Raw genomic sequence first — 72089 nt, 5'->3', positions numbered from 1 at the left:
AAAGTGCAAGGATTCCTAAGAGACTATAAAAGAATATCCAACCTAGTCTAACCTAGACTTAACTAGATAGTGACTTGAGAGCTACAATGTAGGTCATGTGACTTTGCAGAAATGAGAATACATGATAACAGGATGTTATATCTGATAACAATTCATGATAACGTTATCATATTATCATGATGTCATTGGCCCTAGGCTTGCTGCATTGGTACATTATCTGGGAGTAGTCCAAGCTGAAGGCTGTGTCTCACAGCCTTATCAGTAAGATGCTTGGATCATGTGGGAGAAAAAATTCACCAGAAGGATGTAACTCAGTCATAAGAACAATTCTAAGTTTAGTCACCAGAGGAAAGCATGGCCACTTTTCATTTTCTTTCTTTCCATCCTAGTGCTAAAACATACAACAGAATTTGTGAGTCCATGTCAATATTGCAGACAAAAGCCCTATGCCTTGGGGAAGATGCAGCCACAGCATAGTGATATCAAATGTCAAACATCTGCAAAATTAGTCACATGATAACCAGTCTTCCACTAGACCAAGGCAATAACTTATTCTTTATATCAGTCAGAAGGCAAATATTTGCATGTATATTTTATTTTAATAACCAGCCATGAAAAACATTGTTACAATAAAAACACTATCATATTTTAATCCAATATGTTTCCTTCTCATACTTTAACTTCAAAGTTTCTAGGGAAGTTCATGAATTTGAGGCCAAGGTAGCAAATAGAATATTATGCTTTTATTATAGGAATCTCACACTAATTCATGATTGCATCCTAAATTATATTTAATAAGAGGTTGATTGAAAAAAGATACAAACAGGTTCTGTGCACTCTGTGGGTGTTCATTTGTACATAAAAAGGAGTGTGCTGCTGCGAGTAGAGTTCAGCAGTGAGATCCTTGTCTGTGATGTGCACTGACAAGCTCCAGCCCAAAAGCTCAGTGTTCCAGTTATCCCAATGTTCATTGGTTACTGGTTACACGTGGCAAAAGGATATATCTTAGCAGCTCTACAGAGTTCTAGAGTTGTTTCCAGAGTGTAGTTATTTAATCTTTAAATTTAAACTCTTTAAACACACACACACAAAATCAGCATTTGTGAGGAAGTGTGGGTAGGTGTTCACACCAGCTTCCAGTTGTTAAATAAGCCCATGAGAGAGTTGTTTTCATCTCTAAGAGGATTCTTCCCTGCCAGGCAGAAGCAAAGCTGTTAATTTTCCAGATCCCAGTAGGTCCCACAGATACTTGCACCCATAGACTTCTGAGCCATCCCGATCAATAAAGTGTGGAAATCTTCAGCAGCCTTACCTTCCCAATGGTCATGCTTGGAATTTCAATACCAACCACACCTGAATCATAAGTGTGACTGATAGACAAGGGTGCTAACATCCTTAATGCTCCAAATACACAGCCTTTTCCTAAGAGAAATGTTTGCCGGTGTGATTGGATTAAAGAGTCAGAGGTAGGAAGACATCCTAGATTGTTCATGTTGGTCCAGAGTACTTTAAAGGATTACCAGAGGGAGGCAGGAGGGTTTAAAGGCAAAGGGGGAGCTATAGCCATAAAAACAGATGTTGGGGAATGTGGGGCTATAAGCTATAGGATGCAGAATAACTCTAAAAATTAGCACAATGTAACAGGGTATTTGATTTAAAAAGTGGGAAGCCAAACCAGCATTTTGATATGTAAGTGACATAAAGTGTCTGCCAAACGGGACAGCAAGAAGTTAATAGCACCATCCCAAAAGGGCAGCCATGAAAGTTGCTGTTCAAAAAGCTTTAAGATCAGAGATTCCCAAGAACTTTAAGGTCATATTACAACCATACATGTTCTAAGTGCAAGACATGGCAAATTGAATCAAATGTTTGTTGTCTGGTTCTGCTTTGGTCCAGGCCTTCCTATCCATGTGTGTACTCATTTCCCAAGGACTGGGAAGGCTGCTCTGTCTACCATGTCTTAAACAATAGTTAATATTTGTAATTTCTTTAGTTGCTGATTGTATACTTAAGATTCCTTTCAATTTCTTTAATGACTTTCTTAATTTGTTTTCCATAGAAAACAAATCTGAGCTTGCTCTGAGTCACCTGGGAAATTTTGGACTTGGATTTTGTAAAATCCTGGATCACTAGGACTTGGAAGACTCTTGAAGAGTGACAGAATAAATTTTGCACCATAAGATGTACATAGGAGTGGAATATTGGCATTTGAATTTACAGCAAGGGCCCATGGATTACAGACTTGGATCCCAGTCTACGCTGCTGCTGCTGCAAGTCGACAGAACATATAGAAGATAACAGGACATATAGAAGGTTGAGACTGGAGAGAAGGAATTCGGTTGTTTAGAGTGTGCTCTTGGCAGGTGTAGTGTGAGAAATGTGTCCCATAGGCTTGCAGGATTGACCACTTGGTCCCTGGTTGGTGGTGCTAATTGAGAAGTCTGTGGAACCTTTGAGAACTGGAACCATTCTGAAGAAAGTATGAGAGTGAAATGGACTTTTGTGTGTCTGCAGGCTCAGCCCCGAGTCTAACTCATTTGCTCTTCTTCTTTTAGTAATTAAGATGTGAAAGTGCAGCTTCCTGCTCTGGGCACTCACCGCTTTGCATTCCCTTCCATGATGGACTCGACCACTGAAACTATGAGCCCAAATAAATACGTCCTCTCTTAAGTTCCTTTTGCTCATAGTAATTTACTACAGCAACAGAAAAGTAACTATTAGAATAGGAATTTAAAAGTTCTGGTCTATTCCGTTTCTCTCTACCCTAAAGCCCTAACTAGAGCTTTCTCTGCTATGTGCAGTTAGCATGACATAATACCTTGCCTTAGGCCCCAAACCAATAGGGCAGTCGATTTATCAAGTACTGAAACATTCAAAACTGTGAGCCAAAATATACCTTTTATCTTACCAATTATCTATCTCAAATATTTATTTCATTAATTTCATTAACAGAAAGATGACCCAAAGGGGATTTACCTTATGAAAATTAACACAATTTCCTATTTAAATATTTGAATATGATTATTAGAGAAGCTTTATTTAGAGTATAATCAAGACTGAAAATAACCTTCATGTCAGCCAACAACTAAATAGAAGAACTAATAATTACAGTTTGTCCATTAAATGGACAAAATGCTATCTGGTTCCATGAAATAACCAACTTCTACTATAAGAAATGGTAAGGCGGAGTCTCAAAAGCCTTGTTCTGAAGAAAAACTGTTAGGAAGAGAAGGAGGTTTCCTATTTTCTTTCTTTCTGAAGAAATTCTATAAGCAAAACCAAATGTGAGTTTCTATTCAGAAAGATATATCAATAGCTGCCTAGGACTGGGGTGCTGGTAGGCTTTGATTAGAGAGAGGCAGGGAACTTTGAGAATTTGTAGGTATTCCATCTTGATTGCAGTGGCCATCTGATATGTGAATATATTTGTCAAAACCCATTTAAGTAGGTGCATTTTAATTATGTAAATTATACTCCAATCAAGTGGATTTAAATTTTTTAAATGCTAAAAGTTTAAGCATAAAGGAAGGAGGGTAATAAAGCTAAAAGCATTTCTGGGACAAGAAATTAAAACTGGGATACAGTATAATATCAGAGAGCAAGAGAATAACCAAGGCAATAATAGTGCATTTTGTTAAACTGCCTACCAGAGTAGGCATGAACCAGCTTTCCAATGGCCAAAGATACTGTAATTTTAACATCAAAAGAATGATAAATGCAACTGGCTAAAATTCAGTCACTGTTTAAGAGCGGGTGGTCTGCTGGTTTGAAGGAAGTTTCTCCTTTGAAATTCAGATTGAAAGTTAATGCTGAGCATGAGATATGAAGGGGTGAGAGCAGGTGAGACCTTTAAAAGATTTCTGACTACATGTATGGTCATATGGTTAATGGGGTAACGAGTTATATTGAAGTAGTCCTGCTATAACATTCTGCCTGGGTTCTTGCATGTGGCCTGTCTCCATGCCTTTCTTTGTACCACATTGGAACTTTACAAAGAGGCTGGTCACCAGGTAAGAGTCTTTTGCTTTGGACCAAACTGTGAACCAAATAAACTTCCTTTCTCTATATCTTTCTCAGAATGTGGTATACAGCTATTAATAAGGGAAAATAAAATTTGAAAAATGAATCTGAAATAAAGAGAAAATGGGGAGAGACAAAAACAGAAGAAGAAACAAAGGAGAAGAAGGACAAGGAGGAGGAGGAGGGGAAGGAGGAGAAGCGGAAGAAGAAATGACCTTAGTAGCTATCACAGGATGTAACTTGGGCAGTAACTATCAACTGTTTTCTCTAGACATTAGAAGTAAATATTTGTCTTGTATCTCTTGTCCAAATTGCACGGCACAGAAAACAAGTAGCTCTTGGTGGTAAAGAAACCACCAAGAAAATTTATTTACAGACTAATCCTAGCTTGCAAATTTTAAAAAAGAACTATAAATCTAGAAAAATGTTTTAAAGCTCTGATTGAAAATAATTGGCTAAAATAAGCTTTGAGCATCAGTGCTGGAATCCTACCTTAGAAAGACAATCAGCTACTGAGACTGATTTGCTCCATTTCAATCTATATCTGAATTTTAGCACAGCAAAAATGGGCCCCGATGAAATGCAACACAAAGCAAATTGCAGTCTACCAACCCTGATGAGCCTGAGTCAGACCTAACTCATGGTTCCAACCTCTGTCTATAAGAAATATGGAAGTGTGTAGAAATATGTCACCTGATACTGTCAGAATCAACTAGAACCAAACTGTGAAAATCTACATGGAATTCTAAGCTAGTATCTGTGACAGTGCTATGACCCAACATAGACAGGCTACATAACCCTAAGCACATGTGAATGCAAAGTTTATTCAGGATTAAGAAATTACCAGTCACAATAATAAGCCCAGAACTTATTTTAAAAAAAAAAACAAGGGCTGTATGTGAAAAATAAGTGCTCATAACAACTAAATAAACACTTATTGAAATTAGTGAATTTGTTTTTATGACATCATAAATGATATTATAAATGATGTCAATGCATATTATTAAAGTACTAGTAGATCTCTTCAGTGATAAAGAATTATCTTTATAATCATGGAATAGGAAAGTCCTCCTAGTGAAAAACGCCAAGACAAAACCCACATGTGGAAATGCTGGTAACTGGAGATTAAAAGTGACCAAACTTAGATATGATCTTAAAAAGTAAAGGTCAAACACTTGACTTAGAAAAATACTGTCAAGTTGCCCACCAGACAAAGTGCAAGCAATTCACAGATACCAGATATAATCCTGCTAGTCAGCAGCACTCATAAGAAAAGGGGACAAAAATGAAAAAAAAATTGTAACAAAGAAAAGGCCTAGCCCAATATTTAGTACTAAAATATATATTCATCTTTATAATGTGAAAATCAAAATGATGACATGCAATTAAATAAGGTAATATGCATAATAGTAAATATAAATGCACTGCTATTAATAACTGTGCATACATATAAGATAAAACTCTTAGTGTTTACTATAAATAAATAGCAAAAATATCTTCAGCTTAATTTGCCTTTTATATTTTATAATATTAACATAGTCTTGTATTGCTGGTATATTTTCATAAAAAGAATTTTTAAAACATACAATGAACTGGAAGCCAATAAATGCTATGGTATTTTTCAATGCTTCATGGATTTTTCTTGTATTTACCCAATCAATAAAAATGTGTCTCTAACTGTGGAATGCTCAGAGATGGGACATGTCTATCACACCTTTCCTCCTGAGCCTTACGGATTGAAAAGGAAGAGGAGGTGAAAATATTGTAAGAGACAGAGTAGGTGAATAGCTACAAGGAAAAAAATGTGTTTTCTCAACATAACATGGCAGCTGCACACAATACTAACAGCAGTGGTCAGGATAAACACAGACCCATGCAAGCTCAAGCCAGCCAAAATACCAGTGTCCCCGATACTAACTACCTCGGTAGAGAATTCCCACCCCTAGATAAGGAATATTAGTTACTGAGAGCTGCCGAGAGAAGTAGAGTCCATTTTCTTTAAGGGTATGACTGCTGGTAGGGTATGTTCCAGGTTCCATGACCACATAAACAAGAAAATATGAACAGTACGAATTTGGTAACAAGACACAAAATTGTGTAGCTGGGGTGAGTGGAGGAGGTATAAATATGGCCAAAATGCATTGTATGAAATTCTCAAAGAGCTAGTTCAAAAATGAGACAATAAATGTGTTTCTTAAACAAGTATAGCACATAATACTGAAAACAATAACATTGCATTACAAAAACCACAGAAAATTATTAAATACTAATACCTCTTTGCCAATTTAACATAGAAGTAATAGCCTAATAAAATAATATTTAGAAGATATAACCTAATAAAAATAATATTTAGTTAGACTTTTTAGACTATTAAAGAAGTTATACCTATTATACACCTTTATTGAAGTATTACACTTTCCACACAAGTACATACAATTATTATATGAGAATCAAAAATGGAAACGAATACAAGGCTTGAACCCTTACCATGTGAATTGCTACCCATAGTATATCCTTGAGTTACACTCACAACATCATTGTCTTTTAAACTACAATATCCCATTAAGACAGTTTCTATTACAAAATGTGCTCCCTTAGAGAAAGAGGAAATGCGTGGACTTAGACATTTGCTTAATACATGTGATTGACAGAACTCAAAAAAGGAAAAAACACTACTAAATCCTTTGCCCTAGGCAGACATACCTCTTTACTCACTAATTCAATCAAACGCTGTGTTAGTTTTTTTCAACTTGACACAAATCTACACATCTCTTGGCCTTCAGGCCAATCTGATGGTGACTTTCACAACTGTTGATTGATGTGCAGGGGGCCAGACCACAGTGGGCAGTGCTTACCCCTAGGAAGACGGTTTGGGGGTTGTATAAGAAAGCAGACTGAGCAATCCACGGGGGAACAAGCCAATAAGCAGCAAGCAGCACTCCTCCGTGGCTTTTTTTTTTAAGATAGATTTATTTATTTATTTATTTATTTATTTATTTATTTATTTATTTATTATATGTAAGTACACTGTAGCTCTCTTCAGACACTCCAGAAGAGGGCATCAGATTTCGTTACAGATGGTTGTGAGCCACCATTTGTTGCTGAGATTTGAACTCGGGACCTTCGGAAAAGCAGTCTGCGCTCTTAACCACTGAGCCATCTCGCCAGCCCTCCGTGGCTTTCTCTTCAGATCCTGCCTCCAGGTTCCCGCTCTGCCTTCCTTAGATGATGGAGTGTGATCTGTGGAGCAAATAAACCCTTTCTGTCTTGACTTGGCTGGGACCATGGTGTTTATCACAGCTTTGGGAAACCAAATGAGAACAAAGCTCAACTAAGTATTTCCATAAAAGAATTTTGCAAATGTGGTAAGAGTCTACTTCTGTCCTTTGTAGGAGCTTGCCCAGGGAGGGCTGGTCTTATCCCATGAGCCCCTTAATGCTGACACAGGAACCAGAGGCTTTGAAGAACAATATCAGTCATGGAGTTGGAGAGGACCATGTATAGTGAGAAATGAAGGGACCTCCAATACAGACAGAAGTCATTGTTTTGTAAATGTTCAGAGAACCCTTTGCCTAACATTTTTTTTTTCTTCTCTCATCTTTCCTCTAACACTAACAAGATCAACCACTACGATTTTTCTTAACTGAAAGTGCTGAGTTTCAAATACACTCACCCATGAGATGGATATCCAGAAAGAAAATGAGAAATCTCATTTTCAATAATGAGAAACTGAATTTCACCAGCAGAAACTGAACTTAAGAGCAGATATTTCCCCAAAGCTTACAACAAGGCCTCAGCCTAACCAGCACTGTGAATTCAGCACTGTGATACCCTGAGCAAAAGGCCCAGCCCCCTACCAGACTCCTAACCTGCAAAAATATGAATAAGAAAGAAGCGTTTTTATCCCCTGAGTTCACAATATTTGTTACACAGGATATTTAAAAAAAATTGTTATGCAAAGAAGTCCAAAAGGAGTTAAGCCATGGATACACCTGTGTTAGTTAGGGTTTTATTGCTGTGAGGAGACACCATGATCACAACTCTTATAAAGGAAAACATTTAATTGAGACTGGCTTACCGTTTCAGAGGTTTAGTTCATTATTGTCATGGTGGGAAACATGGCAGTGTGCAGGCAGACATGGTATTAGAGAAGGAGCTAAAAGTTCTACATCTTGATCCACAGACAACAGGGGGAGACTATGAGCCACTAGGCCTGGTTTGAGCTTCTGAACCTCAAAGCCCTTCCCTAGTGACACACTTCCTCCATCAAAGCCATACTTACTCCAACAAGGTCCTATGACCTAATGGACCTTTGGAGCCATCTTTATTCAAACCACAACACCCAACAGAAAGCTAAGAATGCCTGGAGAGTAAATGAGAAGATTGCACATGATTGTGATGGTGACTGCACACCACAGAGACCCAGGAAGAGGGTGAAAGCACTCTGTGTTAACACATGTTTGAAGGCACTTACCTTTGACTCCAGACAGAAGCCTTCTAATCACTTAGCCCCATGTTCTCAACAAAGGCCCGGTCCTCTGCACTTGGGAGAGATGTAACATTCTAAAGAGCCTCATTGTCCTCTGTGACCTACATCCCTCTCACTCTTCCCATTACTTGGTACTTATTACCTGCCATTTGAAAAGATTCAGTGTGTGTGTGTGTGTGTGTGTGTGTGTGTGCGCACATGTGTGCGTGTGCGTGTGCGTGTGTGTGTGTCCATGTGCCTGTGGAAGCCAGAAGGTATCAGCTCCAGTATCAGCTCCCTTAAGAGTGGAGTTGTAGACTGTTGTGAGCCACTCCATGTGGGAGCTGGGAACCAAATTCTGATCCCCTAAAAGAGCATCATGTACTCTTAACTTTGGAGGCTTCCCTCTTCCCCCATCTTCCTTTCTTGGCTTACCTTCTACATAGTGAGCACCAACTTCTAACAGGCTGTGCAGATTTCTGTGGTTTTTCACAGAGACAAGAAGAAACCATTGAACCTACAACTAAACAGCAAATGCTTACCATGAGAGATTTCCATGTATTTTGTTCCCTAGTATGTCCCCAGTGCCTGTATCTTTGCTATTTATTTGCTCAGTTATTTGCTAAGTGAAGACATAAATGGCAAATTTTTTAGTATCTCATATGAGGAATTATTTTTGCTCCTCTATTTACAGAGTGATAAATCTTAGAATAGAGCAAAATCACATCGAATTTGCAAGAGCCATTTCAGAGCTACCAAAACACAGCAAACGAGTTTATGAAAGTAAGCCATATTTAGTAGGGAAGTTTGGGGTTAGGTTTTGTAATAGTAGTGTTCACAATGAAGAAATTTGTTTTATTTGCTCTGTTTAAAATAATGGTATTCATATAAAATTGAGCATGACAGACTTATTTTCTTAATACAAATTAACTACTGACCACCTTAAATAGTGATTATATGCATCTGTCTTTTACTGTGCCAAAGGCTGTCTTTATCTTTTCCTGAACCCTCTTTAAAATTAAAACGCATATCACTAGAATACTTAGTAAAAGAAAGTTCTAGGTTTCAAGCAATTGAATCTACACTGTAATGAATTTCATCTACTTTTAAAAAATACTGAGTACTGGCTAAATGTCAGCACAGGTTTATTTTTAGGTATACAAGGATAAGTTTGACCTTGAGTAGTTTATTTCCCATTGGCAGCAGAACAAGGTTTGTACAGGCAATAGTGCTAAGAAGTGAGGGTGTTGAGGATTTGTCATACAAATAGCCTGCATGTTTACTCAGAAATCAAACTCATGACACATGCACTGAGCTGGGGAGAGGCTCAGTAGGTTAAGCACTTTCTGTGCACGCATGAGGGCTACAGCTCAGATCCTTAGCACCCGTTCAAATGTGGGATAGACACAGCAGCCCACCTGTAACCCCAGCAGTGGGCTAGGAGGTAGGCAGAAACACAATGCACAGAGCAGCCAGTCTGGCAGAAGCAAGGGCTTAGAAATTTGTGAAGCCCCTGCCTCAATATGTGAGCTGGAGAATAAAAGAGAAACACAGACACACACACTTGTGGGCACACACTCATACACACTCAGAATACACACATATACACTCATACACACATACATACACACACACTTGTTCACACACATGCACACTGCACACACATATACACACTCATACACACATGTACACACACATACATACATTCACACTACTAGCACATACATACATACATACTTGCTCACACATGTGTACACACACATACTGTCATACACACACAACACATAATACATATGAAGACACACACATGCACACATATATACATACATACATACATACATACATACATACACACACACTACAATACTCGCTCGCTCACACATGTGCACATACACACACACGCAGAATAAAAACAAAAACAAAAATTCCTAAATATTTGAAGGGAGATCCTGGAATACTTAAATTGCTGTCATTGCTTTTAAATCCTCAACTGCATTACTTCATTTTACACAAACATTTTAGATTAAAAAAGAAACAATAGGAAAATGTTTCAACATACTTTCTCACTGTTGGTTTCAAGAGCATTTCTAATGGTTAAGGAGACCATGAAGCTCACTGGCCCCAGCGCCTATTTTATAATTATCTTCTTTCTTATAAATAAATTATCACTCCTGAACATAGAAGGGATAACGATGTGTACATTGGCTGACCTCCCGGATAGTTGACGAGTTCATTGTTAAATTGCATATAATTGCTTTCCAATGCTCCCCCCAGATTTTTACAGCAAGTGACCTGAGCACACCAGCGATGTTCTTTTATTACATAAAGATGTGCTTTTGAAAAGTGATGCATAGGTGATAATTACCCATATCTATCCAGCAGTATGGGACTGTGGCTTACATAATACATGGTGAGGTGACAGATTCAGGATATTTGGATTATCCATAAGCACCAATGTTGCTCTTTATGGCATACATACACTGTGAAATGATAGATTGTGTATCTTTGTATTATCCATCAGAACCAACACTCACCATTTCCTTCTTCAGAGAATATTCCAAATCATCCCTTCTAGCTATTTTATTTATACGATATGATATTCTACTACTAGAGTGGCCGGCCACTAGCCAAACATTTACTTGAATTGTTACAATGACACCTTAATATCAAAGGTCACACCACAATCAACCCCAGGAGCAGTTACCATGTTCATCTGAAAGGCGATGATGACTTTTTCCAAGTAATTAAACCCATAAACCTAGGGCGCGCTGCCTGCAGGACAGAGGGCATTTAATGTTTCATACGCTAACATCACCTCATGGTGAAACAGGAACGATCAATTAAAAACTTTTCTTTGATTAAGAATTACCATGTGGGCTTCAAGGGCACAGGTATAGAAATGAGGTCTCTGTTGAGCCTGAGGAAAGATGTCTGAGGGATCCATGGAACAAGAGATGAATGAGCCAGCACATTCATTTTGAAAAGTCTAAAAGAGAGACTAGACAGGAGAGTAACCGGAAACAGGTGGCTGGGTCAGACATGGGTCCTTGCTGAATATTCACAGAAGTGTGAGTTCTTAACCTGGATCTGCCTTTTGCAGGCATGGAACTCAGCAGATTCAGCTAAGAACCCCCAGAAGAGGTCACGTAAAGGAAAGTGTTAATGAAATAGGTGTGTGGAAGGCTGTGGAAAAGGAGGAGAAAAGGTGGCCGGGCCCACAGGTAGTACTATGTCCAATTTTCTGAGGAACCGCCAAACTGACTTCCAGAGTGGTTGTACCAGCTTGCAATCCTACCAACAATGGAGGAGTGTTCCTCTTTCTCCACATCCTCAGCAGCATCTGCTGTCACCTGAGTTTTTTATCTTAGCCATTCTCACTGGTGTGAGGCACAATCTCAGCATTGCTTTGATTCGCATTTCCCTGATGACTAAGGATGTTGAACATTTCTTTAGATGCTTCTAAGCCATTTGGTATTCCTCAGTTGAGAGTTCTTTTTCTAGCTCTGTACCACATATTTTAGTAGGGTTATTTGGATCTCGGAGCCTAACTTCTTGAGTTCTTTGTATATGTTGGATATTAGCCCTTTGTCGGATGTAGGGTTGGTAGCTATACCACTCCTGAGCATATACCCAAAAGATGCTCCAACATGTACTAAGGGCTCATGCTCCACTATGTTCATAGCAGCCTTATTTATAATAGCCAGAAGCTAGAGAGAACCCAGATGTCTCTCAATAGAGGAATGGATACAGAAAATGTGGTAGGTACAGTCACACAATGGAGTACTACTCAACCATTAAAAAGAATGAATTTATGAAATTCTTAGGCAAATGGATGGAACTAGAAAATATCATCCTGGATCTTGGTCCGGGACCCGCCGAACTTAGGAAATTAGTCTGAACAGGTGAGAGGGTGCGCCAGAGAACCTGACAGCTTCTGGAACAGGCGGAAGCACAGAGGCGCTGAGGCAGCACCCTTTGTGGGCCGGGGACAGCCAGCCACCATCCGGACCGGAGGACAGGTGCCCGCCCGGCTGGGGAGGCGGCCTAAGCCACAGCAGCAGCGGTCCCCATCTTGGTCCGAGACCCGCCGAACTTAGGAAATTAGTCTGAACAGGTGAGAGGGTGCGCCAGAGAACCTGACAGCTTCTGGAACAGGCAGAAGCACAGAGGCGCTGAGGCAGCACCCTGTGTGGGCCGGGGACAGCCGGCCACCTTCCGGACCGGAGGACAGGTGCCCACCCGGCTGGGGAGGCGGCCTAAGCCACAGCAGCAGCGGTCGCCATCTTGGTCCCGGGACTCCAAGGAACTTAGGAATTTAGTCTGCTTAGGTGAGAGTCTGTACCACCTGGGAACTGCCAAAGCAACACAGTGTCTGAGAAAGGTCCTGTTTTGGGCCTTCTTCTTCGGCCAGGAGGAGGTCCAAATACAAGATATCTGCGCACCTTCCCTGTAAGAGAGCTTGCCAGCAGAGAGTGCTCTGAGCACTGAAACTCAGAGGAGAGAATCTGTCTCCCAGGTCTGCTGATAGACGGTAACAGAATCACCAGAAGAACAATCTCTAAACAGAGTCAACTATAACTACTAACTCCAGAGATTACCAGATGGCGAAAGGTAAACGGAGGAATCTTACTAACAGGAACCAAGACCACTCACCATCACCAGAACCCAGCACACCCACTTCGCCCAGTCCAGGGAACCCCAACACACCTGAGAACCTAGACCTAGATTTAAAAGCATATCTCATGATGATGGTAGAGGACATCAAGAAGGACTTTAATAAATCACTTAAAGAAATACAGGAGAACACTGCTAAAGAGTTACAAGTCCTTAAAGAAAAACAGGAAAACACAATCAAACAGGTAGAAGTCCTTACAGAAAAAGAGGAAAAAACATACAAACAGGTGATGGAAATGAACAAAACCATACTAGACCTAAAAAGGGAAGTAGACACAATAAAGAAAACTCAAAGCGAGGCAACACTAGAGATAGAAACCCTAGGAAAGAAATCTGGAACCATAGATTTGAGCATCAGCAACAGAATACAAGAGATGGAAGAGAGAATCTCAGGTGCAGAAGATTCCATAGAGAACATCGGCACAACAATCAAAGAAAATGGAAAATGCAAAAAGATCCTAACTCAAAATATCCAGGAAATCCAGGACACAATGAGAAGACCAAACGTACGGATAATAGGAGTGGATGAGAATGAAGATTTTCAACTCAAAGGTCCAGCAAACATCTTCAACAAAATTATTGAAGAAAACTTCCCAAATCTAAAGAATGAGATGCATATGAACATACAAGAAGCCTACAGAACTCCAAATAGACTGGACCAGAAAAGAAACTCCTCCCGACACATAATAATCAGAACATCAAATGCACTAAATAAAGATAGAATACTAAAAGCAATAAGGGAAAAAGGTCAAGTAACATATAAAGGCAAGCCTATCAGAATTACACCAGATTTTTCACCAGAGACTATGAAAGCCAGAAGAGCCTGGACAGATGTTATACAGACACTAAGAGAACACAAACTGCAGCCCAGGCTACTATACCCAGCCAAACTCTCAATTATCATAGAGGGAGAAACCAAAGTATTCCACGACAAAACCAAATTCACGCATTATCTCTCCACGAATCCAGCCCTTCAAAGGATAATAACAGAAAAAAACCAATACAAGAACGGGAACAACACCCTAGAAAAAACAAGAAGGTAATCCCTCAACAAACCTAAAAGAAGACAGCCACAAGAACAGAATGCCACCTTTAACAACTAAAATAACAGGAAGCAACAATTACTTTTCCTTAATATCTCTTAACATCAATGGTCTCAACTCGCCAATAAAAAGACATAGACTAACAAACTGGCTACACAAACAAGACCCAACATTTTGCTGCTTACAGGAAACTCATCTCAGAGAAAAAGATAGACACTACCTCAGAATGAAAGGCTGGAAAACAATTTTCCAAGCAAATGGTATGAAGAAACAAGCAGGAGTAGCCATCCTAATATCTGATAAGATTGACTTCCAACCCAAAGTCATCAAAAAAGACAAGGAGGGACACTTCATTCTCATCAAAGGTAAAATCCTCCAAGAGGAACTCTCAATTCTGAATATCTATGCTCCAAATACAAGAGCAGCCACATTCACTAAAGAAACTTTAGTAAAGCTCAAAGCACACATTGCGCCTCACACAATAATAGTGGGAGACTTCAACACACCACTTTCACCAATGGACAGATCATGGAAACAGAAACTAAACAGGGACACACTGAAACTAACAGAAGTGATGAAACAAATGGATCTGACAGATATCTACAGAACATTTTATCCTAAAACAAAAGGATATACCTTCTTCTCAGCACCTCATGGTACCTTCTCCAAAATTGACCACATAATAGGTCACAAATCAGGCCTCAACAGATTCAAAAATATTGAAATTGTCCCATGTATCCTATCAGATCACCATGCACTAAGGCTGATCTTCAATAACAAAATAAATAACAGAAAGCCAACATTCACATGGAAACTGAACAACACTCTTCTCAATGATACCTTGGTCAAGGAAGGAATAAAGAAAGAAATTAAAGACTTTTTAGAGTTTAATGAAAATGAAGCCACAACGTACCCAAACCTTTGGGACACAATGAAAGCATTTCTAAGAGGGAAACTCATAGCTATGAGTGCCTTCAAGAAAAAACGGGAGAGAGCACATACTAGCAGCTTGACAACACATCTAAAAGCTCTAGAAAAAAAGGAAGCAAATTCACCCAAGAGGAGTAGACGGCAGGAAATAATCAAACTCAGGGGTGAAATCAACCAAGTGGAAACAAGAAGAACTATTCAAAGAATTAACAAAACGAGGAGTTGGTTCTTTGAGAAAATCAACAAGATAGATAAACCCTTAGCTAGACTCACTAAAGGGCAAAGGGACAAAATCCTAATTAACAAAATCAGAAATGAAAAGGGAGACATAACAACAGATCCTGAAGAAATCCAAAACACCATCAGATCCTTCTACAAAAGGCTATACTCAACAAAACTGGAAAACCTGGACGAAATGGACAAATTTCTGGACAGATACCAGGTACCAAAGTTGAATCAGGATCAATTTGACCTTCTAAACAGTCCCATATCCCCTAAAGAAATAGAAGCAGTTATTAATAGTCTCCCAGCCAAAAAAAGCCCAGGACCAGACGGGTTTAGTGCAGAGTTCTATCAGACCTTCAAAGAAGATCTAACTCCAGTTCTGCACAAACTTTTTCACAAGATAGAAGTAGAAGGTATTCTACCCAACTCATTTTATGAAGCCACTATTACTCTGATACCTAAACCACAGAAAGATCCAAGAAAGATAGAGAACTTCAGACCAATTTCTCTTATGAACATCGATGCAAAAATTCTTAATAAAATTCTCGCTAACCGAATCCAAGAACACATTAAAGCAATCATCCATCCTGACCAAGTAGGTTTTATTCCAGGGATGCAGGGATGGTTTAATATACGAAAATCCATCAATGTAATCCATTATATAAACAAACTCAAAGACAAAAACCACATGATCATCTCGTTAGATGCAGAAAAAGCATTTGACAAGATCCAACACCCATTCATGATAAAAGTTCTGGAAAGATCAGGAATTCAAGGCCAATACCTAAACATGATAAAAGCAATCTACAGCAAACCAGTAGCCAACATCAAAGTAAATGGAGAGAAGCTGGAAGCAATCCCACTAAAATCAGGGACTAGACAAGGCTGCCCACTTTCTCCCTACCTTTTCAACATAGTACTTGAAGTATTAGCCAGAGCAATTCGACAACAAAAGGAGATCAAGGGGATACAAATTGGAAAAGAGGAAGTCAAAATATCACTTTTTGCAGATGATATGATAGTATATATAAGTGACCCTAAAAATTCCAACAGAGAACTCCTAAACCTGATAAACAGCTTCGGTGAAGTAGCTGGATATAAAATTAACTCAAACAAGTCAATGGCCTTTCTCTACACAAAGAATAAACAGGCTGAGAAAGAAATTAGGGAAACAACACCCTTCTCAATAGTCACAAATAATATAAAATATCTCGGCGTGACTCTAACGAAGGAAGTGAAAGATCTGTATGATAAAAACTTCAAGTCCCTGAAGAAAGAAATTAAAGAAGATCTCAGAAGATGGAAAGATCTCCCATGCTCATGGATTGGCAGGACCAACATTGTAAAAATGGCTATCTTGCCAAAAGCAATCTACAGATTCAATGCAATCCCCATTAAAATTCCAACTCAATTCTTCAACGAATTAGAAGGAGCAATTTGCAAATTCATCTGGAATAACAAAAAACCGAGGATAGCAAAAACTCTTCTCAAGGATAAAAGAACCTCTGGTGGAATCACCATGCCTGACCTAAAGCTTTACTACAGAGCAATTGTGATAAAAACTGCATGGTACTGTTATAGAGACAGACAAGTGGACCAATGGAATAGAATTGAAGACCCAGAAATGAACCCACACACCTATGGTCACTTGATCTTCGACAAGGGAGCCAAAACCATCCAGTGGAAGAAAGACAGCATTTTCAACAATTGGTGCTGGCACAACTGGTTGTTATCATGTAGAAGAATGCGAATCGATCCATACTTATCTCCTTGTACTAAGGTCAAATCTAAGTGGATCAAGGAACTTCACATAAAACCAGAGACACTGAAACTTATAGAGGAGAAAGTGGGGAAAAGCCTTGAAGATATGGGCACAGGGGAAAAATTCCTGAACAGAACAGCAATGGCTTGTGCTGTAAGATCGAGAATTGACAAATGGGACCTAATGAAACTCCAAAGTTTCTGCAAGGCAAAAGACACTGTCTATAAGACAAAAAGACCACCAACAGACTGGGAAAGGATCTTTACCTATCCTAAATCAGATAGGGGACTAATATCCAACATATATAAAGAACTCAAGAAGGTGGACCTCAGAAAATCAAATAACCCCCTTAAAAAATGGGGCTCAGAACTGAACAAGGAATTCTCACCTGAGGAATACCGAATGGCAGAGAAGCACCTGAAAAAATGTTCAACATCCTTAATCATCAGGGAAATACAAATCAAAACAACCCTGAGATTCCACCTCACACCAGTCAGAATGGCTAAGATCAAAAATTCAGGTGACAGCAGATGCTGGCGAGGATGTGGAGAAAGAGGAACACTCCTCCATTGTTGGTGGGATTGCAGGCTTGTACAACCACTCTGGAAATCAGTCTGGCGGTTCCTCAGAAAATTGGACATAGTACTACCGGAGGATCCAGCAATACCTCTCCTGGGCATATATCCAGAAGAAGCCCCAACTGGTAAGAAGGACACATGCTCCACTATGTTCATAGCAGCCTTATTTATAATAGCCAGAAACTGGAAAGAACCCAGATGCCCCTCAACAGAGGAATGGATACAGAAAATGTGGTACATCTACACAATGGAGTACTACTCAGCTATTAAAAAGAATGAATTTATGAAATTCCTAGCCAAATGGATGGACCTGGAGAGCATCATCCTGAGTGAGGTAACACAATCACAAAGGAACTCACACAATATGTACTCACTGATAAGTGGATACTAGCCCAAAACCTAGGATACCCACGATATAAGATACAATTTCCTAAACACATGAAACTCAAGAAAAATGAAGACTGAAGTGTGGACACTATGCCCCTCCTTAGAAGTGGGAACAAAACACCCATGGAAGGAGTTACAGAAACAAAGTTTGGAGCTGAGATGAAAGGATGGGCCATGTAGAGACTGCCATATCCAGGGATCCACCCCATAATCAGCATCCAAACGCTGACACCATTGCATATACTAGCAAGATTTTATCGAAAGGACCCAGATGTAGCTGTCTCTTGTGAGACTATGCCGGGGCCTAGCAAACACAGAAGTGGATGCTCACAGTCAGCTAATGGATGGATCACAGGGCTCCCAATGGAGGAGCTAGAGAAAGTACCCAAGGAGCTAAAGGGATCTTCAACCCTATAGGTGGAACAACATTATGAACTAACCAGTACCCCTGAGCTCTTGACTCTAGCTGCATATGTATCAAAAGATGGCCTAGTCGGCCATCACTGGAAAGAGAGGCCCATTGGACACGCAGACTTTGTGTGCCCCGGTACAGGGGAATGCCAGGGCCAAAGGGGGGGAGTGGGTGGGTAGGGGAGTGGGGGTGGGTGGGTAAGGGGGACTTTTGGTATAGCATTGGAAATGTAAATGAGCTAAATACCTAATAAAAAATGGAAAAAAAAAAAAAAAAAAAGAAAATATCATCCTGAGTTAGGTAACCCAATCACAAAAGAATACACATGGTATGCACTCACTGAAAAGTCGATACTAGCCCAGAAGCTCAGAATATCCAAGATACAATTCAGAGACAACATAAAGTTCAAGAAGGAAGAACAAAGTGTGGATATGTTGGTCCTTCTTAGAGGGGGGAACAAAATACCCATGGAAGGAGACACAGAGACAAAGTGTGGAGCAGAGACTGAAGAAAAGGCCATCCAGAGACTGCCCCACCTGGGGATCCATCCCATATACAGTTGTCAAACTCAGACACTATTGTGGATACCAACAAGTGCTGACTGACAGGGGCCTGATATAGCTGTCTCCTGAGAGGATCTGCCAATGCCTGACAAATACAGCGTTAGAATCTCACAGCCATCCATTGGACTGAGCACTGGGTCCTCAATGGAGGAGTTAGAGAAAGGATCTAAGGAGTTGAAGGTGTTTTCAGCCCCATAGGAGAAACAACAATATGAACCAACCAGTACCCCCAAGAGCTCCCAGGGACTAAACCACCAACCAAAGTGTACACATGGAGGGACCCATGGCTCCAGCCGCATATGTAGCAGCAGATGACCTTGTTGGACATCAATGGGAAGAGAGGCCTTTGATCCTATGAAGGCTCGATGCCCCAGTGTAAGGGAATACCAGGACAGGGAAGTGGGAGTGAGTGGGTTGGTGAGCAGGGGGAGGGATAGGGGTTTTTTGGAGGAAAAAACAGGAAAGAGGATAACATTTGAAATATAAATAAAGAAAATATCTATTAAAACAAACAAAAAAACCCCACAACAACAACAACAACAACAACAACAAAAAAGAGAAGGTGGCCAGAGGATGTGGCATAGCAGGGTACTCAGGAGTGGACAAGAAGGAACTTGCCTTCACAAAGAGAAGTAGAAAAGCTTAACCAGCTGTGCCCTCCTAGAGGAGGACAGGAGCAGAAGGCTATTTTAAGGCCAGAACATTTTATAGGCTAGGAAATGAATTCTCTGAGCTCTGGGGGCTCCTGGAAGCATGCTCTATTCAGAAACATAGAGTTGCAGTTTGGAAATCTGCTGAGGGCTTTGAAGCTCCACATGTAAGACGTTTGGGGGCTGTGGGAGAGCCTTTTCTAAAATCACAGAGGGCAGTGAGCAGATTTTGTGTAAACTGGAAGTCCCCAAAAGCTGGTGGGTTGGACAGTGGGGGTGGGGAGGGGGGAGGAGGGAAGAGAAAGGTGGGAGACAGAAAGAGGGGGGATGTAGTGAACATGAAGAAAAGGGGAAAGAGAGAGTGGAAAAGGGAGGGAAACTGTAGAGAGGAAGAGAGAAATGACAGGAGAATGGGAGGGGACCAAGGGGAAGAAGGGAAATGGAGAGAAGGGAGCAGGGAGAGATGAGGGATGGAGAAAGGAGAGGAGAGAGATGAGACAGAGAAGAGAGAGAGAGAGACAGAGAGAGCAAGACTGGGAAATGCACACTTCCCATTCAGGGCCGCTGCAGGATTGCAGAAACAAGAACTTCAAAACATTTGACAGGTGAGAAGGCATTGAAAGGCATTTCAAACAATCGTGTAGATAAGGGCCAGCACCATGTAAAGGTCTGAACTTTGAAGAATAATTGCTAGCATTTATCAAGCACGACCATGGGCTGACTCTGCTCTGTTATACCTCTGTAAGCCCCTGTGTTAATTCCCACAAACATTCTGATAAGGCAAGCACCTCTTTCAGTTCTTTCTTCAGAGATGAAGAAATTCAGATGAAACCAGAACAAGAAACATGCTCAAAGCCACCGCTCCTGAGAGAGCTGGACTCAAACACATGGGCTGGCTTCATTGGCTGGCACCCTAACCACAGCAATGCAAAGCAAATCAGAGGGATGAAGATGGTGATCTGCCCAGTTCCTGGGTCTGAATGTATGCAGAAAGAATTAAACTGACCAGGATATCATCCAAGGAGAGTCATTGGGTATTTGAGAGCAGTAACATAATCTGACACCTCAGAAGGTTTAGACCAAGATAGCCTCTTCTCAGTATGGCTGATGTGGGAGCAGAGTAGTCCAATTCTATCTTGCTTATCTTTCAAGATGCTCATAGGATAGTATTCTAGCCTATAATAGGCAAGCAAAACAAACTTTCAATCTAATTTGGAGGTATTGTACTGTTACTTTATTTTAAAATATTAAATTAGTTAAATGAGATATTTCAAGCCATATAAAATAATTTACAAAAGTGTATATTGCATTAAATGGGTTATGGGGACCTGTTGATCAAAGCAGAAGAGTTCTAGATCCTTCCAGAAAAGCTTACATTCTTCTAACAGAACAAGAACTTCAACCAATATGTCCTTCCATCTATTACTTTCTTTACTTCTTCCTGGAATACAAGTGTAATGTCCAGAGAAACAGCAGCCTCCCAGGGCTCTTAAGGAAATGGAAGAACTATGAATCAATCCAGTTTGAGCCCTCTACGGTATCCCCCAGTTTCATCCCTCAGCCTGCTCGGCCACTTCTGATTCTCTTTGTGTTTCGGCAAGGAACAAAACAATGACTTCAGAAAACCAACAAACTGATATACAGGAGTAGGAATTCTTCTGGGGACCTTGAAGTTCAAGAAGATGGTTTCCTATCTCCAAGCCTTCAGGGCCTCTGGCCTCTTGCCTTTTCCAGCAGCCCCTGGATCACTTGGAGTATTTCCTATCCTCCCCTGTGTAGAGTTTCATCTTTAACACATCTTAATTAAAAGGCTTAGAGGAAGCTGCTGCCATCTTCCAAGCCATACCTGAAGGATGGTTAGTCTTTCATTCTTTCCCCCTCTATTTTAATTTTTTGTCAGGAAAACATGACATCTGGGAGAGAAAGAGAGAGAGAGAGAGAGAGAGAGAGAGAGAGAGAGAGAGAGATTTCATTCTTTTTTTCGCTTTAATCTTGTATTTGTAATTTACTTTTTTTCCCAAACAGTTAAAAAACCAAAACACACTATTACCATCATCCTAACTTGTGAACATATTGGTACATTGACTACACATCACTACAACATAATCACAAAAATTAAAGCGGTCAGCACTGGAGAATCTAGAAAACAAAAAGCGAACAATCAAAAGCCCTGGCTCACGCTTGCTGCCAGGCCTGTTCCCATGCTGGCGTCCACTGAACACCCTCCTTTCTGATTTGAGCAAGGCTTTTAATGTTTTCCTATTTTATTTAAAACAGTAAAGGATCTGAAAAGAGAAAAATGGCTGAAATTAAGATTATTAAGATTGCAAACAATGCTGTGAGCTAGTAGCTATCAAATCAGATTCCCCTAGATCAGTAAGATGGACATCCTCTGACAAGAATTCTGATTCTTGGGCCCAACCTCCCATCGTCTGGATCACAAACTCCACCTTCTCAGCTGCCTCTTATGACTACATCTCCTAGGGAGCTCAAGGCATGCTTTAATCTGAGAGCCTGAAACTCTCTAAGAGACCTCTAAGTGGTTTGTGCTTGTCCCCTTCATTCTCTCTAAGCACATCTTGCTGTAATGCAAACTTGCTCATGTCAAGGTCCTGAGTCATCTTCATCATCTCATCTCCAGTGCCAGATGATCAGCCTCACATAAGGGGAGCAGGGAGAAGGCAGGTAGGCCAGTGCATGTATGGGGATAATAGGGGTAATGCTATATTGTCAAGCCAAGTTCTAACAAAATACCATTAGTTTATTTAACAACATCCACTTATCCACATCCCTCCTTGTGAATTTGCTTTCTACAATTTCAACTCCTCCAATTCAACTCAAGCCCCAACATATTGAGTGGAAAATTCCTGAAAATAACAGTTCATATCTTTGAGTTTGTGGACCATTCTAAGTAGCCTGGTAAAGTCTTGCACAACTCCTTCCTACTTGATAGCAAAGACAAGATCATCTGCTAGTGGATCCACACTATACACTATGCCCTTCATGAATCACCTAGCGCTATCAGTCATCAGACCAACTGGCATGGTGTCAGAGACTTGTGATCAAGTCTCCCTTACTCACTATAAAAAATAATAGCCTGCAACAGTAGTGATGCTGGTAGTTCAGGTATACCAAGGAGAAGGTACAATATAAAGCAAAACTGTGCAAGTTCTTAATGAAGAGGAAAGAATAGTAATTACATGCTAAGTGGCTATGATTTATAGTAAGAAGAAATCTGTGAAAGGAGGGGGAAATCTATAGTTAATATTCTATGCAAAATCAAAACCACAGTATATGTGCTTCATTTGTATGGACTTCATTGCATGTATGTTCAGAATAAAACAACATATACAGCACTTAGCAACCACTGAAGTCTCAAAACAATCCTACATGGATTAATGGGAGCTATTCAAATGACAAGGAACCAATTCTAAGTCTGAGTCAGAAATACTGCATATGAAACAATGGGCACTATTCTTAAGCATCATCATAATTGCCATGCCCATTACCATTCTCCTTTTACATTTTATATTCAAAAAGCATGGCTTGTGCAGAGTGACAATACAAAACTTTTAAATGAAGAACACAGGGAGTTGTCATAAGGGAGAAGTCTTTAAATTGTAATAAGTTGTAATAAGAATTACACAAAGCTTTGAGATTATGTCCTGTCTGTCAGTGTGTCACCATGTGTGACTACCTCAGTGAACATCCTTAGGTCTCTGTGATTTTGAACCCTACACGGTGGATTTGCTGTGGCTTATTTCTTGTTCTCCACATGAGAATTTTGCTATTGATGCTTGGGGCGGTTTTCATTGTTGCTTCTTTAGTTTCCGTGAATATGCCAATCTGTCTGTCTTGCTATTTATGAGAATTTGAGTTGTTTCTTATTTTAATTATGAGCATTGTTGACTACAACAACATGATCTGAATCGGATATGTCCCTGACATTTCCAGTTGTACCACTAACTGGCAATGAAGCATGTCACAGGATGACATCACTCCATCTGTAATCCTTGAACATTCACCTGGTGAATATAAATCTATAATTTCAATAAATAAATTTTAGTTGAAGACAGAGCTTTTCAGACTATAGTTAAGGATAAATACCCATGCAAACTTTTCTATAATTTATTTTGAACTATTTTTATGCATTTATTTATCTATCTTACTTTTATAATATGGGTCTTAATCCATTTGGAATTGGCCATTCTGTGGGAACTTTAATTATTACTGTTCACTGTGAGACCTGAGTTTTCCCCATGGCACTCACAGAGAGCCCATCAATTGACAATAGGTCTACAAAACTAATCTTCCATGCTAGAGCTCTTATATGCATGTGACAAACAGAAGGGGGCAGAAATTGACACTTTTCTACTCCACTGACTGAAGTTCCAGTTTTTTTCCTCAACAACTTGCTGTTTTAATAAACTGGAAAGCATTGTCTAAAGGGCCATCTCTAGCCTTGGCCTTTAAAATTTCATGTGAAGGTGGCAGCTTATCACAGCACACAGTAATTATAAACTTGGTTGGCATGAAATACTAAATCAATTTTGAGAAAATTGATATTTATGCAGTATTGACTCTATGAATTCGTGAACATAATACTTATCTCCTTGTTTAGTTTTGGTCTTCTGTACTTTTTTGTGCAGAGTTTTGAAATTTTCTCTTGGAAGGACTTAGGTGATTTTGCTATACCAACTTTAAGGCAAGTACGTTTTTATGCTAGCATGAGTTTTAAATTTCATCTTGTGTTAAATACACAAGAATATAATTCAGAAGATAGAGAGATGGCTCTATGGCTAAGGGTACAAGCTGCTCTTCCTAAAAACCAGAATTCAATTCCCAACACACATATGATAGCTTATAACCATTTGTAACTCAAGTTAAAGATCCACTGTAAGACTGTAAGATTCAACATCCTCTTCTGGCCTCCAAGGTACCAAGTTCAGACATGGTATATATATATATATACATGTGCAGAGAAAACATTCATACACATAAAATAAAAATAAATAAATCCCTAAAAAATATAATCAATTCATATATTAATATTGTTCCCAGTATTCATACCAAATTCTTATTAATTCTAGCACTTAACCTAAAGTTCCTTTTAATATCCGGTAACCTACAAGTATCCTAAACCCTAGGGATCAAGGTAGTTAGTTGTTACCTATCAACCATGGTTTGTACAGGTAGGAAATTCAGACAGAGCAGAATGGAGACAGTCTCTGCTTTGCAGCATCCTCAACTGGAAAGTCAGGCTGTAGAATCATCTGAAGGGTTTCTTCCTTGGCACTAATTTATACAGGGTTTAAAATGATGGTGTGGTACCCATGTCCCTTGTAAAGAAGGATTTGTCCCAACTTGTCGTAACATGGTATTTGTTAGATGTTACCTTTTAAGGACTGCCTCACTGCAGAGAGTAGCTCTAGCTAAGCTCTTGGATGAGAATATCTGATGAAATATCTTCATGTGGACTAAGCTTCCTCTAAACTGGTAGCTGGATTCCAAACATGAGTGTCCTGATAAAGTAAGAAAAGAATGCCCTGCATGGCTGGATTCCATTGGTATGCGCTCTCACGGAACCAGTCCCCCAAATTCAAAAGGCAAGATCTGAGATAACTTCTTCTCCATGGAAGAGTCTTGTCCTACTCTAAATAGCTTAGGAGATGGTAGCAGAGGCTTCAATATGGAGCACATAGTTCAATACAATACTTTATACACAGATCAGTTACATGTATGTAATAGCAGTTTCATTTCTTCACTTCCAACCCTTATTTCTTGTATTTATATTTTCTTTAACATACTACACTACTACAAGTAACTTTAACACCTTGCCAAATAGAATGGGCAAGAGAGAAAACTATACTTTTCGCCATTGCAAAGAAAATTCCCAATAAAGTGAGTGGTGATAAGAGTTTCGAGAGATGTACAGAGGATGCTTTGAGGAGCAGTGCATCTCTCATTGTGGGTAAAGCAGGGTATTCTCAGAAGACGGTGGCTCAATTGTTGCTAAATTATTTGAAAGTAAACTAAGAGAATAATTTAACAGAAAACGGAACATTTAAAGAGATGTTAATCCAGCATTTGCAATATTTGGAGGAAACAATAGAAAATAACAATGGGATTACTGATCTTTATATTAGCTTATTTTTTCATATTGGAGTGACAAAATACCTGCCAAGAAATGGCTAAGGGACTAGCAAGCGTTTGCTGAAAGGACCCAGATATAGCTGTCTCTTGTGAGACTATGCCGGGGCCTAGCAAACACAGAAGTGGATGCTCACAGTCAGCTATTGGATGGATCACAGGGCCCCCAATGGAGGAGCTAGAGAAAGTACCCTAGGAGCTAAAGGGATCTGCAACCCTGTAGGTGCAACAACATTATGAAATAACCAGTACCCCCCTCCCCAGCTCATGTCTCTAGCTGCATATGTATCAGAAGATGGCCTAGTCAGCCATCAGTGGAAAGAGAGGTCCATTGGTCATGCAAACTTTATATGCCCCAGTACAGGGGAACGCCAGGGCCAAAAAGTGGGAATGAGTGGGTAGGGGAGTGGGGGAGAGGGTATGGGGGACTTTTGGGATAGCATTGGAAATGTAATTGAGGAAAATACATAATAAAAAAAATGGCTAAGGGGAAGAAAGGTTCAATTTGGCTTGCAGTTTGAAGGGATACAGTCCATCATGTAGGGAAGGCAAAACAACAGGAGGAGGAGGCAACTGGTCTCATTGCATCTGCGATCAGGAAGCAGAGAGTGAACAGGAAAAAGGTGGGGCTATAAAATATTTTCACAGTGACTTTCTTCCTCTGGTGAGTGTCCACCTCCTGAGGGTCTACAACTTTTGCAAATAGCTCCGCCAGCTGGGAGCTAAGTGTTAGCCTATGTGGATGTTTCACACTCACACCACAACAGTCTTTTACACTTGATCTTAGTCAATGGGCCAACCAGCAATAAGATACTAGTCGCCTAGAATTATCATATCTGAGAACTACTGAAAAGTATGAACTGGAGAAGTCTGACAGCAGAAAATTATTTGTTCACAGTTCTAGAGAAGCTTAAAACCAATGTGCCAGGCAAGAGGGTTCATTCGCAGGCCTCTTCCCTGAGTTGGAAGCTGACTGCTGCTGCCTGTGTCCTTACATGGTCTCTTTCTTTAGGCACATGGAAGCAGGGCAGGAACTCTAGTCTCATCCTCTTTGTAGAAGAACACCAGGACTATTGTTAGGAGAATACCCTACTAACCTCATTTAGCCCTTCATTACCTCTACAATGGTCCTATCTCCAGTTATGGTCACATGGAGTGAAGGGAATTTCAAAAGATAAGTTGCGAAAGCATGAATCAGGCCCTGACAGATGGTTGCTGTTCCACAGCGTTGATGCACTACAAAATGATAACGAACAGCTGAAGTGAGCAACAGACAATGAATTGGGAATTGGATGTGAAAACTAGGGGCCTTTTCGCTGTGTACAAAAAAAAAAAAAAAAAAAAAAAAAAAAAAAAGCTGGACAGAAGCCAGGGGACCTAGCACATACAGCTGAGAAGCATACTCCCTAGATACCACCATCCACACCTTAAAGCACATAGATACACGTCAGGTATACACACCCCAGCAACAGTTACTGCTTTGGTTTTGCTGGTCCATTTTTCTTATAGTAAATACAGATAACTAGTGGGAAAAAGTAAAGGCCTTGTTGCTATGGTAAAGCTTAGGGTGAAACAGGTACCTATCATCTGTCTCCATAATATACATACAGTAGGCCATGATGGTTTACAGGCAGGACTAGGAGAGATAACCCAATGTTTCATTATTTGTGGAAGTCAGAGATTCATTTATATCTGTGAGTTGATTAGCCAGTTTGGTTTTTTTGTGTGTGTGTTTGTTTGTTTGTTTGTTTGTTTGTAATGCCTCTAGTCTCTATTAAGGGCCTGCAATCTGAACTCTTTCATTATTATTCCATTAGTCCTGTCACATGATGACTCTCCTCTCAGCATATTTCAAGTCATACCATAATGCACAATGCAGTTACAAATGTAAGTTATACTCATGTCCTGGGGAAAAATACTGATAAAAATCAACATATAAGAAAGAAAGTCTGGTTTGAGTTGATCATTTCAAAGGACACAGCCAATGGGTCATTTGGCTTCATTGCATTTTGATCCTGGGATAAAGCAGAATATCATGGTGTAGATGATGACATCTGATGTTAAAGAGCTGCTCACATCCATCACAGCATCAGGAAGGGGGTACAGAGGTCCAGGGTCATAATATTTTCTTCATCTGCATAGCCCCAGTGAACTGACTTGTTTGCACTCATCCCAAAATGCTTCAAATCTTCCAATTATTTTAGTATTCAGCATCTAGGAGACATTTAAGAAGACAGCAAGGATGCTTCTGTTCTACCAATGTACACTTGGAACATTTGCCTAGAAATGTGAGCATGCAATCAAAAGCTGCGGTGTATACACAACTTGATGAATCTTACCAGTTTTTTTCCTCTATGCATTGTATCATTGTGAAGTCTCGGGGATGTCGGAGAGTCCTTGTTCTCTAAAACATCCCCCACAGAGAAGAATAATTGAGCAATTTTTAAATTTCATTTTCTTGCTTAATTTCCAGTCTAATATCACTTGAGAAGGCCTGAGATGCATAGGAAGTAGCTCTGTGTTTGCTATTCCAATGGAATATTAGCCATCCCAGTGTGCCGGTTTCTCCTCTGAGAAGAGAGTCCATCAAATAACTTGTCTCCCAAACCGCAATGTTCATATTTTATTCTACTGTTGACTTCTTCCAATGGATTTTATTTGAAGAACTGGAGGTAACAGTGAACTATGGCTCTGTTTTGTGATGAACAGGAAACAGGGGAGTCACATGAATTCGATGGGAAGATTCATGCAGCCCTCTCTTTGCTAAGTGGCTAGACAGTGAGTGCTACTTAGTTTTAACCTTCTTGTTAACACAACCTAAAATCACCTGAGAAGAGATTCTAATGAGGATTTGTCTATATGAGAGCATACTACATATGGGCTTGCCGGAGGTTCTTCATTGCTAGCTAATGTAAAAGATGTGGGCCATTGTAAGCACTGTTTCCTAGGCAGGAGATCCTGAACAGTAAGCAAGAAAGCAAGCAAGCAAGTAAGCAAGGATGCTTACCTGGATTTATTCTGCTCTTGACTGTGGGTATGCTATGATGAGCTACTTGAGTTTCTGCCTTGAATTGCCTTCATCAATAAACTGTAACCTGGAATTGCCAACCAAATGAACCCTTTCCTGCCTAAGATGCTTTTTGTCAGGATGTTTTAACCGAGTCCCAGAAATGAAACTAGAGCAGGGAGTTTACGGAAAGAGGTTTTGGTTAACAAATCCTGCTCTGCAGTAATCATTATTTTTCTCAGAGAACCATGGCAACTAATATCTTTGTATTAATCTCAGTTATCTATAGAAATAGAATCAGTAGAAGACAGATGATACACAAATGTAGATGAGGCATACAAAGAGAAGTTTGCTACATGGCTTCTGTCAAAAATAAGGAAAGCCAGAGAATAAAATGATGAAGAGAGTCTTTAATTAGTGATAATGAATTGTATCAGTTAGGTTTCTATTGCAGTGATAAACACTGACCAAAAGCAATTTGTGGAGGAAAGAGTTTATTTCCGCTTACAATTCTCAGGCTACTTCTATCACTTAGGGAAGTCAAGGCAGTAGCCTGGAGGCAGGAATTGAAGCAGTGGCCATGCAGGGGTACTTCTTACTGCCCTGTTCCTTGCAGCTTACTCAAACTGTTTTCCTAGACCATACTGAACCACATTTCTAGAGGTAACACCACCCCTGTGAGCTGGGCCCTTCCACAAACATCATTAGTCAAGAAATTGGCCTACAGGCTTGTCCACAACACATTATTACAGGGACATATCTCAGTTGAGATGACCATTTCCCAAATGACCCTAGTCTGTGTCAAGTAGACATAAAGAAAGAGACAGCACACTTTGACACTAGAGAAAGAGTCTATTGTTAACTTAATTCAGATTTAGAGTGAATACGGGTGACTAGGCATTGTAAAAGGAGCCTAGGGATGGGACCATAAAACTCAGTAGGGTCAGTAAATGACACTGTCAAAATCACAAAAGGTATTTACAATTCAGTCAGAAATTATTTGATCAAGTCAAGTAGTGGTGGAAGGTTCTTTAGCGTCAGGGGATTGACTAGGTTTGCAGTACCAGGTGTGATCTCTTTCCTGTTGAGTCCAACTATACCACTTCTGGTTACCACCAAGACACAAGGACCACTGACTACTGTTACACCCTGGGAGGTATCCCCATTATTTGTAATCCAGTAACCATTGATTAGTCTTTTTCTTGCCATTTTTTAATTAGGTATTTTCTTCATTTACATTTCCAGTGATATCCCAAAAGTTCCCCATACCCTCCCCCGTCTCCCCTACCCACCCACTCCCACTTCTTGACCCTGGCATTCCCCTTTACTGAGGAATATAAAGTTTGCATAACCAATGGGCCTCTCTTTTTCCACTGATGGCCGACTAGGCCATCTTCTGATACATATGCAATTAGAGACAAGAGCTCCGGGAGGTACTGGTTAGTTCATAATGTTGTTCCACCTATAGGGTTGCAGATCCCTTTACCTCCTTGGGTATTTCTCTGGGTCCTCCATTGGAGGCCCTGTGATCCATCCAATAGCTGACTGTAAGCATCCACTTCTGTGTTTGCTAGGCCCCAGCATAGTCTCAAAGGGACAGCTATATCAGGGTCCTTTCAGCAAAATTTTGCTAGTGTATGCAATGGTGTCAGTGTTTGGAGGCTGATTATAAGATGGATCCCCAGATAGGGCAGTCTGTAGATGGTCCATCCTTTCGTCCCAGCTCCAAACTTTGTCTCTGTAACTCCTTCCATCGGTGTTTTGTTCCCAATTCTAAGAAGGGGCAAAGTATCCACAATTTGGTATTCGTTCTTCGTGAGTTTCATGTGTTTTGCAAATTGTATCTTATATCTTGGGTATTCTAAGTTTCTGGGCTAATATCCACTTATCAGTGAGTACATATCATGTGAGTTCTTTTGTGATTGGGTTACCTCAATCAAGATGATGCCCTCCAGGTCCATCCATTTGCCTAGGAATTTCATAAATTTATTTTTTAAAAAGCTGAGTAGTACTCCATTGTGTAAATATACAATATTTTCTGTAACCATTCCTCTGTTGAGGGGCATCTGGGTTCTTTCCAGCTTCTGGCTATTATAAATAAGGCTGCTATGAACATAGTGGAGCATGTGTCCTTCTTACCGGTTAGAATATCTTCTGGGTATATGCCCAGAAAACGTATTGCAGGATCCTCCAGTAGTATTATGTCCAATTTTCTGAGGAACCGCCAGACTGATTTCCAGAGTGGTTGTACAAGTTTATAAACCCACTAACAATGAAGGAGTGTTCCTCTTTCTCCACATACTCACCAGCATTTGCAGACACCTGAATTTTTGATCTTAGCCATTCTGGCTGGTGTGAGGTAGAATCTCAGGGTTGTTTTGGTTTGCGTTTCCCTGATGATTAAGGATGCTGAACATTTTTTTCAGGTGCTTCTCAGCCATTCTGTATTCCTCTGGTGAGAATTCTTTGTTTAGCTCTGAGCCCCATTTTTAATGGGGTTATTTGATTTTCTGGAGTCCACCTTCTTGAGTTCTTTATATATATTTGATATTAGTCCCCTATCTGATTTAGGATAGGTAAAGATCCTTTCCCAATCTGTTGGTGGCCTTTTGTCTTATTGACTGTGTCTTTTGCCTAAAAGACACTTTGCAATTTTATGAGGTCCCATTTGTCGATTCTTGATCTTACAGCACAAGCCATTGCTGTTCTATTCAGGAATCTTTCCCATGTGCCCATATCTTCAAGGCGTTCCTCACTTACTCCACTATAAGTTTCATTGTCTCTGGTTTTATGTGGAGTTCTTGATCCACTTAGATAGGAATCTCCACTTGACAAGGAGATAGAAATTCTCATTCTTCTACATGTTAACTGCCAGTTGTGCCAGCACCATTTGTTGAAAATACTGTCTTTTTTTTCCACTAAATGATTTTAGCTCCCTTGTCAAAGATCAAGTGGCCATAGTTGTGTGACTTCATTTCTGGGTCTTCAATTCTATTCCATTGGTCTACTTGTCTGTCACTATACCAGTACCATGCAGTTTTTATCACAATTGCTCTGTAGTACAGCTTTAGGTCAGGCATGGTGATTCCACCAGAAGTTCTTTTATCCTTGAGAAGAGTTTTTGCTATCCTAGGGTTTTTTTTTGTTATTCCAGATGGATTTGCAGATAGCCTTTCTAATTCGTTGAAGAAATGAGTTGGAATTTTGATGGGAATTGCACTGAATCTGTAGATTGCTTTTGGCAAGTTAGCCATTTTTACTATATTGATCCTGCCAATCCATGAGCATGGGAGATCTTTCCATCTTCTGAGATCTTCTTTAATGTCCTTCTTCAGAGACTTGAAGTTCTTATCATTCAAATCTTTCACTTCGTTAGTTAGAATCAGGCCAAGGTATTTTATATTATTTGTGACTATTGAGAAGGGTGTTGTTTCCATAATTTCTTTCTCAGCCTGTTTATTCTTTGTTTAGAAAAAGGCCATGGATTTGTTTGAGTTAATTTTATATCCAGATACTTCAATGAAGCTGTTTATCAGGTTTAGGAGTTCTCTGGTGGAATTTTTAGGGTCACTTATATATACTATCATATCATCTGCAAAGAGTGATATTTTGACTTCTTCCTTTCCAAATTGTATTTCTTGATCTCCTTCTGTTGTCGAATTGCTCTGGCTAGGACTTCAAATACAATGTTGAATAGGTAGGGAGAAAGTGGGCAGCCTTGTCTAGTCCCTGATTTTAGTGGGAATGTTTCCAGCTTCTCACCATTTACTTTGATGCTGGCTACTGGTTTGCTGTAGATTGCTTTTATCATGTTAAGTTATGGGCCTTGAATCCCTGATCTTTCCAAGACTTTTATCATGAATGTGTGTTAGACTTTGTCAAATGATTTCTCCTGATCTAATGAGATGATCATGTGGTGTTTGTCTTTGAGTTTGTTTATATAGTAGATATGTTGATGGATTTCCATAAAATAAACCAACCCTGCATCCCTGGAATGAAACCTACTTGGTCAGGATGGATGATTGTTTTGATGTGTTCTTGGATTGGGTTAGAGAGGATTATATTGAGGATTTTTGCATCAATATTCATAGGGGAAATTGGTCTGAAGTTCTCTATCTTTGTTGGGCCTTTTTGTGGTTTAGGTATCAGAGTAATTGTGGCTTCATAGAATGAGTTGGGTAGAGTACCTTCTGCTTCTTTTGTGGAATAGTTTGTGCAGAACTGGAATTAGATCTTCTTTAAAGGTCTGATAGAACTCTGTACTAAACTCATCTGGTCCTGGGCTTTTTTTGGCTGGGAGACTATTAATAACTGCTTCTATTTCTTTAGGGGATATAGGACTGTTTAGATAATTAACCTGATCCCGATTAAATTTTGGTACCTGGTATCTATCTAGAAACTTGTCCATTTCATCCAGGTTCTCCAGTTTTGTTGAGTATAGCCTTTTGTAGAAGGATCTGATGGTGTTTTGGATTTCTTCAAGATCTGTTGTTATGTCTCCCTTTTCATTTCTGATTTTGTTAATTAGGATGCTGTCCCTGTGCCCTCTAGTGAGTCTGGCTAAGGGTTTATCTATCTTGTTGATTTTCTCAAAGAACCAGCTCCTCGTTTGGTTGATTCTTTGAATAGTTCTTCCTATTTCCACTTGGTTGATTTTGCTTCTGAGTTTGATTATTTCCTGCCATCTACTCCTCTTGGGTGAATTTGCTTCCTTTTGTTATAGAGCTTTTAGGTGTGTTGTCAAGCTGCTAGTGTGTGCTCTCTCTAGTTTCTTTTTGGAGGAACTCAGAGCTATGAGTTTTCCTCTTAGAAATGCTTTCATTGTGTCCCATAAGTTTGGGTACGTTGTGGCTTCATTTTCATTAAACTCTAAAAATTTTTAATTTCTTTCTTTATTCCTTTCTTGACCAAGGTATCATTGAGAAGAGTGTTGTTCACTTTCCACGTGAATGTTGGCTTTCTATTATTTATTTTGTTATTGAAGATCAGCCTTAGTCCATGGTGATCTGATAGGATGCATGGGACAATTTCAATATTTTTGTATCTGTTGAGGCCTGTTTTGTGACCAATTATATGGTCAATTTTGGAGAAGGTCCCATGAGGTGCTGAGAAGAAGGTATATCCTTTTGTTTTAGGATGAAATGTTCTGTAGATATCTGTTAAATCCATTTGTTTCATAACTTCTGTTAGTTTCACTGTGTCCCTGTTTAGATTCTGTTTCCACGATCTGTCCATTGATGACAGTGGTGTGTTGAAATCTCCCATTATTATTGTGTGAGGTACAATGTGTACTTTGAGCTTTACTCAAGTCTCTTTAATGAATGTGGCTGCCCTTGCATTTGGAGCATAGATATTCAGAATTGAGAGTTCCTCCTGGAAGATTTTACCTATGATGAGTATGAAGTGTCCCTCCTTGTCTTTTTTGATAACTTTGGGTTGGAAGTCAATTTTATTAGATATTAGAATGGCTACTCCAGCTTGTTTCTTCAGACCATTTGCTTGGAAAATTGTTTTCCAGCCTTTCACTCTGAGGTAGTGTCTGTCTTTTTCCCTGAGATGGGTTTCCTGTAAGCAGCAAAATGTTGGGTCCTGTTTGTGTAGCCAGTCTGTTAGTCTGTCTTTTTATAGGGGAATTGAGTCCATTGATATTAAGGAAAAGTAATTGTTGCTTCCTAATATTTTTGTTGTTAGAGTTGGCATTCTGTTCTTGTGGCTGTCTTCTTTTGGGTTTGTTGAAGAATGACTTTCTTGCTTTTTCTAGGACGTGGTTTCCGTCCTTCTATTGTTTTTTTCTTTTTTTCTTTTTTTCTGTTATTATCCTTTGAACGGCTGGATTTGTGGAAAGATAATGTGTGAATTTGGTTTTGTCATGGAATACTTTGGTTTCTCCATCTATGGTAATTGAAAGTTTGGCTTGGTATAGTAGCCTGCGCTGGCATTTCTGTTTTCTTAGTGTCTGTATATTATCTGTCCAATATCTTCTGGCTTTCATAGTCTCTGGTGAAAAGTCTGCTGTAATTCTGATAGACCTGCCTTTTTTATGTTACTTGACCTTTTTCCCTTACTGCTTTTAACATTCTATCTTTATTTAGAGCATTTGTTGTTCTGATTATTATGTATTGGGAGGAATTTTTTTCTGGTCCAGTCTATTTGGAGTCCTGTAGGCTTCTTGTATGTTCATGGGCATCTCTTTCTTTAGGTTTGGGAAGTTTTCTTCTATAATTTTGTTGAAGATATTTGCTGGCCCTTTAAGTTGAAAATCTTCACTCTCATCTACTCCTATTATTCGTAAGTTTGGTCTTCTCATTGTGACCTGGATTTCCTGGATGTTTTGAGTTAGGACCTTTTAGCATTTTGCATTTTTCTTAATTGTTGTTCTTTCCTAGGGTTTCTATCTCCAGCGTTGCCTCACTTTGGTTTTCTTTATTGTGTCTACTTCCCTTTTTAGGTCTAGTATGGTTTTGTTCATTTCCATCACCTGTTTGGATCTGTTTTCCTGTTTTCCTTTAAGGACTTCTACCTGTTTGGTTGTGTTTTCCTGTTTTTCTTTAAGGACTTGTATCTCTTTAGCAGTGTTCTCCTGTATTTCTTTAAGTGAGTTATTAAAGTCCTTCTTGATGTCCTCTACCATCATCATGAGATATGCTTTTAAATCCGGGTCTAGGTTTTTGTGTGTGTTGGGGTGCCCAGGACTGGGTGAGGTGGGAGTGCTATGTTCTGATGATTGTGAGTGGTCTTGGTTTCTGTTAGTAAGATTCTTACGTTTGCCTTTCACCATCTGGTAATCTCTGGAGTTAGTTGTTATAGTTGTCTCTAACTAGAGCTTGCTCCTCCCGTGATTCTGTTAGCCTCTATCAGCAGACCTGGGAAGCTAGCTCTCTCCTGAGTTTCAGTGGTCTGAACACTCTTTGCAAGCAAGCTCTCCTCTTGCAGGGAAGGTGCACAGATATCTGGAGTTCTGACCTGCCTCCTGGCAGAAGATGAAGGCCTGAAACAGGGCCTGTCCTAGAAGCTGTTAGCTTCTGTAATCCCCACTCTCACCTGTGCAGACTAGTCTTGGAGGGATCCGGGAATCAAGATGGCTTCTCCAAGTGCTCTGGCAAAGCCCTCCTGGGCAGGGAGGACACCTGTCCTCTGGCAGGGAAGGTGCCTGGATGTCTGGAGCCCGAAATGGAGTCTACCTCAGAAGCTGTCCTCTAGGGACCTTGGGGGTGTCCTCCAACTCCTCGCCCAGGTGACTCAGTGCTGGCACTGACCGGAAGGGTCTTGTGACCCTGGTCAGGCCAGGTTTTCTGCCTCCCTTATGCTGGTCTTGTGTGATTGGAATGGAATAGAAGTTGTGTTCCACCTACCGGTGGTCCTAAGATTGTGTGGAGAGTCCTCTCGGGACCTTGGGGGTGTCCTCAGACTCCGTGCCCAAGGTGACCCCTGATTAGTCTTGATATTACATACTGTGATGGTTTATATATTCTTGGACCAGGGAGTGGCACCATTTGGAGGTATAGCCTTGTTGGAATAGGTGTGATCTGGTTGGAGTAGGTGTGTCACTGTGGGTGTAGGCACAAGATCCTCACCCTAGTTGCTTGGAAGTCAGTCTTCCACTAGCAGCCTTTGGATGAAGATGTAGAACTTTCAGCTCTGCCTGTGTCATGCCTGCCTGGATACTGCTATGCTCCCACCTTGATGATTATGGACTAAACCTCTGAACCTGTAAGCCAGCCTTAAATGTTGTTTTTTATAAGACTTGCCAAGGTCATGGTGTCTGTTCACAGCAGTAAAACCCTAACTAAGACACATACATACAAGTAACTCTAAACAAACTGAGCAAGTTGTATTTATATATGTATGCAGAAGTTTTATACACACACACACACACACACACACACACACACAATTGTAGCAATAATTAAAGAAAAGACATGAATTTTAGAGGGAGCAAATTGGGTAGAAGATGAAGCATGTGGGAGGGGTTGGAGGGAAAAGGAAGGGAAAGTGTGTGGTGTAATTTTATTTTAATTTCAAAAATTAAAAAAATTAAAAGAAAACATGAAAGATAGTATAATCTGTGTAAAACCTATCTTTTTTTTTTTTAATGTTACTTAGTAAAGTTTGATGTAGGAAGAATGAAAGACAGGACTATTATTCTCCAGACCCTTCCTGGGATGTTAGAGTCATTTTAGGAATGGAGTCGTGAGATTTTAGAAACCAAGTCAGTATTTCTTTAAGTCATTTCAGGTCAAGGTTGAAGTCTAGTTGATAAAGGGCTTATAGGTGTCTGTTCCTCTTCTAAGGAGATCAGCCCCCGTTGCCCAACTGCCATAGGTGAGGATCATTTTGCTAAAAGCAAATTTCCACTCACAACATGTATAAGAGTCACCACAGCTAGAAATCCAGCTAGAGTAAAACAATAATATGTGAGCTTCTTTCATTTGTTCTCAGCAAAGTGACATATGGCCAAGCCTCTTCTCCGTGCACAATCCATAATTCAAACAGAAGTGTTGCCTGCTTCCTCATTAGCTAAATTGTATTCATTGCAGAAAGCAGCTTTCGGAAGCAGTATCGATCAGCAGGAAGTAAGATGGAAAGAAATTAACACAACTTGAAAAACTCCATTCTCTGGAGTGTAACTCGCCATCTGGGGGTGAATTATTAGGAAAGAGACAAGGAAGAAGAGCCTGTATATTACCTTTCCTTTTCCATACACAAGTCATCCTTCATTAATCATCTTCAATGGTGTAGAATCTGAGCTCGTTCAGAAGTGACCTGTGTGATTCTTATGGGAGAGAAGGTTTTGCGCAAAGCATTTAACTTGGGACTTTCAAGTTTCTAACATAACCAGGTGTGGTTTCTTCCTCTTTAACTGTTTCTGTGTGTAACTCTGTCATTGTACCTTCAAAGCCAATGTCTATGGTAAACACAGTAAACATCTTTTTATTTTATATTTTTAAATTCTCGCACCTCAATTGCTTTGATAATTTAATCTACTCTTCTTCATTTTAAATTAAACTTACTTTATGGGATAAGAACAATTTCCTGGTTTATCTTATGCAGTATTTCATCTGCAATAGTCTTACTTGAACCTAAGGAACTAAAAACTCTGTCGTGTGTGTGTGTGTGTGTGTGTGTGTGTGTGTGTGTGTGTGTGTGTGTGTCTGCATGTCCATGTGGGGGTGCATATATGCCTGTGAATCTAATCATGCATGTGGTATACATGCATATGTGTGCATATATACATGGAGGCCAGAGGTCAACCTCAGACATCATTGTTCAGAAAACTGTCAGCTTTTTTTTTTTTTTTTTTTTTTGGTCAGGTTCTCTAAAAGGATTTGTGGATTTGGCTAAGCTGGCTGATGAGCAAGCCCTACGAATTCACTTAGAATCCCCTCGGCTTGTAAATGAATGTCGCCACACCCAACATCTCTACATGGCCTCTAGTGATGGAGATCTGATCCTCCCCCTCACACAGCAAGAGCTCTGCCCACTGAGTCACATCGTCCCCCAGATCCAAAGTACTTTCAATAAGTGGTCAAGATAAAACCACAGCAAAACAAAGCCCTTGCATCACCAGCCCCCTACAAAATCATTCACAAATTACCACATTAAGCATTTGTTAGTGAAGATACACGTTATCACTCTTTTTGTGTCTTCTGATAACTGAGCAATTATCCCTCTGCCAGAAAATTAAAATAAAATTACACTCTCCTAAATCCATTATCCAAGTTATTTTTAATAATTTTCTATTTACTTGCAGTTTCAAAATTGTTTTTATATTACTGTTTGTTTGTTTGTGTGTGTGTCTATAATCAGTTCACCTCCTTAGCTGAAGCCTAAATGGGCTGAATAAAGATGCAAATGGTTTCTAAAGAATATGAATTGACCCAAATAATTGAATGAGAACTGGCAGTTAATGGGAAAGGGGCTCTATCAGGAGGCAGGAACAATCGTGGGAGGTAAATAGCATGTAATGAATCATTTTTTCCATTCACACTTGTGTGTTTCTTATAAATTTCCAATTTGTCGTGAAGTGATTTCAAAATGAAGCTAATTATCAAACGTAGAGCAATGTTCTTATTGCAGCAAACAGTTAATATATCTCTCCATGTCAACACAGTGTGTTGGGGGAAAACAAATGCAAGCTAGGACTCCAGTTGCTGCCCTCTGAGGGATAGATATATGTTCTTCTTGAGTGCAAACTAGATATTGAGAAGTAGGTATACTCTGCCTGCTTGCTACAGCTACCAAGACAAAACTCAGAGCCAACGACATAAAACAATAGGAAGTTATTTTCTTGCCCCCTCCCCTCCAAAAGAAATTCAAAATCAAGACCTGCAGCCCTTTCAGAGGCCAAAGAGAAGGAGACCTCTTTGACTCTTTCAACTTTGAAAGGGATGGACATCTTTTATACTCATTTCCTGACAGGAGCATCCTTCCTTTCTCTGCTACCACCATAGCACAGGGCTATCTACTGCATCCATGATGATCTTACAGAAGTGGGAGTTGTTGGACTTAGGGCTCACCCAATGTGACCCCATTTATAGCCTCAACACCCCATTTTCTCCTCAGAAGGAAACCCCAGAAATTAAGGGCAAGAAAGAGTAAATGTGACATCAGATATCATGGGAAACAGGGTCTAAATAAACTTTGGTCATCTGGCCTAACTGCCTTCCCCTACCACACCTTCTCTTTTTCCAGCACAATTACCATTTACCTTGGTCACCCCACACTTCTTACTTCTACAGGGACATATGTTAGGTGCTATGCTCTGTGGATCAGGAAACAAAATGTTTGTCTCCTCAGTTCCCCGTTTCAAAGCTGGGACAAAGTGGATATTTTGATCTTATACCCCATAGATGAAGACTAGGCTGTATATATCTGTGCTAAATGAAGTTAAATCAAGCCCCTGATATTTTGCTCAAAACTCCCCACCAATCTGTTTATGAAAGAATCCCAAAACCCATTAGACAAATCAACAGAAGAGAGTTTTTCCCAAAATAGAAATGCCATCCATCTAGAAGCCTAGGTATAGGCATTTCTCTTCCCTTCCCCATGGAGGTTGGCACAGCTGGGAAGACCCTGACTCCTCCTTCTGACTTGGGGCACCACAACATTCAGTGAGCAATCTCTGATAAATTGGCATGATCCTTGTAGTGGCTATTCCTGGTTGTCAACTTGACAATATTTGGAATGAACTACAATCCGGAATTGGAAGGCTCACCAGTGACCCTTATCTTGAGGCTTGGAGATCCTTATCTGGATCTTGGTTTGGAGATCTTGAGCCATAGTGGCTATGGATTCCAGAAGATTGAATCTCCGAGTTTAAGGAACACACCTTTAATCTGGGCTACACCTTTCATCTGGGATTAAAGGTGTGGTGGAACACACCTTTAATCTGGGCTACACCTTCTGCTGGAGACAATATAAGGACATTGGAAGAAGGGAGTCTAGCTCTTGCTCCTTCGCCTACTTGCTACGTGAGACTGAGTAACTGCTAGATCCTTGGACTTCCATTCACAGCTGCGACTGAACAATTGTTGGGAATTGGGCTGCCGACTGTAAGTCATCAATAAATTCCTTTACTATCTAGAGACTGTCCATAAGTTCTGTGACTCTAGAGAACCCTGACTAATACAATCCTTAAGGAACAGGAAGTCACAGAATTGGTGAGAATACCTACCTGGAGGGCACAGGCTATCTGGCAATAGCAGCTGTGTCAGAAGCACATTCCCAGCAGGGCAGAAAGGGGCAGCTGGATTAGCCCTGTCCAAAACAAGCTTTTCTTTTTCTTTTTTTTTTTTTTCCTTTTCCATTTTTTATTAGGTATTTAGCTCATTTACATCTCCAATGCTATACCAAAAGTCCCCCATACCCACCCACCCCCCTTCCCCTACCCACCCACTCCCCCTTTTTGGCCCTGGCGTTCCCCTGAACTGGGGCATATAAAGTAGGAGTTCTGCAGGGAAGGTTGACACCAGCTGAAAGGACAGGAGCATCTCACTGGAACAAGGACTAAGGTGGATTGTAAAGCATCCACTGGCCTGCTTAGCAAAGACTGTAGAAAACCCAAGACACTATTATAGAAGCCCCCCCCCCAAAAAAAAAAAACACTGAAGAGGGGAAGTGCAGCATTTAGAGATGTCATGCCAATGATCATTTTCAAATAAAGAAGGAAGCCTGTAGTTACATAAACCTGGCCTATACTTTGCTTATTTACCATCCTGCAAAAGGGCTAGAGGCAACCAACTTTACAGCATTAGGGAAGGTGATAACAGCAGATAGTATAAACTATGGAATCTCTCTCTCTCTCTCTCTCTCTCTCTCTCTCTCTCTCTCTCTCTCTCTCTCTTAAAACAAAGACTTTCAGCCCATCCCAGGAGCTATGGTATTGGTCTTCCTGAGACCCAGGAAGTTTAGAAAAGGAATCATTTATGGTCAAAGTGTGAACTTTCCCCTATGTCTCCCAACCAGGAGCCACACCCTTCATCATCTAGTCTCTAGGTAGGTGTCATATTGCCTGTTTTAAAACTGAAAAAAAAAAGAAAAAGAAAAACATTGAGATCAACCCCAAATAAACAAAAAAAAAACAAACAAACAAAAAACACTAAAATGAGCAGAGACAACAGACAGAACAAGTTGCAGGCTTCTTTCTGTTCACTGAAGCCCATTGCAAGATAGCTAGGCACAGCTATCCTGCAGATAATGCAGATAAGAATAATTGCATACTACAAAAGGCCACTGAGTTTGAAATCCTTCATTGCACTATGGATTTATGAACACAGCAGACAAATACACATCTAAGAAAACTTTCTGAAAATGACATGATTTGGGGGATGGGATAATGGCGTGATGAGTTTCATGATAGAAATGTGCTTTATACACGCTCCACCGAGCTATTTCACAGATTAATTGTGGCTTTTCTTTTCCACTTACTTTCTGTTATCCCTGTCCAGGTTTTCTATATAGGAAATGTTCTGTTGTTGCTTAAACATTTAATGAGTTTGTTGCTCTCTCAGTAAAGATTTTCTTCTGTTAGGCAAACCGTGAGTAATACCTTCCTTCCGTGCTCGACTTGATGCTTTGTCTACCAGATGGATTAGGTGTCTTGCTGTGTGAAGGAAGAACTGTCTGTATTCCTTATTCATCCATTCCATCACTCACTCCACGTATCTATTATCTGCCTCCTGGTAGCAATGCATGGAGAAGACAGGACAGAGAGGAGCATCATTCTCTGTATCTTTGTAGGTATTTGTACATTTGAGAAGAAATGGGGGCAAGAGTCTCTAGGGCAGATGTTCATTAGTAGGGTAAATTTTTCATGTCAATGTTGAGTCAAATGTGCTCTGTAGGCCATATGAATTGGAAAGGGCTGATGGAAATGAAATCGAAGACTGCATTGCAGAAAGTCGTTGCCTATCAAATAGATGTCATCTGTATATGACTTCTATACATGAAGATGTCAGAACGATGCATGGTTTGTGCATGCATGAAAAGGAACATCTCTGATATTTCAGAAAATGTGTAAAACATAATGTGTAAAAACATGAACGGAAGTTCTCCGAGACTAGAAACATTGTCTACTCACTAAGGGGTCCATGATGCCCAGAACAATGGGTTAGTGCACAGTAAGACTGTTCTCCACTAGTTTGTATGAAGACCAGATCAATGGATGAGATGAAGTGTCAGACACAGGAAAAATTAAACAAAAACCTGAAAATCAGACCTTGGAGAAAGTGTTTGACTTAGGAGTCAAACTTGTGGCTCTAGTTTCGGTGACCTAATGAAAGAAAAGAGGCAACAGGAAGTAATGTATGCATGGGGTTGAGCAAGTCTGTCTTCCTACTGTTGACCTTGTATGATTGATCTAATGGAAACAGGGAGGGGACCCAAAGTTAGAGCAAGTGATCTTACTATGTAACCAGACATTGATACGAAGTGGAGGTACTGATGTCCTTTATCAGCTCTGTCAGTTACACAAACACACATCCACACAAGGCACACATATACAGGGCAGGGATGAAAAGAATGAGGGAGGGAGAAGGAGGAGGACAGGGAAGAAATTATAAGAAAAATCCAGGTCTAATTTCCCTAAAGCACCTTCTTTCAAAGCTATTCACACCAATGTTTATATACATTTGTCTTAATGGATATTTTGCTTGTATAATTTTTGAATAATTAAAATTTTAAGACTATTAATGAAAAGCTAATTACAAATCATATTACTGAAAAGTCAGAGGAGAAATCTATATGTCTATGATCTTTGATGTGTCTCTTCCCTGGACTATGTGCCTCCAATCTGAATCTCTAGATTCACCAGAGATGACTTGAAGGCAGTCCAGATAGGATTTGACCTTTCCAGAGCATAGAGGTCAAAACGGAAGAGCCAGGGATTTGTGGTTAAACAAAAGCACAGCAAGCTCTAAGCATGCATGACATCCTAAAACTTCCCAGTGGGACAGAATGGGAGATTTCCTTATTCTCCAAATATACATGCTCCCATCTGCCTCATGAAGATGGGGACATAAGCACCAGGGCACATTGTACATGGCAGTAATTGTAAGAGACAGTATGGCAGAGAGGTTTATTGCATGACATTGTAGTAAGCCCTAACCATAAAAAGCCCATGGTTATAGGTTCAATAATTGAAATTGTAAGTCCAGTACCTATAAATGTAACACATGTGTGTACCTTCACACGCACAGAGAGAGAGAGAGAGAGAGAGAGAGAGAGAGAGACAGAGACAGAGACAGAGACAGAGACAGAGAGACAGAGAGAGAGACACAGAGAGACAGAGGGACAGAGAGAGACAGAGAGAGAGCATGTACCATGTTTAGTATACTGTACCTAAAAACCAAGAATCACACAAAACTTTTAGCAATCTCAGAAGCTAAAAGAAAGGCACAAAGTAGAGTCTCCCTAAAAGGACTTCAGATATGATATAATCTAAATGACAATTCCTTTTGATTTCTAATCTTCAGAAAAGAAAGCATACATTAGGAAATTATGATCTAGAGAGATGGTTCACACTTGCACCCAAGCCTAATGATGGGAATTGGATCCCCAGGGCCCATGGGGTTAACAGAGAGAACTGACATTTGCAAAGTGCCCTGTCATTTCTACATGCACACTGTGTCATGCATGTGCCCCTACAGCATTCATAAATAAATAAATAAATAGTAATAAAATATTTAAATTCTATTATTTAAAGCTATCCAAGGTTGTACCCTTTATGACTTCTGTGAGATCATAATATAATCAGTTTCTTAGTCTACTTCTTGTTATTAAAATTAAATAACTAAGGCAAGGTAACTATAAAGACAGGTGGATTGGTTTTGCTAAGATTTCTGGAAGTTTGAAATGTGGTATTACAGAGAACACAGATTGTGGTATGCTTAGCCCCAGCTATCCTACAACACAATCCCTACATCTACACCTACCACTCAGGAGACAGCGGAGAATAGTGGATGGAAAGATTTTACGAGCTATGGAATCAGGAAGACAGCTGAATGATGATGTCTTTAGAAAGGTGAGACAAGGTACACATATGAAAACTCAACAATATGTCTGCTTGAACAATCACAACACCAATATTCATGTTAACATTGAAGGAGATATTGGGGGGCAGAGACAGAGAGACATAGAGAGAGACAGACAGAGAGAGACAGAAAGAAGGGAGAAAGATAGAGGGAGGGAGGAAGAGGAGGAGGAGGAAGAGGAGGAGAAGAGAGAATATGAATTAGTATTTACAAGGGTTAGCCCCAAAATGATCAGCCTGGAAAACACACACTAGTCAGCCATCACTGGGAAGAGAGGCCCCTTGGTATTGCTAACTTTATATGCCCCAGTACAGGGGAATGCCAGGGCCAAGAAGTGGGAGTGGGTGGGTAGGGGAGCAGGGCAGGGGGAGGGTATGGGGAACTTCTGGGATAGCTTTTGAAATGTATATAAAGAAAATATCTAATTAAAAAAAGAAAGAAAGAAAGAAAGAAAGAGAGAGAGAGAGGGAGGGAGGGAGGGAGGGAGGGAGAGAGGGAGGAAGGAAGGAAGGAAGGAAGGAAGGAAGGAAGGAAGGAAGGAAGGAAGGAAGGAAGGAAGAAAGAAAGAAAGAAAGAAAGAAAGAAAGAAAGAAAGAAAGAAAGAAAGAAAGAAAGAAAGAAAGAAAGAAAGAAAGAAAGAGAGGTGGTATTAGCCTTGGACCAGCTCTATGAGGAGCATCTTGACTCTTAACATCCATGTAGGAGTAAGTATGCAAGTGAGATAACACATATCCTAACAAAACTCCAGAGTGTCACTGGGGTACCACAACCCCTTGTGATTATAGTGGCTCCAGTTAACCTAAGAAGCCTCTGCTAGTTCACATCTCTTGAAAGTACTTCTTAATATCCCAAGATATGAGCCTTGGGGGATAGTCAAACACATAGGCACAGATGGGCAGAATGATACCCTGGTCAAAAGCAAGTAGGGCCCAAGGTCCAGGCAGTAAGGTATGATGAGGATCCAGATCTTGGATAGACCTGGGTCTGGCTTTGTTCTTGAGTTCCACAGCCATGCTGACTGATATCACTTCTGCCCCACCCCCTTACTTTCTATCTGATGTGCAGCTTTCAGATCCATTGATAATCTAACCTTTAAGGCCATCTACTTCCTTCTCTTCTTTCTGACTGCCCTTGAGCATTTAACTGAGCCCTAATACTGAGTATCCATGCTTCAAAGCCCAGCTTTGCCAAATATATGTCATGTAGCTATGATTGCACTATTGAATGCCTTCATTCCTCATAAGTACAAAATTATACACCACTGTCCTTTTGAATATTATGTGAGGTCATCTATGAAAAAAAAAAAAAAACAAAACAGAAAACCTGTTTCAGAATGCTTAAATAATTTTCCCAAGGTTAAATAGGATTGAAAAAAATACCTGAGATTTCCAAATAAACCTGGTAATTTTTTCCTGTCTTGATCACAGCTCATATATCATCTTAAAATTCAGAAGATTTGCATTGTTCTCTAGGATACAGTACATGGAAGTGCATGTATATTTGTTTCCAGTATGAATTTAAGCTTTTCTCCATTGCTGATTCTCACTTTAAATTATCAGTCCCCACCTTCTAAGAGAAGGAAATAAGATAGGTAAAATACTAATCATAGAACTAATGGGAAGGGATGATATATCCCTGGCATATTGATTACCCTGTTTGAAATGCTATGCTACTACAGTGTGTATGTGGAAGAGTTTTGTAGGGAAGTAGTCAAAAATTAGCCAAGGCTAAATAATCGGTGTGAATGTAGCCAGGCTGAACAGATTATAGCATTCAAATCAAGGTACTACACAGGATAGAAAAATGTTATAAAATTAAAATTAATGAGAATAAGCTTGACATTCAAGTGTTAGTTTAAATTAATGTGGATATAAAGAAAATGGCACATTTCTTTTTATGTGGGAGGGAGGATGGGATTTGAACTGATTTTCTTCTTTGTGTCTAGAGGCAAGATGGATCCACTTCTGATAGCCTATGTGTGTGAACTCATATTTGATTTACATCAAGTACAATGTTTGTAAACCTCTATGCCTTACCTTCTCAGGGTTTGGTTTGGTTTGGTTTGATTTGGTTTGGTTTGGTTTGGTTTGGTTTGGTTTGGTTTGGTTTGGTTTGGTTTGGTTTGGTTTTGGTTTGGTTGGTTTGCATTATTTTTTGTTGGTTCTGAGATATAGTCTCAAACTGAAGAAGAAAATATATACGAAGTTGGTAAGTGAAAAGATGAAGATAGAAGTACAACAACCCTACATTTGCATGTCTCCAAGCAGCTCAGAGATACAGAATCCTTCTGGCCTTTTCCATCCCCATTTCTTTGCCTCTACAGCTAAGATAAGAATGTTGCCACAGTTCTGCCTGTGAAAACCTCATGCAGTGAAGTGTGCTGCAGTATCTAATGAACTTACAGTGTCTCTCTCTCTCTACAGGATTCCCACTTGCAAGCAATGGCAGATATCTCCAGGTGCTTAGAGGAAAAGGTTCGTAAAGGGGCATTCTAAGATTAATATGTCAAAGATCTGTCTAAACTCCCATGTGTATTGTAGCAGTATTCACAAGAGTCAAGCTACATAATCAGCCTAAATGCTTGGAAGGGGATGAATGGAAGCAAAACCAAGGCCCATGTAGAGTGCAATGTCCTTCAGAAAACCCTGTCGACCAGTACAACATACATAAGCATCTAGCACAGTGACAAACAACACAGTGTCTCACATGTGAGTGATGGAGAGTTCATAGAATTAGAGAGTAGAATGGCTAGGGTGGGTACTGGGGTGAGGAAAGGCAACATATTGGTCAACAGATATGGAATTACAGTTACATTAGAGAAATGTGTGCGGCTACCACACAGAGTAGTACCTGCCATTCTGGATGTTGTATTTTTATTCTTGAGATTGTCAAGATTGCTGTTACCTATTCTCTCAGAATGAGCACCACTTGATCTGGTCCATTTGTTCATTAGCTAGATTTAACCATTCCACAATGTATACATGCTTCAGAGCCTTAGATATATCCAAACACAATTTTTCAACAAAAAGAAAATTTAAAAATGACATAGTACTACCAGAGGATCCAGCAATACCTCTCCTGGGCATTTATCCAGAAGATGCCCCAACTGGTAAGAAGGACACATGCTCCACTATGTTCATAGCAGCCTTATTTATAATAGCCAGAAGCTGGAAAGAACCCAGATGCCCCTCAACAGAGGAATGGATACAGAAAATGTGGTACATCTACACAATGGAGTACTACTCAGCTATTAAAAAGAATGAATTTATGAAATTCCTAGCCAAATGGATGGACCTGGAGGGCATCATCCTGAGTGAGGTAACACATTCACAAAGGAACTCACACAATATGTACTCACTGATAAGTGGATATTAGCCACAAACCTAGGATTCCCAAGATATAAGGTACAATTTGCTAAACACATGAAACTCAAGAAGAATGAAGACTGAAGTGTGGACACTATGCCCCTCCTTAGAATTGGGAACAAAACACCCATGGAAGGAGTTACAGAGACAAAGTTTGGAGCTGAGATGAAAGGATGGACCATGTAGAGACTGCCATATCCAGGGATCCACCCCATAATCAGCATCCAAACGCTGACACCATTGCATACCCTAGCAAGATTTTATTGAAAGGACCCAGATGTAGCTATCTCTTCTGAGACTATGCCGGGGCCTAGCAAACACAGAAGTGGATGCTCACAGTCAGCTAATGGATGGATCAAAGGGCTCCCAATGGAGGAGCTAGAGAAAGAACCCAAGGAGCTAAAGGGATCTGCAACCCTATAGGTGGAACAACATTATGAACTAACCAGTACCCCGGAGCTCTTGTCTCTAGCTGCATATGTATCAAAAGATGGCCTAATCGGCCATCACTGGAAAGAGAGGCCCATTGGACATGTAAACTTTGTATGCCCCAGTACAGGGGAAAGCCAGGGCCAAAAAGGGGGAGTGGGTGTGTAGGGGAGTGGGGGTGGGTGGGTATGGGGGACTTTTGGTATAGCATTGGAAATGTAAATGAGCTAAATACCTAATAAAAAATGGAAAAAAAAATGATATGGGCAGTTCATTCACTTGGGGCAGAGACATAAATTGAATTCATGTGTAGACTGGTAACTATATCCTGAAGAAATCCACCACATCCATCAAAGACCCAGAGGAAACTATTCTACCAGCTCTTGAATGTCCACTGCTGCCCACTGAATTTCCTCCCGACTGACCAATTTCAGATTTCTAAGAAGTCTCATCAGATAGAAACTCTAAAGCCCCTGGTCCTGGCCATATGCAGTGACCACTCTGATGCCTTAACCCTTCTCTGAATCTCACAGTGAAATAATTCTGTATCTAGTATCAGCCAACTGCTTCCACAATTGAGGATAGCACTCGCAAGACCAGGCTTAGAGAATTCTCCCCTAAAACTCTATATCTGCCCTCCCTTACTCCTCTAGATGGTAAGCTCATGAGGTAGAAGTGGCTGGATCATTATAGTGAACCCATGACAGAACAGACACCAGCAAGGGTATTCAGTAAGAGTCAGTGTACACAAGCCGACAATAGATTCAACATTTCCCTTGGGAGCCCTGTCCTCTGGAAGAGATGAAGAGAACAAGGCCCCAGCAGGTCTGGCCCTATCTGAAAGAATTTCTCCTGGCATTAGTCACAGTTAAGCTGGTAGGAAGAATTCAGATCCTAATTCAAGATAAAGCTCCAGGTATGAAATCAGAATGGAGAGACTGGGGTGCCCAGAGGGATGTGGGACTTTAGAGCCAGAGTGGCCAGAGGCTGAAGCCTCTTAGGTATCAGATGAAACCCTGGTGAAATCTTCAAAATCCACTGAGCCCTCCTTGGGCCTTAAAACACATAGAGTAACTACTGATAGGCAACAGGGTAGCATGTCTCGTGCATAGAAAGGCCCACAGTGGGTAATACAGTGCTTTTTCACTAGTGGAGAGAGAGAGAGCTGTCTCCCAAAGAATGTTCATATTCAGGGACACAGATGCACCTGCCTGGCACCTACAGAGTGAAACAACACTGTGGCCTGGGAAAATGTGTCCTCAGGCCACCTCGAAGGCTGAGGTTGCTCAGGTTCCCCATTCATGGGTAAGAGCCTAGAATCCTTCAGTTCTCCTTTCGAGCCACCATCTGTTCTTGACACAAGAACACATTTCTAGGTCTTTTCAGGATCCCCTAAACACAGACTCAAGAACAGACCAGGCTGTCAGTGGGGAGATGAGAGCCAAACAAGGAAACAGTCCACATATGCTGTGTCTTATGAGTGGTGACTGGGTCTCCATGTACACTGCTGCTAGAAATACTGAACCCACCCTTTGCCATCAGGAAGACATCACCCAGATACAAAAAAAAGAAAAAAAGGAATAGAGGGAATGAAGAGACGGGGGAAGGGAGAGACGGAGGGAGGAGGAAGGGAAAGAGAGAGAAATCATTTAAAAAATCACAGGTGAAAAGGCCTCTGATCTTAGAAGGGTCCAGAGAGATATAGCCTTTCAAAAGTCTCCAGTGAGGAACAGAAGGACACAGAGCCCACAGATAGCCAGGCCAGAGCAAAGGGACCACAGGAGGAGACGGGCCTTCTTAGAACTACCCATCCTATTTAGGATAGAGTGCAACTGTGAGAGAAATCATTAGTTTAAATGTAAGCTGGTTGGCAGTTTCAGAAAGAGAGAGGCAGAAACAAAGACAGGGACAAAGAGAGATACTCCAAGACAAACAGACACAGAGAAAAGCTCAGAATTCAACACTGAAATCAGATCTCAACCTTGATTTCAATGCCAACTCTGCTACTTTCTGTCTTTGCCACACTAGGGGAAATCCTTGACCCCTGGCTGCCTGCAAACTTGGTAAAAGATGGAGTTATCATAGCTATTTCCCAAATAAAGTACCAAATTCCTGGGAAATTATTCAGGCTGGTTTAGGAAACAAAGTAGTTAATAATAAAAATAAGAACAATCAAAATAAACATAAAAGTGGTAAAGTCCACTGCTTGTTATTATTTGGGGTTTAAATATTTTAAAAAGGAAGCTGGGCAGATGCATGTGGGGTCTGGATTCTGGGAGCTGATGTGAAATCTAAAGAAACAACATGCATGGTATTTAAGGAGCCAGCTGGCCTGTGTTCCAGGGTGGGACTCAGCCCTGCTGTTTTCCTGACCGTGTGTAAGTGACATAAATTCTCAGTCTGTTTGTAAATGAGATTATGGCTGGCTGTATTGTGCTTGGATGCTAAAAACACCGTCATAAATTCCTTGTAGTCATTATACAAGTGCTAGTTACATTTCATTACTTCTGTGTATGTGTGTGTGTATCTATATGTATCTGTGTGTATGTTTATGTATGTGTGTTTGTGTCTGTGTGTACATGTGTGTCTGTGTATTTGTGTCTGTGTGTTTGTGTCTGTGTTTTTGTGTCTGTGTGTTTGTGCCTGTGTGTTTGTGTCTGTTTGTACATGTGTGTCTGGGCGTTTGTGTCTGTGTCTGTGTGTCTGTGTCTGTGTGTTTGTGTCTGTGTGTCTATGTACATCTGTGTGTTTATGTTTCTGTGTGTTTGTGTATGTGTGTCTATGAATGTCTGTGTGTATATGTGTGTGTATGTTTGTGTGTCTATGTCTGTGTGTGTCTATGCACATTTAGGAAGGACAAAGGGAGATTTCAAGTGGTCTATCACTTTCTGCTTCCTCTAAAACTAGGACCTCTTCTTGAACCTGGAGCTTTCCATTTATTGACTACACTACCTGGCTGGAGAACCCCAATGATCCCCCTAACTCTCCCTTTTCCCAATACATGGGTAATAGACACAATAACACTTTTTCCATGGGCTGAGGATCTGAACTGTAGTTCCTATGTGGTTCCTTGTATGAACCACCTCCCCAGACCCTTGTTACATACATTCATAATCTATTTCAACTCTAATTTGAACACTAATGGACTTTGCAGACATAAATGCACTGTTCACATACTTGTAGGTCGCGACTCCTTTGGGGGTCAAATGATTCTTTCACAGAGGTTGCTTAAGACCATTGTGATACTTACATTATGATTTATAACAGTAGCAAAAGTACAGTTATGAAGTAACAGTTACAATCATTTTATGGTTGGAGGTCACCATGATATGAAAAACTGTATGAAAGGGTCACAACATTAAGGAGGTTGAGAACCACTGCTCTTAAGAGGGTCTATGTCTATAAATATTGAAGTTCCTAATATCATATGCTTTATTTCTCTAATGAAGTATTCGATGTTTTTCTTAGGAGATATCTTTCTGAGCATAAACACGTTGGAATTTATAAAATATTAAGATATCACTTAAGGATAGTCTAATCTTGGTTTAATAGGTTTTATTACATGCATCTAATGACCAACTACCAATCTCGGGTACTGGATATTAGTGATGCAGTTCTTGGCTACATCACCCAATGGCTCATATCTGAATGTCTACCCACTTATAGAAGAAATCACTTGACCTGCAAATACCAGAGAATCTGTCTGAACCTGGTACCTTTCAACCATGAAACACCTCAGCTTTAATCTGAGCATGATTTTAATTAAGGGGAAAAGGTTATTTCTTTAACGAGTTCCAGGCTGGCATCCAATCTCCCCCTTTGTAGGAGAATGGGTTGAGTGTGACAAGTGCCACTTCTCATCCCCTCAGCACACTGCAGCTTCATCCCATTCCCGACCATGCTGCCATTCCAAGCCCAAAAGGACTCTTTTAAACAGAGAAGAGACAATTATAATCCTTGGCCCATTTCTTGAACCTTATCACACTCTTAGTACATGGTTTGGGAGTGAAATAACCCAGTTTTATAAATCTGACAAGAGAGTCAGTTGCTCTCTTTTTAGGATGGGTGATACTTTGTTCAAATAAATCTGATTCATGAAGAGTTTGGATGCTCCTTTTGAGAGTCTTTTCTGAAGCCTTGTACTTTTATATTTTATTTATTTATGTATTTCTATGCTTAGGTAAGTGTCTCATATTCACAGGGATCTGAATGGCATATAAAGAACATGGGATATAATCAAAGAAAAGAAGAAGACAGATACAGGACTGAGCTAAGGTCTAGACCTTTACCTGAATAAAACCTCAGATGTGAAGAAGGAAATTAAATTTTTCTATTCTTTATAAGATCAGCCTCTGCCTTACTCAGTGCAGAACTGGTGGCATGTGGCGAGACTCTGGTTGCTTCTACTTCCCTCTTAGTGGGTAACCTTGGGCAGGTCTCTTGACCCATCTGAATCAAAGAAACTGTCTATTGGAATATGAAGTGAGCCTTGCAAATCTCAGCTCCCATCATCCCCAAACACCAGTTTTCCACTCTGCACCTGGCATTTAGGCTCCAGCCCCATCCATGGTGATGTTGTGTACACAAGCAAATGTACTTTGGCAAGTCCAAGTGTCTTTTCAGCTGAAATGATGGTGGTGAAATTAACTCAGCAGTTTGCACAGAAGACTCATTCAACTGCAAAGCAAACATGGACAAAAATGGAAAAATTACTTCCTAACTCACTTCAGAGGTATTTTAAACATTGAGGAGACCCAGAAGAAAGGTGCTACAGGGTGGCTTCTTGGTCTAACTGAGGCAGAAGCAGCCATGGATCCAGGGATTCATGAAGAAGAAAAGGCATTTTTCTATGGTGTGTGAACTTCAGACTTGTGTTTTCCAAGACTCAGGGTAGGGGTTTTAACTGCCTCTAATGATCATTCTTTTCCATTTGACATTTATCTTATTCTTTGTTTATACTTCAAGTTTACTCTGGATTTTCTCCCTTTGTGGGGCCATGTTTCAACAGAATACAGAAATAGTCTATTCAGTGTTAAGTCAGGGAAGAGTACATTAACTATCCAAGAGGAAAATAGAGAGAAAAAATGGGAGACCAAGGGCTGTGCACAAGCTTGGTTCTTGCAGGATGACTGGGAAGGGACAGATTCTCAGAATTCACCCTAGAGTCAACATAGAAAAATTTCACTAGTCATCTCTGAGAGATGTGATATTCAGACCTGAGGTGAGGCATGGTGAGAATGGAGACTTTAGTGATTTCTGGGATGCATTCCTCTCTGACAACCAGATAATAAACATCAAGAGACCCAACGACAACGCTCAACCTAAACAGACAACTACCAAGCATCCATTGGGGTGAGCTCCTTTGTGAACTGTCTTATTTCTTGGGGATGCTCTATTGGCCTTTCTGAGATTTGGCATGCTGATATTTTATTTAATTAAATGTTTATTGTACAAAATGAAGGGTTTGTTGTGAAATTTCCATACATGCACATGATGGTCTTGGTTCAGATTCACTCTCTTGAGCATTCTTTCTGGTCTCCTCACCCCCAACCCCCTCTTTATCTTCCCCAACCATATCTTTAATAGTTCCTCTTTACTTCCATGCTCTTTTCTTTCCCCTAGATTCTACACATCAGGGAAAATGTTATACATGTACGACACTTGTCTGTGTGAGCCTTACTTCACTTAGCATGGTGATCTTCAGTTCCATCAATTTTATTGCAAGTGACATAATTCCACTCCCTTCTATGGCTAAATAACACTAGATTGTGTATATGTGCCATGGTATCTTTACCTATTGGCTTATGAGCAGCAAAGCTGATTCTGTAACTACACTATTATTAAAGATGCAGAAAAAAGCTTGAGTATGGAGTCTCCTCAATAGTTAGCTGGTATTTTTCCTTTCTTGAAATAACAATTACTCCAAGTGTCTTTCAGGTTCTGAAACCCAGTCTTTGCAACTACAACCAGAGTGAGGCAGGCTAAAAGGCACCAGCTGACTCCTGGGTTCTTGCAAGTGTCTGACCTTGTGTTTTTATGAACTTTGGGCATCAACTCTGAGAGCTTCGATCCTGCCTGCCTGCCTGCCTGCCTGCCTGGTCTTCATGGCTGTCCTGGGACCTGTCACCTTGGCTTTCTGAAGCTGCTCAAACCAATCTCCACATGCTGTATGGCTTATAACAGAAAAAAATTCCTTCCAAGATGAATGTCACCAGACCTGAGTCCCTGCAAATACACTAGGAGAAAATCTCATTTCTCCTAGCTTCTGTTGCCCTTAGGGGTTTGGGGCTCTGTTACCCTTTTCCTCTAGTTTCATGTGACCTTCTCTTTATCTCTGCGTCTCTTCTCACACTCCAATAAGAACACTTGTTATTGATGTCAGGGCTCATCTGGACACTCCAAATGACCTCATCTTAAGAACCTCCAGTATAGTCATAAAAACTCGTTTTCTCACAGTCACATCTGCAGGTTCTGGAATTGGAACTGTTGCCGTGTTGGAGAGGGGTCACTGTAAAATGCAATGCAATCTTCTTCCTTTAAGACTCCTTTTGTGTGTCTTCTATTCTTTCACAGGGGAATATCATCATCCCCCCATGTTGAGTGAGAGCAGAAACAGGGAATCCAGTTGAGATGAGACTATTCACATATTAAAATTTTATGCTTGTATGTGTGCACAATGGTATTCTGATCATATCCACCCCTCATTTTCCTCCCCATTCTCCAAAGATTGCATCACACATCTCCCTCCCAACTTTATGTCTTCATGAAAAGAACAATTCCAATCATCCCATGCCTGTGCATGCATGGGTATGTGGTCATCCACTGGAGTGGGATCAATCTACTACTAGTGATCCTCCAAAACACTATCCTTTCCTAAGCTGCTATCAAGGGCCAACAGCTCCTCAGCTAGGGGTAAAGTCTCAGAAGCCTTACCCCAAGCCTACTCTGGGATTTTAGGGCATGATCTTGGGTAGGTCTTGTTCAAGTGACCACACATAAGTTCAGCAATCCTATCATTTTTCCAAGTCAGCATTCAACATTTTCCACTATTTCCTGGTTCTTACAGTCTTTGCACCTCCTCTTGCAAGATGTTCCCTGAGCCTTGGTGCAGGCAAGGGTGATTGATCAAGGTGAAAACATTTGTATTTTAGCAGATGAAGATACCCTAGACACAGTTACTTTTTGTAGTTATAACATTCATTTTATGGAAAGTTAAAAAAAAAAAAGTAACAAAACTATAATTGGGTAATTAATTGAAAGGCTATAACCTCAGTAAAGGTAGGAACAGGAGTTTGTCAAGAGGGTTGGATCTCTTACCGTGGCTCAGGATGAGATATTGAACTCATAGATGGAGAAGAAGGGTTATCATCTACTATGGTTAAACTGTGAGATTCTGTGCCATTACTTGTGTGGATCTTTGGTTCCCCAGCTAGTAGTATTATCCTAGGAAGTCCTGGAAAATCTTGGGAGGAAGAACTAAGCTGAGTTGCAGAAAGTATATCACTATGGGAGTGCCTTAGAATGATATACCTGGTCCTGATCTTCTTCCTTACTTCCTGTTCCCTGTCCTCTAAGAAGTGAAAATTTTCTTCTGTCACATGTTCCTACTACCAAGACATGTCTCCTAACGCTATATATCTAAACATCCATGGACTGAACTCTATGAGCCTATGAGCTAAAATAGTTCTTCCTTCTTAGTGTTGTTCTGTGTGTTTTGGCAACAATTATGAGAAAGCTCACATTCTCCAGTGATGTTTTGAAAGTAAAGGCTGGGATTTCCATGCATCTATTTGCTTAGGGGTGCTGGACTGAAAATAAGGAGGACCAGGTTGGAATCATTTTTTCTCAAACTCTCCTTTTTGCACCTGAAAAATATAGGGACTAATCCTGTCCTACCATTCCTAATGTTTAGCATGTTTACTAGTGAGTGCAACTTGACTCATTTGTCCTGCTGAAAATAATCTGTAGACAAAGGGGAGAGGGATAGGAGCCCTGTACATATGTTTATGTAAAGGGCCTGAGCTTCTTTAGAAGGTGTCAATCAAGACACTTCAATCTCACTTCTGCTTCATTTCACAAGCACCTTTTCGGGACTCTCTGGGAAACAAGAATGGGGAACCTGGTTTGGTATGCTTAAGACCAGACCAGGAACCAATGGCACCATGCACGGCTACCTGGTTCCTTTTCTCACTTGTTCTCCAGTACAGTGTATATCTGCACATGGTTAGATGCAATTACGGTGTCCTGGAGAATGAGCAACTTTACATCCTAATTACAGGTTAATAGAACTGACCCAGGGAGATCACCTAATTAATCTTGGAAGGAGATGTGCATATTGGAGGAAGCTTCACAAAACCAGGCATAATTTTTCAAAGAAAACTAGACTGAAAGTAGGTTAGATTTGAGTACAGGATGCATTTCTGAATGAAGACATATCACCAATGTTTTAATTCATCAAAAATTAGAGTTTAGCAAATTCATACTCTACTCATGTCCATTGGTACTGGCATCAAAAGGGTCTTTCTCCCCGACATCTACCCATTTTTTAATTTACAATCTATTCACTGACTCTTCATATCAGTAATGAAGACATTCAGATTACAACTATGCCTTAGACTGGCATTTTCAAGTCAGAATTTCCCATCCCAACCTAGACTACAACACCCATTTCTAAGTGATTCCTCTCACTCAACACATTTGTTGCTTCTGACCTGTTGCAGGGAAATGACCTTCCAACATTTATATCTGATTATAATATTCTCTTGACTCACTGTGGAGTATCATCATTGCATAGGAAGTAAGCCAAAAAGTCAACACGGGTTGAAGAGTCTTCTTCATCTGCTCCTTAGTTAGTAGATCACAGCACCTCCTATCTTTGTTCTGCTGCCTTCAGTGAATGGAAGGAACTAATAAATCTCTCTATTTTTATTGTGGTTTTTTTTTTATATAAGCTTTTTATTGATATAAGCTGCCTAAGATGGGTACTGCAAAAGAAAACCAGGCTTATTTTTAAATCATCATTTTGAGACTTGAATGCTGAAGCTTAGTCAGTGGATTAGTTGTTTTTCTTTCTTCCTTTCTTTCTTTCTTTCTTTCTTTCTTTCTTTCACCAATCTCATTTTATTTTTTATTTCTTTTTTATTAGACATTTTCTTCATTTACATTTCAAATGCTATCCCCTTTCCTAGTTTCCTCTCCAAAAGTCCCCTATACCCTCCCCCTGCCCGGCTTTCCAACCCACACATTCCCACTTCCTGGCCCTGGCATTCCCCTATACTGAGGTATATAATCTTTGCAAGACCAAGGGCCTCTCCTCCCATTGATGGCTGACTAGGCCATCCTCTGCTACATATGCAACTAGAGACACAAGTCTGGTGGGGCACTGGTTAGTTTATATTGTTGTTCTTCCTATAGGGCTGCAGACCCCTTTAGCTCCTTGGATACTTTCTCTAGCTCCTTCATTGGGGGCCCTGTGTTTCATCCAATAGATGACTGTGACCATCCACTTCTATATTTGCCAGGCACTGGCATAGCCTCGTAAGAGATAGCTATATCAAGGTCCTGTCAGCAAAATCTTGCTGGCAAAGAACCCAGATGTCCCTCAAGAGAGGAATGGATACAGAAAATGTGGTACATTTACACAATGGAGTACTACTCAGCTATTAAAAACAATGAATTTATGAAATTCTTAGGCAAATGGGTGGGTCTGAAGGATAGCATCCTGAGTGAGGTAACCCAATCCCAAAAGAACACACATCATATGTACTCACTGATAAGTGGATATTAGTCCAGAAACTTACAATACCCAAGACACAATTTACAAACACATGAAACTCAAGAAGAAGGAAGAACAAAGTGTGGATATGTGGATATCTTCTTAGAATGGGGAACAAAATACCCATAGAGGGAGTTACAGAGACAAAGTTTAGAGCTGAGACGGAAGGAAGGACCATTCAGAGACTGCCCCACTCAGGGATCCATCCCATAAACAACCACCAAGCCCAGACACTATTGCATATGCCAGCAATATTTTGCTGACAGGACCCTGTTTCTCCTTCTTATAACAGACCTAACAAAGAAACTTAAGATACAAAGGGTTGGTTTGGTTTAAGAGGAAAGTCCATTATAGCAAGAAAGGCAATAGGAGTATGGGGAGGCTGGTCAGTCTGCTATCCCAGTGAGGAAGCAGAGACTCATGAACAAGGATGCCCATTATAATTTCTCCATGTTTAGTAGCCCAGAATCTTAGCAATGAGGTGATACTACCCATATTCAAGGATAAACCTTTTTTTTTCTTTTTGTATTGGATATTTTCATTTACATTTCAAACGTTTTTCCCCTTTCCAGGTCTCCCCTTCAGAAATCCCCTATCCCATACCCCCTCCCTTGACTCTATGAGGATGCTCCCACACACATCCACCCACTCACTTCTTCCCACCCTGGCATTCTCCTACACTGGGTCATCAAATACCCTCAGGCCCAAGGGTCTCTCTTCCCACTGAGATCCAAGAAGGCCATCCATCCTCTGCCACACATGTGGTCAGAGCCATGGGTCCCTCCATGTGTATTTTTTGGTTGGTGGTCCAGACCCCAGAAGCTCCGAGGGGTCTGGCCAGTTGATACTGTTGCTCCCTCCATGGGGCTGTAAACCCCTCAGCTCCTTCAGTTCCTTCTCCAACTCCTCCATTGGGGACCCCTGAGCCCAGTCCAGTGGTTGTCTGCAAGCATCTGCCTCTGTATTTGTCAGGCTCTGGGGACAGCCATATCAGGCTTCCATCAGCAAGCACTTCCCAGCATCAATAATAGCATCCAGGTTTGGTGGCTGTATATGGGATGGATCCCTAAATGGCAAAATCTCTGGATGACCTTCCCTTCAGTCTCTGTGCCACACTTTGTCTCCTTATTTCCTCCTGTGAGTAATTTGTTCACTCTTCTAAAAAGCACTGAAATATCCACATTTTGGTCTGCCTTCTTCTTGGGGATCATATGATTTGTGAATTGAATCTTGGTTACAACAAACTTTTGGGCTAATATACACTTGTCAGTGAGTACATGCTGTGTGTGTTCTTTTGTGACTGAGTTACCTCACTCAGGATGGTATTTTCAAGGTACACCTATTTGCCTGTGAATTTCCAGAAGTCATTGTTTTTAATAGCTGTGTAAATATAACACATTTTCTGTATCTATTCCTCTGTTGGGGGACATCTGGGTTGTTTCCAGCTTCTGGCTATTATAAATATGGCTGCTATGAACATAGTGGAATATATGTCTTTATTACATGTTGGAGCATCTTCTGGGTATATGCCCAGGAGAGGTATCGCTGAGTCTTCAGGTGGTGCTATGTCCAATTTTCTGAGGAACAACCAAACTGATTTACAGAGTGGTTGTACCAACTTGCAATCCCACCAGCAATGCAGGAGTATTCCTCTTTCTCAGCATCCTCACCAGCATCTGCTGTCACCTGAGTTTTTGATCTTAGCCATTCTGACTGGTGTGAAGTGGAATCTCAGGGTTGTTTTGATTTGCATTTCCCTGATGACTAAGGATAACATTTCTTTAGGTGCTTCTCAGGCATTCATGTTTCCTCAGTTGTGAATTCTGTTTAGTTCTCTTCCCAATTTTTTAATAGGGTTCTTTGGATCTCTGGAGTCCAATTTCTTGAGTTGTTTGTATGTATTGGATTTTAGCCCTCTATCAGATGTGAGATTGGTAAAGAACTTTTCCCAATTTATTAGTTGCCATTTTGTCCTATTGACATAGTCATTTGCCTTACAGAACCTATGCAAATTTATGGGGTCCCATTTGACTATTCTTGATCTTAGAGCATAAGCCACTGGTATTCTATACAGGGACTTTTCCCCTGTGCCCATGTGTTCAAGATTTTCCCCACTTTCTCTTCTATTAGATTGAGTGTATCTGGTTTTATGTGGAGGTTCTTGATCCACTTGGACTTGAGCTTTGTACAAGGAGAAAAGAATGGATCAATTTGCTTTTTTTCTACATGTTGACCACCAATTGAACCAGTACCATTTGTTGAAAATGCTGTCTTTTTTCCCACTGGATGTTTTTAGCTCCTTTGTCAAAGATCAAATGACCATAGGTGTGTGGGTTCATTTATGGATCTTCAATTCTATTCAATTGATCTACCTCCCTGTCACTGTACTAATACCATGTAGTTTTTATCACTATTGCTCTGTAGAACAGCTTGAAGTCAGTGATGGTGATTCCCTCAGAAGTTCTTTTATTGTTGAGAACGGTTTTCTCTACCCTGGGTTTTTTGTAATTCCAGATGAATTTGAGAATTTCTCTTTCTAACTCCAAGAAGAATTGAGTTGGAATTGTGATGGGGATTGTATTGAATCTGTAGATTGCTTTCGGCAAGATGGTCATTTTTACTATATTAATCCTGCCAATCCATGAGCATGGGAGATCTTTCTATCTTCTGAGGTCTTCTTTGATTTCTTTCTTCAGAGACTTAAAGTGCTTTTATTTCTTTTTTATTTTTAAAATATTTTCTTTATTTACATTTCAAGTGCTATCTCCTTTCCTGGTTTCCCCTTTGAAAACGCCCATCCCCTCCTGCTCCCCCTGCTGACCAACCCACCCAATCTTACTTCCTAGCCCTGGCATTCCCCTACACTGGGGCATAGAACATTTTGTTATACAGATTTTTCACTTGTTTGGTTAGAATCACAGCAAGATATTTTATATTGTTTTTTTTTTTTGTTTTTGTTTTTTTACTATGGTGAAGGGTGTCATTTCCTTAATTTCTTTCTTAGCCATTTATCCTTTGAGTATAGGAAGGCTACTGATTTGTTTGAGTTAATTTTATATCCAGCCACTTTGCTGAAGTTGTTTATTAGCTATTAGCTGTAGGAGTTTCCTGGTGGAGTTTTGAGGGTCACTTAAGTATACAATCATATCATCTGCAAATCACGATATTTTGACTTCTTCCTTCCCAATTTGTATCCCTTTAACCTCCTTTTATTGTCTAATTGCTCTACCTAGAACTTCAGGTATCATGTTGACTAGATAGGGAAAGGGCAGCCTTGTCTAGTCCCTGATTTTAGTGGGATGGCTTCAAGTTTCTCTCCATTTAGTTTGATGTTGGCTACTGGTGTGCTCTATATTGCTTTTACTATGATTAAGTTTGGGCCTTGAATTTCTGATCTTTCCAAGACTTTTAACATGAAAGGATGTTGAATTTTGTCAAATGCTTTTTCAGCATCTAATGAAATGATCATGTGGTTTTTTTCTTTGAGTTTATGTAGTGGATTACATTGATAGATTTCCATATATTGAACCATCCCTCTATCCCTGGGATGAAGCCTATTTAGTCATGTTGAATGATTGTTTTGATGTGTTCTTGGATTCATTTTGCTAGAATTTTATTGAGTATTTTTGCATCAATATTCATAAGGGAAGTTGATTTGAATTTCTCTTTGTTGCATCTTTGTGAGGTTTTTGGTATCAACATAATTGTGGCTTCATGGAACAAATTGGGTAGTGTTCCTTCTGTTTCTATTTTGTGAAATAGTTTGAAGAGTATTAGTATTAGGTCTTCTTTGAAGGTCTGATAGAATTCTGCACTAAACCCATCTGGTCCTGGGCTATTTTTGGTTGGGAGACTTTTAATGACTGTTTTTATTTCTTTAGGGATTATGGAACTGTTTAGATGGTTTATCGGATCCTGTTTAACTTTGGTATTTAGAATCCGTCTAGAAAATTGTCCATTTCATTCAGATTTTCCAGTTTTGTTCAGTATAGGCTTTTGTAGTAGGCTTTGATGATTTTTTTAAATTTCCTCAGTTTCTGTTGTTATATCTTCCTTTTCATTTCTGATTTTGTTAATTTGGTTACAGTCTCTGTGCCCTCTGGTTTATCTGGCTAAAGGTTTATCTATCTTGTTGATTATTTTCTCAAAGAACCAGCTTCTGGTTTGGTTGATTCTTTGTATAGTTTTTTTTGTTTCTACTTTGTTGGTTTCAGCCCTGAGTTTGATTATTTCCTGCCATCTACTCCTCTTGGTGTATTTGATGCTTTTTGCTCTAGAGCTTTCAGGTTTGCTGTTAAGCTGCTAGTGTTTGCTCTCTCCAGTTTCTTTTTGACACTCAGAGCTGAGTTTTCTTCTTAGCGATGCTTTCATTATATCCCATAAGTATAGGTATGCTGTGCCTTCATTTTCATTGAATTCTAAAAAGCCTAATTCCTTCTTTATTTCTTCCTTGACTAAGTAATCATTGAGTATGGTGTTGTTCAGCTTCCTTGTCTATGTAGGCTTTCTGTTGGTTTTGTTGCTATTGAAGACCAGTCTTAGTCTGTACTGATCTGATAGGATGTATGGGATTATTTCAATCTTCCTATATCTGTTCAGGTCTATTTGGTAACCATTTATATGGCCAATTTTGGAGAAGGTACCATGAGGTGCTGTGAAGAAGGTATATTCTTTTAATTTATGATAAATTGTTTTTTAGATATCTGTTAAATCCATTTGGTCCATAACTTCTGTTAGTTTCACTGTGTCTCTGTTTAGTTTGTGTTTCCATGATCTGACCATTGATGAGAATGGGTGTTGAAGTCTCCCACTATTATTGTGTGAGGTGCAATGTGGGCTATGAGCTTTTGTAAAGTTTCTCTTATGAATGTGGGTGCCCTTGCATTTGGAGCATAGATGTTCAGAATTGAGAGTTCTTCTTTTGATGAGTATGAAGTGTCCTTATCCTTTTTGATAAATTTTGGTTGAAAGTCGATTTTATTCAGTATTGGAGTGGCTTCTCTAAATTGTTTCTTGGGACCATTTGCTTGGAAAAATAGTTTTCCAGGCCTCTACTCTGAGGTTGAGATAGTGTCTGTCTTTAACTTTGAGATGCATTTCCTGTAAGCACCAAAATGCTGGGTCCTGTTTACATATCCAGACTGCTAACCTATGTCTTTTTATTGAAAAAATGATTCCATTGATGTTAAAAGTTATTAAGGAATAGTGATTCTTGCTTCCTATTATTTTTGAGGTTATGTTTATGTTTGTGTGGCTATTTTCATTGGGGTTTATTGAAAGAAGATTACATTCTTGCTTTTTCTAGGGTGTAGTTTCCCTCCTTGTGTTGCCATTTTCCATACATTATCCTTTATAGGGCTGGATTTGTGGAAAGATATTGTATGAATTTGGTTTTGTCATGGAATACCTTGGGGTCTCCATTTATAGTAATTAAGAGTTTTGTTGGGTATAGTAATCTGGGCTGGCATTTGTATTATCTTAGGGTATGTATGACATCTGTCCAGGATCTTGTGGCTTTCATGGTCTCTGGTGAGAAGTCTGGTGTAAATCTAAAAGGTCTGCCTTTATATGTTACTTGACCTTTTACCCTTACTGCTTTTAATATTTTTCTTTGCTTTGTGCATTTGGTGTTTTGACTATTATGTGTTAGGAGATATTTCTTTTCTGGTCCAATCTATTTGGAGTTCCATAGGCTTCTTGTATGTTTATGGCCATCTCTTTCTTCAAGTTAGGGAATTTTTCTTCTACAATTTTGTTGGAGATATTTATTGGGCCATTAAGTTGGGAATCTTCACTCTCTTCTGAACCTATTATCCTTAGGTTTGGTCTTCTCATTGTGTCCTGGATTTCCTGGGTAATTTGGGTTAGAAACTTTTTGCACTTTGCATTTTGCATTTTCTTTGACTGTTGTTTCAATGTTTTCTATGGAATCTTCTGCACCCGAGATTCTCTCTTCTATCTCTTGTATTCTGTTGGTGATGCCTGCATCTATGACTCCTGATCAATTTCCTAGGTTTTCTATCTCCAGGATTGTGTCCCTTTGTGGTTTCTTCGATGTTTTTATTTCCATTTTTAAATCCTGGATGGTTTCGTTCAATTCCTTCACCTGTTTGGCTGTGTTTTCCTGTAATTCTTTAAGGGATTTTTGTATTTCCTCTTTAAGGGCATCTACCTGTTTACCTGTGTTCTCCTGTATTTCTTTAAGGGAGTTATTTATTTTCTTCTTAAAGTACTCTATCTTAATCATGAGATATGATTTTAAATCAATCAGAGTCTTGCTTTTCTAGTGTGTTGGAGTATCCAGGACTTACTATGGTGGAAGAAATAGTTTCTGATGATGCCAAGTAGCCTTGGTTTTTGTTGCTTATGTTCTTGCCCTTGCCTTTTGCCATCTGGTTATCTCTGGTGTTTGCTGGTCTTGCTGTTTCTGACTGTGGCTTGTCCCTCCTGCAAGCCTGTGTGTAAGTACTACTGGGAGACCAATTCTCTCTGGGAGGAATTTGGGTATGTAGAGCTGTGGCACAGGGTCAGTTCCAGGATGCAGACAGAAACCAGAAAGATCTTATCCCCAGCTGTTCCTTGCTTCCTGTGGCCTGATGACTCTGGGCAGGTCCCTTTTAGGCCAGGAATTAGAGCAGAATTGATGGTCTTACCCATGTCAGCACTCCCAGGAGACCAGATCTCTCCTGGCAGTATTTGGACATGGGGAGCTGTGGAACAGAATCAGCTCTGGGCACAGAAGGAAAAACAATAAACCTTTTTTGAAACTATAAAAAGATATACCCAGAGCTATGTCACCCAGGTTATTCTAAATCTTGCCTAGTTAGCAACAAAAATAAAACCATCACACATGATGATAAAGGAAACAATTATAGGCAAGTGCATGTAGAAGAAGACAAGCATACTCTATAATAGCCTGCTTTGATCATAACCAACACAGTCCCCAAAAATCTAACCCTCTCCCACCAGATAAGAGTTTTATCCTTTCCAAAGATCAAGTCTCAGTAATCTAGTTACCTCCCATTTGACCCTACTTCTTTTTTTTTTCTTTTTAAATATTTTTTATTAGGTATTTTCCTCAGTTATAATTCCAATGCTATCCCAAAAGTCCCCCATACCCTCCCCCACCCACTCCCCTACCCACCCACTCCCACTTTTTGGCCCTGGCATTCCCCTGTACTGGGGCATATATAGTTTGCATGACCATTGGGCCTCTCTTTCCAGTGATGGCCGACTAGGCCATCTTTTGATACATATGCAGCTAGAGACAAGAGCTCCGAGGTACTGGTTAGTTCATAATGTTGTTCCACCTATAGGGTTGCAGTTCCCTTTAGCTCCTTGGGTACTTTCTCTAGCTCCTCCATTGGGGGCCCTGTAATCCATCCAATAGCTGACTGTGAGCATCCACTTCTGTGATTGCTAGGCCCCGGCATTGACCCTACTTCTTATTCATGATTATTTTTCCTCACATTGTGAATCAAATCCAAGGTCTCACACATGCTATACAACTGCTGTACAATTAAGTTACAGTCTCCACTCCAAACCTTACCTCTTCAAGGTCCCACTGCTTTTCAGTACATTGCACATGAAAGCAAGCTTCCAGAGCATCAATTTTCCCCCCAATTTTTATTAGGTATTTTCTTCATTTACATTTCAAATGCTATCTCGAAAGTCCCCCATATCCTCCTCCCCCACCCCGCTCCCCTACCTACTCACTCCAACTTCTTGGCCCTGGTGTTCCCCTGTACTGTGGCATATAAAGTTTGCAAGACCAAGGGGCCTCTCTTCCCAATGATGGCCGACTAGGCCATCTTCTGATACATATGCAGCTGGGGGCGGGGGGACTGGTTAGTTCATATTGTTGTTCCACCTATAGATTTGCAGACCCCTATGCCAGTGCCTGGCAAACAAAGAAATGGATGCTCACAGTCAGCTATTGGATGGAACACAGGGCCCCAATGAAGGAGCTAGAGAAAGTACCCAAGGAGCTAAAGGGATCTGCAACCCCATAGGTGTAACAACAATATGAACTAACCAGTACTCCCAGAGAGCTTGTGTCTTTAGATGCATATGTATCAGTAGATGGCCTAGTCAGCCATCATTGGGAAGAGAGGCACCTTGGTCTTGCAAACTTTATATGCCTCAGTACGAGGGAACACCAGGGCCAAGAATTGGGAGTAGGTGGGTAGGGTAGTGGGCAGGGGAGGGTCTGGGGAACTTTTGGGATAGCATTTGAAATGTAAATTAAGAAGATACCTAATTTTAAAAAGTAAATTTAAAAAAAAAAAGAACTCAAGAAGTTAGACATCAACAGCGCAAATAACTCAATTTAAAAATAGGGTACAATGGAATAGAATTGAAGACCCAGAAATGAACCCACACACCTATGGTCACTTGATCTTCGACAAGGGAGCTAAAACCATCCAGTGGAAGAAAGACAGCATTTTCAACAATTAGTGCTGGCACAACTGGTTGTTATCATGTAGAAGAATGCGAATCGGTCCATACTTATCTCCTTGTACTAAGGTCAAATCTAAATGGATCAAAGAACTTCACATAAAACCAGAGACACTGAAACTTATAGAGGAGAAAGTGGGGAAAAGCCTTGAAGATATGGGCACAGGGGAAAAATTCATGAACAGAACAGCAATGGCTTGTGCTGTAAGATCGAGAATTGACAAATGGGACCTAATGAAACTCCAAAGTTTCTGCAAGGCAAAAGACACCGTCAATAAGACAAAAAGACCACCAACAGATTGGGAAAGGATCTTCACCTATCCTAAATCAGATAGGGGACTAATATCCAACATATATAAAGAACTCAAGAAGGTGGACTTCAGAAAATCAAATAACCCCATTAAAAAATGGGGCTCAGAACTGACCAAAGAATTCTCACCTGAGGAATACCGAATGGCAGAGAAGCACCTGAAAAAATGTTCAACATCCTTAATCATCAGGGAAATGCAAATCAAAACAACCCTGAGATTCCACCTCACACCAGTCAGAATGTCTAAGATCAAAAATTCAGGTGACAGCAGATGCTGGCAAGGATGTGGAGAAAGAGGAACACTCCTCCATTGTTGGTGGGATTGCAGGCTTGTACAACCACTCTGGAAATCCGTCTGGCGGTTCCTCAGAAAATTGGACATAGTACTACCGGAGGATCCAGCAATACCTCTCCTGGGCATATATCCAGAAGATGCCCCAACTGGTAAGAAGGACACATGCTCCACTGTGTTCATAGCAGCCTTATTTATAATAGCCAGAAGCTGGAAAGAACCCAGATGCCCCTCAACAGAGGAATGGATACAGAAAATGTGGTACATCTACACAATGGAGTACTACTCAGCTATTAAAAAGAATGAATTTATGAAATTCCTAGCCAAATGGATGGACCTGGAGGGCATCATCCTGAGTGAGGTAACACATTCACAAAGGAACTCACACAATATGTACTCACTGATAAGTGGATATTAGCCCAAAACCTAGGATACCCAAGATATAAGATACAATTTCCTAAACATATGAAACTCAAGAAAAATGAAGACTGAAGTGTGGACACTATGCCCCTCCTTAGAAGTGGGAACAAAACACCCTTGGAAGGAGTTACAGAGACAAAGTTTGGAGCTGAGATGAAAGGATGGACCATCTAGAGACTGCCATATCCAGGGATCCACCCCATAATCAGCATCCAAACGCTGACACCATTGCATACACTAGCAAGATTTTATCGAAAGGACCCAGATGTAGCTGTCTCTTGTGAGACTATGCCGGGGCCTAGCAAACACAGAAGTGGATGCTCACAGTCAGCTAATGGATGGATCACAGGGCTCCCAATGGAGGAGCTAGAGAAAGTACCCAAGGAGCTAAAGGGATCTGCAACCCTATAGGTGGATCAACATTATGAACTAACCAGTACCCCGGAGCTCTTGACTCTAGCTGCATATGTATCAAAAGATGGCCTAGTCGGCCATCACTGGAAAGAGAGGCCCATTGGACACGCAAACTTTGTATGCCCCAGAACAGGGGAATGCCAGGGCCAAAAAGGGGGAGTGGGCGGGTAGGGGAGTGGGGGTGGGTGGGTATGGGGGACTTTTGGTATAGCATTGGAAATGTAAATGAGCTAAATACCTAATAAAAATGGAAAGAAAAAAAATAATAATAATAAAAAGTGAAAAAAATAAATAAATAAAATAAAAATAGGGTACACCATCTAGAGACTGCCATATCCGGGGATCCATCCCATAATCAGCCTCCAAACGCTGACACCATTGCATACACTAGCAAGATTTTTCTGAAAGGACCCTGATATAGCTGTCTCTTGTGAGACTATGTCGTGGCCTAGCAAACACAGAAGTGGTTGCTCACAGTCAGCTATTGGATGGAACACAGGGCCCCCAATGGAGGAGTTAGAGAAAGTACCCAAGGAGCTAAAGGGATCTGCAACCTTATAGGTGGAACAACAATATGAACTAATCAGTACCCCTGGAGCTCGTGTCTCTAGCTGCATATGTATCAGAAGATGGCCTAGTCGGCCATCAGTGGAAAGAGAGGCCCATTTGTCGTACAAACTTTATATGCCTCAGTACAGGGGAACACCAGGGCCAAGAAGTGGGAGTGGGTGGGTAGAAGAGTGGGGGGGGTAGGGTATGGGGGACTTTTGGGATAGCACTGGAAATGTAAATGAAGAAAATACCTAATTAAAAAAAATTTAAAAAATAGGGTACAGAGCTAAACAGAGAATTCTCAACAGAGTTATCTCTAATGGCTGAGAAACGCATAAAGATATGTTCAGTGTCTTTAGTCATCAGGAAAATGCAAAGCAAAAGGACTCTGGAATTCCTCCACCTTACACCCATCAGAATGGCAAAGATAAAAAAAATTCAAGGGACAGCACATGCTGGAGAGGAGGTGGAATAAGGGGAACACTCCTCCATTGCTGATGGGAGTAAAAAATTATACAACCACTCTGAAAATCAATTTGTCAGTTTCTCTGAAAAATTTCTACCTTAAGACTCAGCTATACCACTCCTGGGTATAGACCCAAAAGATGTTCCACCGTATCACAAGGACATTTACTTGCTCCACAATGTTCATAGCAGCTTTAGTTGTAATAGCCAGAACCTGGAAACAACCAATGGATAAAGAAAATGTGGCTCGTTTACACAATGGAATACTACTCAGCTATTAAAAACAAGGACGTCATGAAATCTGCAGGCAAATGGATGAAACTAGAAAACATCATCTAGAGAGACATAACCCAAACTCAAAAGGACATGCATGGTATGTACTCAGTTATAAGTAGATATTAGTCATAAAGTTCAGGATAACCATGCTACAGTCCACAGACCAAAACAGCTAAATAACAAGGAAGGTCCAAGAAAGGATGCTTGATTCTTACTCAGAAGAGGAAATAAAATAGTCATTAGAGGTGGAGAAAGGAGGGAACCAAATGGGAGAGGGAATGGGGAAGGGAACAAGATAAGCAGGGGGAGGGGTGAGGGAGTGAGGGAAGAGCTGGGAAGAGAGGACCAGGGAAAATGAATAGAAACTGGAGGCAGGGTGGGTAGCTCTAGGGCATGCCAGACACCTGCAATGGGGAGGCTCTGGGGAGTCTAGGAGGGAGGCTCTATCTGAGACTCCTAGCAGTGGGGGATATGGAACCTGACCTAAAAAAAGAAAAGAAAAGAAAAGAGAAGAGAAGAGAAGAGAAGAGAAGAGAAGAGAAGAGAAAAGAAAAAGAAAACCACACAACTGAAGTATGACAGGAGATTCTGTGCTGCTGCATCAGAGTCGCCTCCTGTAACCAAGCAGAAGTCCTAGTGAAGGGATAAAGACACCAACCCTCCCACAAAATCTTTGACCCAATATTTGTCCTGCCTATAAGAAATGGAGGAACAAAGATGTGGCAAAGACTGAGGGAATGGCCAACCAACTACTGGCCCAACTTGAACCAATCCCTGATACTATTACTGTTACTCTGTTATGCTTCTGACAGGAGCCTAGCCTAACTGTCCTCTGAGAGGCTCCGCCCTGCAGCTGACTGAAGCAGATGCAAAGACGCGCAGCCAAACATTAGACAGAGCTCAGAAAGTCTTGTTGAAGAGTTGGGGGAAGGATTGAGGAACCCAGAGGGAATAGGGATTCCAGAAGAAAACCATCGGAGTCAACTAACTTGGACCTTGGGAGCCCCAGAGATAGAACCACCAACCAAGCATTATACAAGGCCTGGACCTAGTCTCCCACACTCATTCACACAGCATGCGCATATATGTAGCAGATGTGTAGCTTTGTCATCCTGTGGGTCAACAACTGGAGCAGGGATATACTCTGACTTGGTTACCTGCCTGTGAATCTTGCTCCTCTAATTGGGCCATGGTTTCTGGCCTCAGTGGGAGAGGATGTACCTAGTCCTGCAGTGACTTGAGGAGCCAGGATGCATTGGTACCCAGGGGAGATTTCCCCCTTCTCAGAGGTAAAGATGAAGGAGGTAAGAAAGGAAGGGCTGCATGAGGGGTAGTTGGGAGGGAGACTGTGATCAGGATGTAGAGTGAATAAATAAATTAATTAATGGGAAAATATAAGAAGAAGAAAAGAAAAAGAAAAACCACATCTGAAGCATGACAAGGGGTTCTGTGCTCCTGCATAAGAGACACTGAGCTGCTGTATAAAATGCTAGCTGCCTGGCCTACAGACCACCCAAGCTGAATGCAGAGCTCTGAAGATAGACCCCTGCCACCGTGTCTTTCCTAGGGGCTTCAAGTGATTCTGAGGCCTCTAATGTCTAAGGGTTTATCCTTAAAGAATTCGAAGTGTTCAGCTGGATTCCAAGCAATAGTTCCTGTTCTCTCCTCTGTCAATCCTCTTCCCAGGACTTCCTCCCTCCCTTTCCCCAGGTGAAGTTGTTTCTGCAGTCCGCCCACACATCAGCTCCTCTTGGGGAAGCTTTTGTACTCCTTTCCACTCAGTTCCAGTCTGTGCTCCCAGAGGTCTCTGCTTCTTCACCCTCTCGCTGACATACATTGCCTTTTGCCTCCGTTTATTCCGGTGTAGTCAGCCACTTTCATCTCTGCATCCATAATTTATTACAAAGAAAAAAAAAAGCTTTTCTTGTTTTGATGTTTTCGAGGTTGGTGCTTTATCTTGTGTCTTTATCCTGGATTGTCAGTGTTCCTTCAAAGTAGACTATTGATAAAATAATCGTGGGGGCAGAAACACCTGGATTTGAAATTCAAATTCACCATGTCTAAAATTTTGTTGTCTGGGTTTTGCGATGCAAACCTTATTTCCTTGTGACCATCTCAATATATTTTGTGTTTATTATATTATAATCCTGTTAACACAACACAGGTTATAATCCTGCACCCCATTATGGTTTGGATATGAATCCCAAAAGTCTCATGGATTAAGAGTTTGATTTTCTTCTGATAGTAGAACTATCAAGAAATCAAATTGTATGGGTACTAATTTCATCCATTCAATCCACTGATGGGTTGGTAACTTTTCTGCCATGTTGAGAAGTAGGGAAGCTTGGAGGAAATGCCTAGTTGGAGGAAGTGGGTGATGTGGGCCTAGACCTCACCCTTCCTTGCTGGTTTTCTTCTTCCTGGCTGCTATAAAGTAAATGGTTCTGCTCTACCACCACCTGCTGACCTCATTATGTCTCCTCATAGGCCAGACACAACAGGGCCAACACAAGCTGAAACTCGTGAGACCCTGAGTCAACATTAATCTGATCTTCTTTTCTCTCTTATATATAGTGCCCCAGCAATAGAAAACTGAGAAGTTCACACGCAACTATGCACAACTTTCACCATGTTGCTTAGAGGATCTTCAGCTTCTCCTCTCTGGGGATCTAGACTAAACAAATAACAGGCTTTGGCCAATGGAATGTGCAACACTGAAATGCCAGTAAATGCCTTTGAACATCTTGTAATACCATGAGCTCATGCTAGACTTGGGAGATGAGAACACAGGAAAGAGACTTGCTCCAACCAGAGCTTCCTACATCAGACAAATAACCAGAAAAGCCCCATTCTGTGAAGATTAAGTAGGCTCTATATGAGCATGTTTAATTCAGAGTTGATATTCTTCGAGAGCTCAGTAAATAATAGCTAGTAT

This window comes from Mus musculus, chromosome 5 (genome assembly GCF_000001635.26).
Source record: "Mus musculus strain C57BL/6J chromosome 5, GRCm38.p6 C57BL/6J".
Classification (NCBI taxonomy): Eukaryota; Metazoa; Chordata; class Mammalia; order Rodentia; family Muridae; genus Mus; species Mus musculus.
This window is presented reverse-complemented; position numbering follows the sequence as displayed.